This window comes from Triticum urartu, chromosome 7 (genome assembly GCF_003073215.2).
Source record: "Triticum urartu cultivar G1812 chromosome 7, Tu2.1, whole genome shotgun sequence".
NCBI lineage: Eukaryota > Viridiplantae > Streptophyta > Magnoliopsida > Poales > Poaceae > Triticum > Triticum urartu.
Window position 1 is genome coordinate 22,414,828 of NC_053028.1, and position 72,089 is coordinate 22,486,916.

At 45.1% G+C, this 72,089-nt stretch overlaps 2 protein-coding genes and 2 long non-coding RNA genes across 4 annotated transcripts; all 4 read right to left on the reverse strand.

Moving 5' to 3' along the window:
* Positions 1–35,299: 35,299 nt before the first annotated feature.
* LOC125518191 (probable protein phosphatase 2C 37) lies at positions 35,300–42,228 on the reverse strand. The gene is made up of 6 exons (XM_048683111.1): positions 42,130–42,228; positions 41,732–42,043; positions 41,564–41,630; positions 41,248–41,428; positions 40,846–40,964; positions 35,300–35,604 (listed from the first exon to the last, which is right to left on the reverse strand). Exons 1-6 carry the CDS (start codon positions 42,226–42,228, stop codon positions 35,300–35,302), a joined length of 1,083 nt encoding a protein of 360 aa, XP_048539068.1.
* Positions 42,229–45,068: 2,840 nt separating this feature from the next.
* On the reverse strand, positions 45,069–46,839 carry LOC125523429. Its single transcript, XR_007290226.1, has 3 exons — positions 46,633–46,839; positions 45,471–45,527; positions 45,069–45,362 (listed from the first exon to the last, which is right to left on the reverse strand). It is a non-coding gene; the product is annotated as an uncharacterized LOC125523429 (long non-coding RNA).
* A 7,986-nt stretch (positions 46,840–54,825) lies between these two features.
* On the reverse strand, positions 54,826–61,755 carry LOC125518192 (probable protein phosphatase 2C 37). Its single transcript, XM_048683112.1, has 6 exons — positions 61,657–61,755; positions 61,259–61,570; positions 61,091–61,157; positions 60,775–60,955; positions 60,373–60,491; positions 54,826–55,130 (listed from the first exon to the last, which is right to left on the reverse strand). Exons 1-6 carry the CDS (start codon positions 61,753–61,755, stop codon positions 54,826–54,828), a joined length of 1,083 nt encoding a protein of 360 aa, XP_048539069.1.
* Positions 61,756–64,595: 2,840 nt separating this feature from the next.
* On the reverse strand, positions 64,596–66,298 carry LOC125523665. Its single transcript, XR_007290338.1, has 3 exons — positions 66,160–66,298; positions 64,998–65,054; positions 64,596–64,889 (listed from the first exon to the last, which is right to left on the reverse strand). It is a non-coding gene; the product is annotated as an uncharacterized LOC125523665 (long non-coding RNA).
* Between the last annotated feature and the right edge of the window lie 5,791 nt (positions 66,299–72,089).

The following is a 72,089-nucleotide window of genomic DNA, read 5'->3' on the forward strand; positions in this document are numbered from 1 at the left end:
ACATAGAGCAACTGGAGTGTTGTGTGAATTTTTGTGATTTTTCAGGGTTCGTTTGGACATTTTTATGCATTAACTGAGTTTTCAATACATTTTATGTGCATAATTCAAATATGAACTACATGCACATGCTCGAGTGCATATAAATTGGTTGAAAAAAATCAAATATGTGTCCTTGGGTGCATGCTTAGGTCCCATGCAAGAAATGGGCATGAATTTCAAACACTGGGGCACCGTTGATTGCCGAAAAAACATTGAGATGCCTGGTTTTTAAATCCTAGTAAATTCAAAATTCTATTAACCATTCATGTGACGCCATGTGTTTTGGTTTTAATGGATGTAGGAGGTGCCGTGCGGACATCTACTTTACCTTGACTGAACGGGAGGCGTGCAAGCGTCGTCCGGTGCGCAGGCTGACCGAGAGGCGTGCAAGCTGTCCTCGAGTGCGCAGGCTCACCGGGAAGCGAGCCCTTTGATTTCCATGGCCGTCCACCTTGCTTGCGTCCTCTCCTTGAATGGCGCCCAAGCCGCAGTTTAATTCGCTTTTTAAATATAAAACACTGATCGCAAACATTTTAGTTTGAACACCCGTGTGCAAACCGACAGCTTCCCCAGGAAGCCAAGAGAAAATGTACCAAGCAGGATTTCTGTAGCTTTTGATCGCAAACGATTTAGATAGAACACCCGTATGCAAAGTGAGAGCACCACAGGATTTGTGCATCCCTTCAACGCAAACGGTTGTTCTGGATGACCCGTGTGCAACCACGTAGAAACAATTTGGTAAGATTTGCATCTGTCATATTGGGTATGTTGTCATTTGTCAAACTGGAAAGATTTACATTTGTTGATCTAGTAACGTTGCCATTTGTCAATCCTTGTAACACTGCGATTTGTCAAAATATGCAGCTAGAAATCATTAGCACGATGTAATTTTCGCAACTAAAATTCAGTAATTAAGCATAGTTTTCATTCATACATTAAGCAGTCATTCTTAATTTATACAAACAGTTCAACTCGACAGCTGAAATGACCAAACTTCTCCCCAATTGTTGCCAACCACGTACTGAAATAGCTAGTTCAACTATATATGCTAGCTAATTTTAAGTACGTTATACAGTTCAACCACACATCTATAGTCAGACGAACTGAACAAATAGCCCCTAAATACTACTACTACCACGGAGGGGCTTTCTGCTACTTCCGGCAGCCTCTCCTCTGCCGAGCGCGCTCAGTAAGAGGCAGAGGAGGAGGAGGAGCCTACCGACAAGCTGGACAAATGCAATACGGTGCCTGCCACTGTTGCACGTTCAGCGACGCTCGCCAGCTCGAATGCCCACTGCCACTCTAGACGATGCCTCTCAAAGCGGTCGGACTGCTCGTAGATCTCCTGATTCCTCGCCTCTGCGTCGACGTGTCCTGCGGCCACGGCTGCGGTAAGGCTCTTTGCGTGCTCGACGAGGCGCTCCTCCTCTTCCCGTAGGAACTTGATGTAGCGCGCAAGGTCGCTGACGCACGTGCGGGCGGCGGTGAAGGAGCGGGTGATGATCCCGGCGGTTGACGGTGGGGTGGCTGTCGATGATGGGGTGGCGGCCATGACCGCCACCTCCCGCCTTCGATCCGCGGTGGCGTAGCGGGTTATGGCCACGGTGGACGGCAGTGGGGTGGCGGCCATGACGGCCACCTCCCGCCTTTGAGCCGCGGCGGCGGAGCGGGAGATGGCCCTGGCTTTTGACAGTGGTGTGGTGGCAACGGCGGCCGGCCACAGCTGCCGACGGGCAGCGGCGGCGGAGCGTGTGGTGGGTGTTCCGCGCACACCCAAATGGTACGTCACGGGCACTACACTACGCCGGGGACTGCGCCGCCGTTGTGGTGTATCCTCCCAGCTGGAGCTGTCCTCTGATGATGGCGGAGTGGCTGAGCGACAGCGACGGACCGGTGCCATTGGCGATTGTGGTAGAAGCAGACGAGATAATCTATAGGGAGGGAGGGGAAAATGCAACGTAGGACTCGCCGGCCGTGAGGGTTTTTATAGCAGTTCGGTAAGCATTGACATTTTGGGGGATTTCATCGAGTCGGACAGGAAGCTTGCGCAGGAACCTTCGAGGTTGCGTGGGAACGGGCTCAACGATGATTCATTGGCACCGCCGTTTGGCCAAAAGAACTCCCCCGCACGCTACGCAAGCTTGTGCTATAAGCCGTCTGCGGCAGCGGGGTGACAGGACGTGCGAGAGGAGGACGAGAGGACATGTACACATACAGTTAATAAAAAAACATTTGCGATTTAGTTACCTACTATACCTCCGTCCTTGTTTATAAGTAGGATTTATTAACTTATAAAATACGAATGCATATCGCCATAGATTATGTTGTTGGAGTCATATTTGAACATAGTTTCCAGCTATACAATTTTTGTAACATGCATTAACACTTTTTTGGTTAAATTTAAGGTTATACACCAGGAAGCGTTTGCCCGCAACACACACGGCTTATTCCATCACAAACAGTTCTGATGGATCAACTGTCTGCCACGTATCGCACACGCAACTCTAATCTGATTCGTGCTTGATGTCTCCGACATCGCTCGCACAGTTCGTCTTATTTTCCATGTATCAATGTGTCGTCCTCTGCTTGCGTCCCTCGGCAAGCTCCGCTCATCGTTAGGCGCCGCGGCGCACTCGGTCGCGTCCGTTGGCGCGCTCTGCTCGCGTCCGTCGGCGCGCTCGGTTTGTGGACAACTTTTACTTGAGGCGACCGCGGAGCGCTCTGCTCGCGTCCCTCCACGCGCGCTCTGCCAGCGGTTGGACGTGCGCACGATCACGTCAGGGGCCCCATATGCATGCGGTTGCGCCACGCGCGTTGCCACGCGATGCAGTTACGTGCGGCACGATGGAGTTACACGCTACAAATTAGAACTGCCATCAGGGCCTGCCGATATTCCTGGCCGTCCGGCTTCCCCTTTAATTCCCGCGACCATTATAACCTTAGTCTCTTCAACCTTTCAGTCGTGCCACACAATACAACAAGCACACCCACGACGACACAGAGAGAGGGGATGTCCGACCTCCAATGGAGTTCGGCGAGCAAAGAGTGGAGACCAACTCGAGGGAGACGGATCTCTCGATGGTGTACACCATCGATCCGGCCGTGGTGGATGACTACTTCAACAGCATTGAGCAGTTTCTTGCTGGAGACAAGTACAAGGTGGTCGGCATCAACCTCCAGTACACCGTCGGTCGTCCCGGCATAGATCAGAAGGTTGCCATAGCCAGTTGTGCGTGCGCCATCATGTTCTCATCTACCACTACTACATGGCCACAGACCCTTGCGACCGTTTCAACAGGTTTGTCAATAGCATCGACTACAAGTTTGCCACCCTGGATACCAAAGATGATGTAAAAGCGCTCAGTGTTATGGGCTTGGCCTGCAAGAACCTTGTCAAAATCCGTGAGCACTACAGGGTCTGGGGCAGCACGAAGCAGGATGCCCAGAGAACAAGTCTGGTATCCTGGAACAAGGCCTGCATGCGGCAACTAGATGAACCTCACCTCAAGTTCGCGGCCAAGAGTGTGTACACATGCTACGAGATGCACAAGCGTATCGTTGACATGAGGAAGTGCCTCATTACCAAAATCGACGAGCCCGGATTGAGCCACAATCAGAACAAGCATCACAAGAAGTAGATGATGATCAGATGATCGTTTATGCTAGTTAATCATGCATGTAATATATAGTTTACCTTATTGTTGGTGTGTGGAAATGTCATGTGTGTAGTAGCCACCTATGTAATTATGCATGTAATAGTTTACTTTGGCGTGTGCAGATGACATGGTTGTAGTAGCCACCTATGTAAGTGGATGGTTAATTTGGTTATGCAAGCATGTCCTTATAAGTGTGTGGGTGTGTGTGTGTTGTTGTTGTCCTGTATGCAATCCCATCGGACACACCTTGATCTGGCTGATCGTTTCTTTTGTGTTGCCGAATCACAAACAGTTCATCCGAGTGAACTGTATGCTGTATATCGCACACAGCTTCATCTAGCTGCCCATTTCTTTTGTTTTTCCTAATCACAAATAGTTCATCCGAGTGAACCGTATGTTGTGTAACGCACACGCCTTCACCTGGCTTCCCATTTCTTTTGTTCCACCTCATCGCAAACAGTTCATTGAACTAAACCGTATGCCCTGCATCGCACACGCAACTAAAATCTGAACTGTGTTTGATGCATCCTCCATCGCAAACGTTTTTCACCTTTTTGATGGTTGTCATACACCACCGTTTGCGATTATTGCATCGCACACAGTTTCTCGAAGGGTCTCTGATCGTAGTGTGATGTTAGCAGCATCCCGCAGTACTGTATCATCATTTCACCCACATAGCATGTGCTAAAAAGTGGAGAGGGTTACGGCAAAAACTGGATGCACTTCATGTACAAAACGGACAATCTCTTTCGAAGTATCAGTGTTTGATACGGAAACTCATCTGTTACAAAAGGCATTTCATTTCTTCACATGTAACTGCAGTGATATTCTAGATCAAAGGCATCATCCTAATAGTTGTGGAGAGAAAGTCTTCACTTTTTCTTCGCTTGTGTCCTTTCCTTATTGCGCCATAACCATGGATATTCTTCTTCGTTTAACAGGGTGCTTGGGTCAGCCTTGACTTTGAGGGGAGGAATTTCATGAAACTTTTCATAATCTTCAGACATATCTGTCTTGCCCTCCAATCCCACGATGTCTATTTTTCCTGAAATAACTATGTGGCGTTTTGGCTCATTGTATGATGTATTCGCTTCCTTATCTTTTCTTTTTCTCGGTTTGGTAGACATTTTCTTCACATAGAAAACATGTGCCACGTCATTGGCTAGGACGAATGGTTTGTCTGTGTACCCACGATTGTTCGGATCCACTGTTGTCATTCTGTAATGTGGGTCTACCTGTACCCTGCCTCCTGACAGATTGACTCATTTCCACTAAAACAAAGGGACCTTAAAATCATCTCCGTAGTCAAGTTCCCATATGTCCACTATGTAACCATAATATGTGTCCTTCCCCTCTTGGTTGCTGCATCAAAGAGGACACCGTTGTCTTGGTTGGTCCTCTTTTGATCTTGGGCTATCATGTCAAATGTATTCCCATTTATCTCGTACCCTTTTAAGTCAATATAGTCGAAGATGGTCCCCTGGCCAACGAGTACAGCTCATCATAAACAGTGTTGTCACCCCTGAGAAGAGTTTGCAACCAACTGCCGAAATTCCTGATGTGTTCACATGTAATCCAATCGTCATACTGTTCCGGGTGTTTGGAGCGCAGAATGTTCTTGTGTTCATCGACACACGGGGTTGACAAGGTAGAGTTCTGTAGAACTATGTAGTGTGCTTGAGACCAAGAATGCTCGTCCCTACATATTATTGATTCCCCTCCTAGCGTGCCTTTTCCAGTCAGTCTCCCCTCATACCAATCTTCTTAAGGTCAGGAATGAAGTCAACACAAAACCCAATGACATCCTCTGTTTGATGGCCCATGGAGATGCTTCCATCTAGCCTAGCATGGTTATAGACATATTTCTTTAGGACTCCCATGAACCTCTAAAAGGGGGACATATTGTGTAGAAATACAGTACCCAGAATGACAATCTCGTCGACTAGATGAACTAGGACGTGAATCATGATATTGAAGAAGGATGGTCGGAACACCAGCTCGAAACTGACAAGACATTGCGCCGCATCACTGCTTAACCTTGGTAGGAGTTCTGGATCGATCACCTTCTGAGAGATTGCATTGAGGAATGCATATAGCTTCACAATGGCTAATCGAACGTTTTCCGTAGAAGCCCCCTCAATGCAACCGGAAAGAGTTGCATCATAATCACGTGGCAGTCATGAGACTTTAGGTTCTGGAACTTTTTCTCTACCATATTTATTATTCCCTTTTATTCAACGAGAAGCCAGACGGAACCTTCATACTGAGCAGGCATTCAAAGAAGATTTCCTTCTCTTATTTTGTAAGAGCGTAGCTACCAGGTCCTTCATACTACTTTGGAGGCATGCCGTCTTTTTCGTGCACACGTTGCTGGTCCTCCCGTGCCTCCGGTGTATCTTTTGTCTTCCCATACACGCCCAAGAAGCCTAGTAGGTTCACGCAAAGGTTCTTTGTCACGTGCATCAAGTCAATTGAAGAGCGGACCTCTAGGTCTTTCTAGTAGGTAGGTCCCAAAATATAGATTTCTTCTTCCACATGGGTGCGCGTCCCTCAGCATCAGTCGGAACAGATAGTCCGCCGGGACCCTTTCCAAAGATTTTATGTAAATCACCGGTATGGATGGCGGGCTTCTTCCGGTGATCTGCCTCCCCTTTGAAATGCTTGCCTTTCTTTCGACATTGATGGTTGGTCGGAAGAAATCGACGATGCCCTAGGTACACATTCTTCTTGCATTTGTCCAGGTATATACTTTCGATGTCATCTAAATAGTGTGTGCATGCGTGGTATCCCTTGTTTGTCTGTCCTGAAAGGTTACTGAGAGCAGGCCAATCTTTGATGGTTACAAAAGCAACGCATGCAGGTCAAATTCCTCCTGTTTGTGCTCATCCCACACACGTACACCGTTTCCATTCCATAGTTGTAAAAGTTCTCCAACTAATGGCCTTAGGTAGACATCAATGTCGTTGTCGTGTTGCTTAAGGCCTTCGATGAGAACTGACATCATAATGAACTTTCTGCTTTATGCGCAGCCAAGGAGGAAGGTTATGGATACATAGAGTCACGGGCCAGGTGCTGTGATTGCTGCTCCGCTCCCCAAAAGGATTAATGCCATCCACGCTTAAACCAAACCATACGTTCCTTGCGTCACCTGCAAACTCCTCTCAGTACTTTTTCTCAATTTTTCTCCACTACGACCCGTCAGCGGGTGCTCTCAACTTCTCGTATTTCTTACGGTGCTCTATGTGCCATCGCATCAACTTGGCATGCTCTTTGTTTCTGAACAGACGTTTCAACCATGGTATTATAGGAGCATACCACATCACCTTGGTAGGAACCCTCTTCCTGGGGCACTCGCCGTCAACATCTAGGGTCATCTTGTCTGATCTTATGCCGGAATGCACCGCATACCGGGCATGTGTTCAAATCCTCGTATGCACCGCGGTAGAGGATGCAGTCATTAGGGCATGCATGTATCTTCTGCACCTCCAATCCTGGAGGGCATACAACCTTCTTTGTTGCATACGTACTATCGGGCAATTCGTTATCCTATGGAAACTTCTTTTTCAATATTTTGAGTAGCTTCTCAAATCCTTTGTCAGGCACGCCATTCACCGCCTTCCACTGCAACAATTCCAGTACGGTACCGAGCTTTGTGTTCCCATCTTCGCAATTGGGGTACAACACTTTTTTGTAATCCTCTAACATGCGATCGAACTTCAGCTTCTCCTTTTCACTTTCGCACTGTCTCTTTGCATCAACAATGACCCGGCGGAGATCATCATCGAGCACATCGTCTGGTTCCTCTTGATCTTCAGCTTCCAACGTTGTAGCATCACCATATTCAGGGGGCACATTTTTGTCATCATCCTCTTCTTCTTCGCTGTCTTCCATCATAACCCCTCTTTCCCTGTGCTTTGTCCAAACATTATAGTGTCGCATGAAACCCTTATAAAACAGGTGGGTGTGAAGGGTTTTCGAGTCAGAGTAAGACCTCATATTCCCACAGCTAGGGCATGGACAACACATAAAACCATTCTTCTTGTTTGCCTGCCACTTCGAGAAAATTATGTAGGCCCTCAATGTACTCAGAGGTGCATCTGTTACCATACATCCATTGTTGGTTCATTTGTGTGCATTATATATAATTAAGTGTGTCAAAAACCATTACAGAACCTCATGAATAGATAAGCGACCAAATTAATAGAAGTTCATCATCACATTAAAACCAAAGTACATACATAGTTCTCATTGAACAACGTATAGTTCTCCAGAGCATCTGATTAAACCATACATTGAAACTATGTAAAACATTTCAATGCAACAACAAATGTGATCATAATCGCAACCAAGGTAAAAATTAATCCAATGGCATAATGATACCAATCCTCGGTATGAATGGCATATTTTCTAATCTTTCTAATCTTCAAGCGCATAGCATCCATCTTGATCTTGTGATCATCGACGACATCCACAACATGCAACTCCAATATCATCTTCTCCTCCTCATTTTTTTAATTTTTCCTTCAAGTAATTGTTTTCTTCTTCAACTAAATTTAACCTCTCGACAATAGGGTCGGTTGGAATTTCTGGTTCACATACCTCCTAGATAAAAAATCTATGTCATGTTCCTCGGCATAATTGTCATAAACAATAAATTAACCAAATAGTTATAAAAGATAATATCTACCACATCCGAATCATAGAGAGGACGAGGGCCAACGGAGGCAGATACCAAAACTATCGCACTATATAATAACAAACAATAATAAAAGTAAGCAAATTACACAAATATCTATCTAAATCATACACGTAAGAACTTTTTCTTTTAGAATGAAGATAAGATCAAGAGGCTAACCACGGTGGTGCCGACGACGAGATCGGCGCGGGCGATCGACGGCGGTGAGGATGGGGACATGACAGGAGGGACCGCTAAACCAAGACAAATCTCGAGGAAAATGGAGCTTGCACAAGGAGCTTCAAGTGGAGAAAGCTTAAGTGCGGATCGACATTTCATCGGATACCTCATGTGCATAGGAGGTGAGCTAGAGCACCACAAAGCTCTCCCCTCACCGGCCAGAAAAACAGAGAAGTGGAGTGCTCTGCTTGCTGGCGAGGGGGTATATATAGGCATCTCATTGGTCCCGGTTCGTGGCTGGAACCGGGACTAAAGCCCCCCCCCCCTTTGGTCCTGATTCCAGACACGACGGTTCGTGTCTGGAACTAGGACCAAAGGGGCTAGACGAACTGGGACCAATGCCCCACGAGGCCCGGCCGGCCCCCTGGCCTCACGAACCAGGACCTATGCCCCCATGGGTCTCGGTTCATGACTGAACCGGGACTAATGGGCTGGCCAGGCCTGGACCAAAGGCATGTTTTCTACTAGTGCCCCTTAGTTCTGATCATCACTGTCCATATCTTTGGCCTCCGTGTAGAACGTGTATCCGTTGATATCGTATGCCTGATAGGTGACGAAGTTGGGCGAGGGGCCATGTGCTAAGGTGTATATGAGCAATCCATCCTTAGAGCTGTCTTCCGAGGGATTAGCATTAATATGCTTTTTGAACCAATGTAGGAAAGTGGAGTTGTGCTCTCTAGTAACTTCGGCGTCCGTCCTACATACCCCCCCCCGGTCACGATACTTCTTTGTGATAATTTCTTTGTGCAGTTCCAAAAGGATCTACCTTGTCTAGGTCTTGTAGCACTACCAAGTTTGCTCTGTCAAAGTTGTTGCGTCGATCTGAGTATGCCATGTGCAGTTCCCAGCGACCATTGGAGTGACCTTCTCCTTCGAGCCTCACATCGTGCCTGTTAATGGGCACACCAACACCAACACCAGGCGGCTGGTCTGCGCATTATATAAAATTCTCGCGGAAAGAGATGCACTCTTGTGTTAGATAGCCCTAGACGATGCTTCGATCCGTACGGGACATGTTACAAAGGAATCCTTTGATGATCCCATTCATCCTCTCAAACGGCATCATGGTGTGCAGGAATGACGGCCCCAGGTCTATTATGTCGTCCACAATATGGACACACATATGCACCATTACATCAAAGAACGCAAGCGGGAAGTACATCTCAAGCTCATTCAATATCACAACGATCACTTCCTGTAGCCTTCGGAGCTGCTTCACACTGATTGGCTTTCGAGAGATGACGTCAAAAAAGTTGTAGAGACCAATAAGCTTGCCACAGACGTGCTTGTCAATTATCCCTCTAAGGGAAACAGGTAGTATCTGCATCATCATCACATGACAGTCATGGGACTTCACCCCGCTGAACCTTTTCTTGTTCATGTCTAGATATCTGCTTATCTTGCCACAGTAACCGGAACTAACTTTGACTCCAGTAAGGCACTTAAAGAATTGATCGATCTCGGCCGGGCTTAAAGTGAAGCAAGAAGGGGAGCAATAATCCTCTTCCTTTACTTTTTTGCCCTTCTTCTCCCGCGCCTCTGTCTCTTCTGACTTTTCACGGGGCGGCATGTGCAGATCTTCCCTGATTTTCAAATCTTGGAAGTCTTTTCTTGCCTTCGGCCCATCCTTAGTCTTATCCGGCACGTTCATCAGTGTCGCGAGCAAGCTCTCAAAGACATTCTTACAGATATGCATTTAATCAAGGGAATGAGATGTGTTGAGTTTGTGCCAGTACTCACTACTAGGGAAAAGCCTATGCACAGAATCTTACCAGCAGCACGCTTTAAAATAAGGCGCTGCTGCTACGTAGTTGTAGCGCGTGAAGGAAATATGCCCTAGAGGCAATAATAAAGTTGTTATTTATATTTCCTTATATCATGATAAATGTTTATTATTCATGCTAGAATTGTATTAACCGGAAACTTAGTACATGTGTGAATACATAGACAAACAGAGTGTCACTAGTTTGCCTCTACTTGACTAGCTCATTGAATCAATGACGGTTATGTTTCCTAACCATAGACATGAGTTGTCATTTGATTAACGGGATCACAACATTAGAGAATGATGTGATTGACGTGACCCATCCGTTAGCGTAGCACAATGATCGTTTAGTTTGTTGCTATTGCTTTCTCCATAGCTATACATGTTCCTATGGCTATGAGATCATGCAACTCCCGAATACCGGAAGAACACTTTGTGTGCTATCAAACGTCACGACGTAACTGGGTGATTGTAAAGGTGCTCTACACGTGTCTCCAATGGTGTCTGCTGAGTTGGCATGGATCAAGATTAGGATTTGTCATCCGATTGTCGGAGAGGTATCTCTGGGCCCTCTCGGTAATGTACATCACTATAAGCCTTGCAAGCAATGTAGCTAATGAGTTAGTTACAGGATGTAGCATTACGGAACGAGTAAAGAAACTTGCCGGTAATGAGATTGAACTAGGTATTGAGATACCAATGATCGAATCTCGGGCAAGTAACATACCAATGACAAAGGGAACAACGTATACCATTATGCGGTTTGACCGATAAAGATCTTCGTAGAATATGTAGGAGCCAATATGAGCATCCAGGTTCCGCTATTAGTTATTGATCGGAGACATGTCTCGATCAAATCTACATAGTTCTCGAACCCGTAGGGTCTGCACGCTTAACGTTCGGTGACGATTGGTATTTATGAGTTTATGTGATTTCATGTACTGAAGGTTGTTCGGAGTCGCGGATGAGATCATGGACATGACGAGGAGTCTCGAAATGATCAAGCCGTAAATACTGATATATTGAAAGGCTATATTCGGACATCGGAAAGGTTCCGAGTGATCCAGGTATTTTTCGAAGTACCGGGGGAGTTATGGGAATACAGGAGTACATATGGGCCTTAGTGGGCTTTAAGGGAAAAAGAGGAGAAGCCACGAGGGCTGGCCGCACGCCCCCCATGGGCCTAGTCCGAATTCGACTAGGGGAGGGGTTGCGCCCCCTCTTTCCTTCTCCTCCCTTTCTCCTTCCTTCCCCCTCCTAGTAGGACTAGGAAAGGAGGAATCCTACGCCTACTAGGAGGAGGATTCCTCCCCCTTTTGGCGTGCCTAGAGAGGTCGGCCGGCCTCCCCCTTGCTCCTTTATATACGGGGGCAGGGGGCACCCCAAGACACACAAGTTGATCAGTTGATCTTTGTAAGTGCATCTAGTGCCACCCCTAGTTGGTTTTGGAGTATTGACAACAAACCTAGTTGAGGGACTAATGTGTTTGTGAGAATTGCAGGAAAACACAGGTAGAAGTCCCTCATTGATTCGGTTTACTACCAGAGATGACCCCTAAAAATGAATGAAGACATTGAAGTCAAAGGTGGTATATGAAGATATTCACATTGAAGACTATGACAACAGAAGACACGTTATGAAGCCTATGGAACTCGAACACTTAGATCTTTCGTAGTTCTTTTTATTTTTGTTGAGTCATAGGAACCACCGTACTGTTAAGTGGGGTCCAGGAGAACAAGTCAGAATGACTTAAGTGATGCCTAAATCAAAAACCTATGTCTTCGAGTGAAGACAACGAGAGCAAATCTGTCCAGAGACGGACAAGTCAGCTTTGCTTGTAGCCCAAGTAAAGTTGCCATGAGAGTTCCGAAATCTGACCGGTTGAAGACACGTGTAAGTTCCTTAGTGACCCAGGGTCATTTCGGACAATCAGGTCGGGTTGCCAAGTGGCTATAAATAGCCCACCCCCACAACCATAAACAGTTGGCTGCTCAGATTTAGTGCCACGGCTTTTGGTCGTTTGAGAGCAACCACCTCGAAGCCTTTGAGAGAAAATTCCCTAGTGAGGAGAAAAGCCCTAACCACCCACAGCTAGAGTAAAATTGGGCAATCACTTAAGTCTTCTTGTCTGTGGTGATCTGAAAGACTATTACACTTGAGGACTGTGAGTCCTCCAGACGGTTAGGCGTCGCGTTCAGAGCATCCAAGAGACATTGTGGATTGGCCAGTGAACGAAGTCTGTGAAGGTTTTGGGAGTCTACCTTGAAACTTACCAAGAGTGATGGGCGAGGACTAAGTGACCTTAGCTCAAGGAGATTACGGTGAGGACTTGGTGTTCCTGAACTGTGTGTTTCAGGACTGGGTGTCCGGGACTGTGTGTCCTAAGGTTTAAATACCTAGTAGCCGCTCCAACCAGACGTATACAGTGCCACAGCAACTGAACCTGGTCCAACATATCATTGTCTTCAAACGAGTTCACTGGTTTTCATCTTCACTTCCTTCTCCTTGCTGTTACTCCATAGTGAAGTCCATTGCGTGCTTGCTTATAATTTGTCTTCAACAATGTGATGCATGATCTGGGTTTGGCTTCATAACTTCTTCCTACTTGATCCTTATTACACTGAAGCTGTTTGTCACTGTGCTTTCACTCTATTGAATACATGACCATGGCTGGCCTAGTGTAATCTAACTTCCGCTGCATAGTAATAGGCATAATCTTCACTGTTTGTCTTCATAACTCCCAAGTTTTGAAGACTTTCATAAAAATCGCCTATTCACCCCCCTCTAGTCGATATAACGCACTTTCAATTGGTATCAGAGCAAGGTGCTCCCTTGTTCTGTGTGATTCGGTTTAACCACCTGGAGTTTTAGCTATGTCGACTACAGGGATAATCAAAGTCTCCGCTGCGTGCCCCGTCTTCGATGGAACTGAATATCCCTACTGGAAGAATAAGATGCGCATGCATCTTGAAGCCATTGACGTCGACCTATGGTATGTCGTCGAGAACGGCGTTCCCAAGGCTGGAGAAGGTGTCACTGCTGCTGATGTCAAGAAATTCGTTCAACTGGACTCTACTGCCAAGAACATCATCTGTGGTCATCTGACCAAAGGACAGTATGGCCGTGTGAGTGCCTTGAAGACATCCAAACTGGTCTGGGACTGGCTCTCCAAGGTCAATGAAGGCATCTCAACCCAGAGAGATCAACGAATCAGTGTCCTTCGCAATCTCTTCAACCGCTTCAAGCGAAATGACAATGAGAATGTCTAGCACACATTTGATAGACTCACTGACATCACAAATGAGCTTCAAGCCCTCGGCGCCACTGAAATCACCAAACATGAAATCGTCAAAACGCTGCTGAGATCACTTGATAGTTCGTTTGACATCCTGGCCCTGATGATTCAAGAACGTCCTGATTTCAAGACACTCGATCCGTCTGACATACTTGAGAGGCTCAACACACACAAGTTTCAGCTTTCTGAGAAAAGAGATATCTACGGTCCAAACTATGGGCGAACTCGCGCCTTGAAGGCAAAAGTTGTCTCCTCATCTGAAGAAGAATCTGACTGCAGTTCTGATGATCCTGAAGACATTGGAAGAGAACTTGCAATGCTAGTGAAGAAGTTCCAAAAATTCACCAAGAAGAAAGGCTTCAGAAAATCTTCACGATCAAGCTCAAGGAATGATGAAGCTTCTGCTCATGACTACAAGAAGAAAACATGTCACAAGTGCAAGAAAACTGGACACTTCATCTCTGAGTGTCCACAGTGGGACAATGAGAACAGAAGGAAGAAGAAGAGCAAGGAATATGATTCTGACGACAAGAAGAAGAAGAAATACTCAAAGTCTTCTTCCAAGTCTTCATCAAAGTCTTCATCACACAAGAAGAGCTCATCTGGCAAGGCACGTGCGTTTGTTGGAAAGGAGATGGATTCAGAGGAGGAGTCCGCAACTGAGGAGGCAGAGGTGGAGTCTGAGGAGGAGTCTGATTCTGGCATTGCGAGTCTGGCTACAGCATACGTCGCCAAGTCCATCTTCAACACTGAAGACAATGACTGCATCACCGACACCAACGCAAATGACAAGAACGACTCCTCTCCTACCTACTGCCTCATGGAACGCGGTGCCAAGGTAAACACACGCACTACTCGCTATGAAACATCTAGTGACGATGACTCTGAATGTGATTCAAAACCTAGCTACAAAACACTTGCTAAAATTGCAACTGAACAACAGAAAGCTATGGAACATATTCAAAAACTGTTAGACAGAAGCGATGATCTGTTGGGTGCTGAAATGACTCGATCTGAATCCTTAATTGAAGACATAAAAAACCTTCACGTTAAGTATCAGGAACTTGAAGATCGTCATGATACTCTCTCAACAACTCATGAAAAGCTTTCCTATGATTATCTTCAAAGGAAGCAAGAACTTGAGAAATTGAGGGTGGCTCATGAAGATCTTCAAAAGGAAAACGAGTCACTTTGCTCCGAACAGATCAGTCCCGCTCAGGAAGGATTTGAACCACCATGTCTTAAATGCATTGAGCGTTATAATGCTAATTCTGTTGCTGAATGTTCCACTTCTACTGCTGTTGCAATATCTTCAACTGTTGACGTGGTAACTAACCCCTCTGCTGAGGATACCACTGCTATTACTGATGAGAATGCTATGTTGAAGACATTGCTTGAAACAGGGATGTACAAAAGTCTTAAAGGACATTAGACACTATGTGATGTCCTCAAGAAGCAGATCCTGAATCGAAACCCTAGGAAAGAGGGTGTTGGATTTGTGAGGAAAATCAATGCAGATGGCTCTTACTGGAAACCTGAGCAGTACCCCAAAACCACATGGGTTGCTGCAAAGGAACTCTCAGCAGATCCATCCAACTTATCTGGCTTCACTTGTGCTAACCCCATTATCATTGATGAATCCTTTGATGCAAACTATAAACTGTTTAAGAATCAGAATGGTGAAGTGTTTGCCAGGTACATTGGTACTAACTGCAGGAATGGACCGCCTATGAAGAAGATCTGGGTTTCCAAAAAGTGTCTGGAAAATCTTCCTGTGAATGTCTTCATGACACCTCACTTGAAGAAGACAAATCTCAGACCAAAGGCTTCATACGGTCCAATGGCTTCATACAAACAGAGGACTCACCTGAGTCACACTAACACAAATGTTTTGCAGGGAAACCATACTCAGGCACATGAGTATGAGAGCGGTTCATCGAACCGTGTTCATGTGACCAAAAATTATTCTGCTTATTCCTATGAGTATTATTGTCCACCTGCTAGACTGTTTGCTAAGGCTTCAAAGCCAAAATTCTCAGATGCTGCACTTAGACTTATTGCTTCTAAGCCACCCTTGAAGATGTGGGTGGTTAAGAAAGATTAACTCTCTTTTGCAGGGAAAGGTCTCCAGCAGAAAAACAAAATCTTCTGATGCTATTGCTGGGGACCTTAAAAATCTTGTAGGGCGCAAGATAAAATGCCCGAATGGGATCAATATGTACTTCGTTCCTGAATCGCATGCTACTCTCCCTATTAGTCCTAATCTGGATTTAAGTTTTCATAACCCACTGGTTCGTCAAATGTTTATGCTTCACAATTCTCTTCGTGAAGCCTATCCCCCTAACTGTACTGTAGGGTACGACACCAGCGACTTCAAAATTTTCAGAATGGATTATTGACAGTGGGTGTACAAATCACATGACTGGCAGAAGAAGCCTTCTTATGGACTCAACATTACGTCCATCCGACAAGAGCCACATCACATTTGCTGACACTGGTAAAAGTAAGGTATTGGGTCTAGGTAGAGTTGCAATCTCAAAGGATCAACACATGGATAAATTCATGCTTGTTGAATCCCTTGGCTTCAACTTAATGTCTGTCTCAATGCTTTGCGATCTGAATATGATTGTAATGTTTGGAACATATCGCTGCCTGGTGCTAATGGAATCTGACAAATCTCTAGTGTTTGAAGGGTATCGGAAAGGTGATTTGTACGTGGTAGATTTCTCAGCAGGACCACAACTTGCGGTATGCCTTCTTGCAAAAGCTTCAGAATGCTGGCTTTGGCATCGGAGGCTTGGGCATGCTGGCATGAGGAACCTCCACACCCTTGCGAAGAAGAAGCATGTCATAGGCATCGAGGGCGTCAAGTTCAAGAAAGATCATTTATGCGGTGCCTGTGAAGCAGGGAAGATGACAAGGGCAAAACATCCTTCGAAGACAATCATGCCTACTACACAACCCTTCGAACTGCTCCACATGGATCTTTTCGGTCCCACTCACTACTCAACTTTTACTACTACTGCTTGCCTCTATGGCTTCGTCATTGTTGATGATTACTCTAGATATACTTGGGTACACATAATCCTCTACAAGACTGAAGTGCAGGATGTCTTCAGACGCTTCGCCAATCGAGCTATGAACAATTTTGGCGCCAAGATAAAGCACATTAGAAGTGACAATGGCACTGAATTCAAGAACACTGGCCTTGATACATATCTTGATACCTTGGGCATCACACATGAATTCTCAGCTCCGTACACGCCACAGCAGAATGGCATCGTCGAACGCAAGAACAGAACACTCATTGAAATGGCCAGAACAATGCTAGATGAATACAAGACTCCAAGAAAATTCTGGACTGAAGCCATTGATACTGCATGCCATACAATCAATCGTGTTTATCTTCACAAGCTTCTGAACAAGACATCTTATGAACTCCTAACTGGCAAGAAGCCAAATGTCAGTTACTTCAGAGTATTTGGCGCAAAGTGCTGGATCAAGGACCCACATCACACCTCAAAGTTTGCACCAAAAGCACATGAGGGCTTTATGCTTGGATATGGAAAGGATTCACACTCCTACAGAGTCTTCAATCTCTTCCATTACAAAGTGGTCGAAACAGTGGATGTGCGGTTTGATGAAACAAATGGTTCACAAAGAGAGCAACTGCCAAATGTGCTAGATGAAGTCCCAGCTAGTGAATCAATCAAGCTTATGGGAACTGGAGAGATTATGCCTTCTGAAGCTCATCCTGAAGAAGAATTCATCATCTCAGCACCTGATCAACATGAAGACAATGCTCAGCATGAAGACATTCCTCCAAACAACAATGCAGATCAGCAAGAGCAAAGTCTTCGCCCTATACATCCTCGTGTTGCAAATGAAGTGCAGATTGACAGAATACTTGACAGCATCAATGCACCTGGTCCACTCACTCGTTCAAGGGCAACTCAGCTAGCAAACTTCTGTGGGCATTTCGCATTCGTCTCAATATCAGAACCCAAGAAAGTTGAAGAAGCCTTCATGGAACCTGAATGGATTCAAGCTATGCAAGAAGAGCTTCAACAGTTTGAGCTGAATAATGTATGGGAACTGGTTAAGCGTCCCGATCCACGGAAGCACAACATAATAGGCACCAAATGGATATACCGCAACAAGCAAGATGAGCATGGTCAAGTTGTCAGAAACAAAGCTTGTCTAGTTGCTCAAGGATATACTCAAGTAGAGGGCATTGACTTCGATGAAACTTTTGCTCCTGTGGCTAGGCTTGAAGCCATACGCATACTGCTGGCCTATGCAAATCATCATAACATACTTCTATATCAAATGGATGTGAAAAGTGCCTTTCTCAATGGCAAGATTGAAGAAGAACTGTATGTTGCACAACCACCTGGTTTTGAAAATCCAAAACATCCCGATATGGTATACAAGCTCAACAAGGCCCTGTATGGCCTCAAACAAGCCCCTAGGGCCTGGTATGATACACTCAAGTACTTTATGAAGAGCAAAGGCTTCATACCTGGTTCCCTGGATCCCACTCTTTTCACGAAGACATACGATGGTGAACTGTTTGTGTGCCAAATATATGTGGATGACATTATCTTCGGCTGCACCAATCGGAAGTACAGTGAAGAGTTTGGATATATGATGCAAGAGCAATATCAGATGTCCATGATGGGGGAGCTAAAGTTCTTTCTTGGTCTTCAAATCCGACAACAGCGCAATGGCATCTTCATATCTCAAGAGAAGTATCTCAAAGATTGCCTGAAGAAGTTCGGTATGCAAGACTGCAAAGGCTTCACAACACCAATGCTAGCCAAACATCATCTAGGTCCTGACGACAATGGTAAAGAGTTCGATCAAAAGGTATACCACTCCATGATTGGGTCTTTGCTTTATTTATGTGCATCTAGGCCAGATATCATGCTTAGTGTTTGCATGTGTGCTCGATTTCAAGCGGCACCAAAGGAGTCGCATCACTTAGCTGTGAAGTGAATTCTTCGATATTTGGCTCACATCCCAACTCTAGGATTATGGTATCCAAAGGGCTCAGAGTTTGATTTGGTTGGATTTTCGGATGCTGATTATGCTGGTGACAAAGTTGATCGCAAGTCTACATCAGGCACATGTCACTTTCTGGGACGATCACTTGTATGTTGGTCTTCAAAGAAGCAGAACTGTGTATCTCTCTCCACTGCTGAATCTGAATACATTGCTGCTGGATCTTGCTGCGCTCAGCTTCTGTGGATGAAGCAAACACTCAAGGATTATGGCATTCATCTGAAGCAAGTGCCACTTTACTGCGACAACGAAAGCGCCATCAAGATTTCCAACAACCCAGTTCAGCACTCGAAGACAAAGCACATTGAAATTCGCCATCACTTTCTCAGAGATCTTGTTGTGAAGGAAGACATTGATATCATACACGTCAACACTGAAGAGCAATTGGCAGATATCTTCACCAAGCCCTTGGATGAGAAGAGGTTTTGCAAGTTACGGTGTGAGCTAAATATCTTGGAATCCTCAAATGTCCTGTGATCAGGCACACATCCTAACACTTATGCATATTGATGACTTAGATGTGCAACGCACAAAGTAAAGTATATCTTCAATCAATGAAGACATACATTCTAAGTGTGAATACATTAATGTGGAATTTGACTTCGGAGCCCCACAATAATTGTGCGCCGTGTCTGGGTCTAATACTTCCTATACGGTGGGTAACGCCACCACCAAACGTTCCATTTTGAAGTGTTTAACTCATGGCGTTACCTTGCAATATCTTCACATTGGTTTGGCTTCGAACTTAACATGTCTTCATGATTCACTACGATGATTATATATATATATATGCTCTAAGTGTTCTGTCCTCTACAGCATTCACTTATAGCTATGTCTTCTTGGTTGAATCTTTTGAACTAAGTGAATGTGATCGGACCCTAACCTCTCTATGCTTTCTATCTCAAACTCTATCTCTCCAAGTCATATGCATTCTGTTGAAACTGTCGAATGTCTTCACTGTGTCCTTGTCAGCTGAAGACATAGAGACAACCATAAAAGTCCGTTTTTAATGCTCATTCCTCCACATAAGATCCGGAGAAGCAGGAACGACCGCCCGACAATTTAGGCGTGCGTGGGACGTGGAACAAACCCCAAACTTCCGCTAACTGGCCACGCGTGCCTCAAATGCGAACCGCCAGGGGCACCTGCGTAATAGCACAGTGCCGCCTCTGAGTCTATAAATTCACACTTACCGCAGTCATTATCTCCTTCTTCCATCCTCGCACGAACCCTAGCGCCACCGCTAGCACTCGACGACGCCGGAGACGAAGCGCTTCGCTGCCGCAACCTCTCCAACGCCGTCCTCACGCTGACCGCGGACATCGTCCACTCCTCCGTCGCCGTAGGTGTTTTCCGTCGCCAAGTTAGGGCACGGAGGACTGAACTGCTCGGCATCAACTTCCTTCCGTCTAGTAGTTCCAGTGTGGTAAACAAAACTTCTTTTTACAGCCTCTTTTGATCTCTTGGTTCTGTCACTTTCAACCATAAGAAGTTTCTCTTCACACCAGTTAGATCTCTCGCTGCATCTCATAACATGCCTAGTATATTCACTTGTGCTTCATAAAGTAGTTAGATTCCTCACTTGTACTGATCTATGGGTTCATACAAATCTGGAACCAACTTCTTATCTATAAGTGAATGTCTTCGCACAATGAGGTCAATGTCTTCAAAACTGATTAATCTACAAAACCTTCTGAGAATGCATATGACCTCTTCCCCTTCCCTCGCACCTTAATGCTGTCACAGGTACATGTCCGTGGGAGAATCCTTCGGTTCTCATAGTCTGCATTCATTTGCAGATTTCCTACAGCATCACATAAACTCTCCTGAAGCCAGTTCCTGTTTGTCCAGAAAAAGAAAGCCTTTGAAGCCTTTCAAGTTAAAGTTTATGGCTTCAGTTGCAGCAGCAAGAAAGGGGGGCAGACAGAGACGTGAGGGAACTTCCAAGGATCTGCCTGAAGACTTGGCAGAAATGTACAAAACAGATCCAGAAGAGAGCTATGGGCAGCGCAAAACCCGAATCCAATGGATTCGACGCTATTGGGCAGAACAGTGGTTCAAATACCGCTTCGTCACCCAGGAGTATGCTGAAAAGAATGCAATCAAGAGTCCATGGGGGGATATCTTATACAAGAACCTCGTACCCAGAACCAGAGATGAAGCCATTGCTCAAGGCTTCTACCCATGCATGGTCCGAGGACCACAGCCTGATGATGCGCATCCGTCGTCACTTCTCTGGTGTCATGACGACAATCTCTTCAAATGCAACTTTCAGTTTGCTCAACTGTCTGCGAAGCTAAACAAGAAGAAATTTGGGCTTGACTTCAATCCTGGTCCCTCCTCACCAAGGGCAGATGGCACACGCGACGCGGAACCCAATATCATCGGTCCGTTTGCCAATCTTGAGGGCCTGATCACCCACATCTTAGTCCAAGGGACTGCTGTGAATGACCCTCCAGCTGATTCTGAGTCTGATGAAGCTCCTGCTGTGCCGAAGCCAAAGCAGACAAAGAAACCAAAAGCTTCGAAGCCGGCCCCTGCCTCAAAAATCTCAAGGGCGAAGCCATTGAAAACTGCACCTCCTGAAGTCAGTGTGCAGTCTGAAGATGTATCCCGCATCTCCAAGACCCTGAAGGATAAGGAGCCCCAGCAACACACAGGCAAAGAGCTCACTGTTGCTGCCATTCTGCGCAGTGAAGCCATTGATCTATCAAGCGATGAAGATCTGGGCGATGACGCACTAGAACAGCTCATCAAAAGCAAGGAGGAAGCGGAAATCTTCAACAATCTGCCTCTCTTTGATGTCGCCATCATCCACAGCTTCATCGATGAATGGTTTGACACACCAGATATAAGCTTCAATGATCTGTAGCTGCCTGTTGGACTCAGCGTCGCCTTCCAAGGCGCAATTGCTTCAGAACTGGCCATTGCTCAGCGCATTGTTGAGCTGAAGCAGAAAATTGATCACGAAAAAGCTCAGTTCAAGAAGCACATGGCCAGTCTCAGCGTGCAGGAAGTGAGAAGCTTCAAAATCATGCTGCATGATCTCAAAGAAAACTTTCTGAAGAAGCGTGCTGAAGCTCAAGGCTCGCGTGAAAGGATGAAGTCATTGGCTGACAAATGTGTTCAAGCCTACAACGAGGCTGAAAAGCGCAAGGCACTTGGGCGTCCAGGCATCGACCCCAAGATGGCCGCAAAGAAGAAGAAGCAGCCTGCTGTGAGTGAACCAGAGGCATCAAGACAAGCAGCCACTTCCATTGTCTTCCCAACCGCCACGACTGGCTCGAAGCCAAAGAGCCGGTCAACAGCTTCAGAGCTAAAGAAGACAAGAGCTGCAGAAGCTAAAGCCAGAAAAAGGAAGAGCTCTGAAGCCTCTCCTTCTGCCCCCAGTAAAAAGAAGCGCAAGACTAAGAAATCTAGGGCTGCTCCCACAGAGCCCTTGATGGTTGAACCTATTTCTGTCATTCACCCCAATGCAGAAAGAAGACTAACAGTTCATGAGCCTGCTCCCACAGAGGCACCTGACGCTGAAGATATTCCAGCAGCCGACCCACTAGCTGCTGAAGACATTGGTCATCAGGACAATGTGCAAGGTGATGCAGCCCTTCCTCAGCTTGAAACAAGCGAACCCATTAGCATTGGTCATCCTCTGACGCCAATGGCACAAGATGAGTCATGGGCGGATCGTCCTCAGGAGGAAGAAGACATTCAGGCCCAGCCCACTCCGACACCACAAGCGTCGTCTGCGTTCCGTAGGCTTCGCAAAGGTCCACGGCCTCAAGTCCAGTCTGCAGAAATTCCGGCTGCATCAGCCGAAGAAAATGAAGAAGCACCTCCAGAACTCACTCCCTCGCTCCATCAAGATGCAGTTCCCCAAGAGAACGTGCCTGAAGATGTCCCTCAAACTACTAATACTGAAGCCAATGTGAAGCCCGCCCCACCAAATGCTTCAGCGGACAGTGAAGCCACTGAGCCAGACACTTCAGTTCCTGAGTCTGCTGCAGGTCCACAATTTGACTATCACATAGAGCACAGGCCTCATGTCCAGAAGCCAGTCCCAAGGCTTCCAAGGTTCCCAGGTCCTGCATCAGCACCTGGCTCCTTTGGTGTAAACAGCTTCAAGGTAGACAACACATTTTTCGATAGCTCCAAGAACCCCTATTCAAGGGAAAGGATTGTATCAGACAGGTTCTGGAGCTATTCACAGCGCAGCTATTATTCTTGCATCTTATACAACCAAGGTCGCATCTTCCCACACAAGCGCCTTGAGGTTGAAGCTATTGCTGCTCTGCCATGTCTTGAGGAAGCTTTGGACTGCTTCAGGCAAGTGGGTCTGCTGCCGTTCATGACTGATGAAGAGCACTGGAACGAAGAGCTTCTGCTTCAGTTTTATGCCACTCTCCACATCAAAGGCTACAACAGAGATCCTAAGACTTGGATCCTGGAGTGGATGACCGGAAATGTCCATCATGAAGCCAATGCACTCAATATCATTGAGCTCACTGGCCTGCTCACTCCAGGCGAATTCTTCGAGGAAGGGTGTCAACTTCATTCTGAAGCTATTGAGAGCATATTTCAGAGACCTGAACCCAATATGAGTCAGATGCTCTCAATGATGAAGCCATTGCCTCAAGATGCACCCTATCCAACTGAGTTCTTCATTGAAGACCTAGAGTACCTGCCCAGGACCATATATCATATTATCCGGTGGACTCTCTGGCCCATTAAGGGACACTCTCCACATGCCAAGATTGAGGGTGCAATGAAGACTCTCATATTCTATATCATGCGTGGCAAATGCTTCAATGCACAGGATCTTTTCATACGACAACTTGCTGCGTCAGGCTCGGACTTATTTGGTCTAAAAATCTATGCCCCTTGGGTGATGAGGCTGATCAAACTGCACTCTACAATTTCGTATCAGCCCTCAGTCCGAAACCATCGCATCTTCCTGCCAGATGTGGATATCTCTGCTGAAGCAATATACCCTGAGCCTGCCAAGCAACCAATAAGTCTTCAGAATGCCGAACACCAGAGCTTCACGCAGAATGTTGAAGGTGTTGAAGCCATGTCCAGGGTCTATCCTATGGCTGGCACTACACGTGCACCAGCATCAGCTGAAGCCACAGATAGCACAAACGCTCCAAGACCCAAGAAGCGTGCTCGTGTCCTCACTGACCGAGAGCTTCTCATGGCCCTTCACCAAAAGCAAGATAGGCATCACGACTGGCTGAAACGTCAGATGAAGAGCCTCTTGGTGGATGTCAATCGTCTTCGAAACCTGGCCACCAAGAATGCCTTCGTTACGCATGAGACTTGCCGTCGTACGTGGAAAGGGCTCTCAATGATCTGCACTGAAGCTGAACTTGAAGAGGATGGCTTCACAGAGCGCTTCAAATTTGACACCACACCTCCTAGGAGGGTTGTGATGCGCAACACACCGTCACTTGAAGACTCTGAGTATTCCTCATCTGCTGCCACCGTCACTGCGAGGATCATCGATGAAGATGATGATGCTACTTCACCACCACCCGCTTCAGCACCTCAAAGCTCAGCACCGCCAAACAACTCCACCACCCTGCTGCGCCTGGGAACGCGTAGAAAACTCTATGTCTTCAAACCTTTTTGGTCATTCCTGACAAAAGGGGGAGAAGCATATGATGTTTATAGTCTTCAAGCGGGTCAATATGGGCGGGTGCCTTGTTTTGTTATACTTGCTTCGTGTTTGCAACTCTTGTTTTGCTTCATTTGGTTCTTTTGAGTTGTAAACACTAAAACTCGATGGTCGTCTGCTACTTGTTTTACCACTCCTTTTGCGAAGATAAATTCCGCATGTGCGACGATAAATTCCGCACTCATCTCATTCTGCAGACGTCCATTTTCCATTATGCATGTTATTATCTTCATATACTTTCACATGCATAGTAGATTGTCATCATAAGCTGAAGCTGATCTCCACAAGTACAACCTGCCATGTGTATTTGCATTCCAAAAGCAAATTAACTTATATGCACATCTTCAGGTGGAGCACTTGCAACTTATGATGACAATTCCATTACAGACTTCACACTTTATATTCCCCGTTGAAAACTTCAACTAGTTTGTCATCAATCACCAAAAAGGGGGAGATTGTAAGTGCATCTAGTGCCACCCCTAGTTGGTTTTGGAGTATTGACAGACAAACCTAGTTGAGGGACTAATGTGTTTGTGAGAATTGCAGGAAAACATAGGTAGAAGTCCCTCATTGATTCGGTTTACTACCAGAGATGACCCCTAAAAAATGAATGAAGACATTGAAGTCAAAGGTGGTATATGAAGATATTCACATTGAAGACTATGACAACAGAAGACACGTTATGAAGCCTATGGAACTCGAAGACTTAGATCTTTCGTAGTTCTTTTTATTTTTTTTGAGTCATAGGAACCACCGTACTGTTAAGTGGGGTCCAGGAGAACAAGTCAGAATGACTTAAGTGATGCCTAAATCAAAAACCTATGTCTTCAAGTGAAGACAATGAGAGCAAATCTTGTCCAGAGACGGACAAGTCAGCTTTGCTTGTAGCCCAAGTAAAGTTGCCATGAGAGTTCGAAATCTGACCGTTGAGACACGTGTCAGTTCCTTAGTGACCCAGGGTCATTTCGGACAAATCAGGTCGGGTTGCCAAGTGGCTATAAATAGCCCACCCCCACAACCATAAACAGTTGGCTGCTCAGATTTTAGTGCACGGCTTTTGTCGTTTGAGAGCAACCCACCTCGAAGCCTTTGAGAGAAAATTCCTAGTGAGGAGAAAAGCCCTAACCACCCACAGCTAGAGTAAATTGGGCATCACTTAAGTCTTCTTGTCTGTGTGATCTGAAGACTTATTACACTTGAGGACTGTGAGTCCTCCAGACGGTTAGGCGTCGCGTTCAGAGCATCCAAGAGACATTGTGGATTGCCAGTGAACGAAGTCTGTGAAGGTTTGGGAGTCTACCTTGAAGACTTACCAGAGTGATTGGGCGAGGACTAAGTGACCTTAGCTCAAGGAGATTACGGTGAGGACTTGGTGTCCTGAACTGTGTGTTCAGGACTGGGTGTCCGGGACTGTGTGTCCTAAGGTTTAAATACCTAGCCGCTCCAACCAGACGTACAGTTGCCACAGCAACTGGAACTGGTCCAACATATCATTGTCTTCAACGAGTCACTGGTTTCATCTTCACTTCCTTCTCTTGCTGTTACTCATAGTGAAGTCATTGCGTGCTTGCTTTATCATTTGTCTTCACAATGTGAATGCATGATCTGTTTGGCTTCATAACTTCTTCCTACTTGATCCTTATTACACTGAAGCTGTTTGTCACTGTGCTTTCACTCTATTGAATACATGACCATGGCTGGCCTAGTGTAATCTAACTTCCGCTGCATAGTAATAGGCATAATCTTCACTGGTTGTCTTCATAACTCCCAAGTTTTGAAGACTTTCATAAAAATCGCCTATTCACCCCCCTCTAGTCGATATAACGCACTTTCAATCTTTTAGCCGTGTGCGGTGCCCCCCTCCACCATAATCCACCTCGGTCATAACGTAGCGGTGCTTAGGCGAAGCCCTGCGTCGGTAGCATCATCATCACCATCGTCACACCGTCGTGCTGACGGAACTCTCCCTCAAACCTCTGCTGGTTCGGAGTTCGTGGGACGTCATCGAGCTGAATGTGTGCTGAACTCGGAGGTGCCGTACGTTCGGTAGTTGGATCGGTCAGATCGTGAAGACGTACGACTACATCAATCGCGTTCTCATAACTCTTCCACTTACGGTCTACGAGGGTACGTAGACGACACTCTCCCCTCTCGTTGCTATGCATCACCATGAGCTTGCGTGTGCGTAGGATTTTTTTTTAAATTACTATGTTCCCCAAAAGCGCGCGCCCACAAAATTCGCTGCCAAAATAAATGTAGTAGTAGCGCGCCTACTGAAAGCCATGCTACTCCTATAATTTCCACGACCCCACCGCGAAGCTAGTTCTAGCAGCAACGCGTTAATACGAAGAGCGCTACTGCTACAGACCATAGCAGTAGCGCATTTCCGCAATACCCGCTACTGCTAAGTTTAGTACAAAAATTTAGTCCCACCTCGCTCCGCGAAGAGGGTTTCTACCACCCTAAATATGTTACTTCTCAAACTATCACAAGCACTTGGTCTTCATTGAACTCTATGTGTAGAATCTATGGCCGCAATATGAGTCTTCGCCTGTTCGTAAACCGGTGAGGACTCTTGTTCACAAATCAGATTGTACACAAATGATCATTGATGATCAATGTATTTTTGATGTTTATTTTTACATATTGACACATAGCAGTAGCGTGTTGTGACTGAAAGGCGCTACTGCTCGGTCGCTTAGTAGTAGCACCTTTCCCTATAGCGCGCTAATGCTAAGCCATTCTATCTTCCACCCCTCACTCTCTTCTCTCCGATCCACTCACACTCACACTCACACTCACTCGATCTTCCCCCTCAACTCCCCTGCGCCTGTCCTCCCCCGCCGGCCGCCCTCCCCTACCCCCCCCCCCCCTATGCCGCCGCCACCTCCTCCTCCTTGCTGGACTAAGTAATCCTTCGCCGGCTGCCCTCCCACTCCGTCCTCCCTCCACTCCTCCGTTTGCCGCCGGCGGGCCCCTCCTCGCTCCGCCTTACTCCTCTGTCCTACTCTCTCCTCCCTCCTCCAGTCGCCCCTCCTTCTCCCTCCTCACTCCACCATCCACAACCCCTCCTCCCTGCTACATTTTGATTTAGTAGGCTAGTTCATATGCGACATTTTAATTTAGTTGATATGATTTAGTTGATTTAGTAGGCTAGTTGATTTAGAACATTTTGATTTTGTAGGCTAGTTGATTTGGTAGGCTAGTTGATTTAGGTGATTTAGTAGGCTAGTTGATTTAGTTGATATCGAACATTTTGATTTAGTTGATTTAGTACGCTAGTTGATAGCTCTGAAGATTTGGCACGACCTAGCTAGATGCTTGGAAAGAAATGCACCCTTTTATTGTTATTTTTGATGTACATGGATAGCTAGATGCTTTTGTTTTTCTGTAATAAGTTATTTTTTGGCAAAATGTAGGTGCCAATTTTGTTGAAATGCTTTGGTAGGTGGTACCGTGATCTGGTAGATATTGGTTTTGATACAAGTATTTGGTTTGCAAGTGTTAAGTTAATCCCAATTAAATTTGCCACTTGTTTTTTTAATGAGTTATCTTAGGCAACAAGGGACAAATTAGATGAAATGTCTTGATAGGTGGTACCCTGATTTGGTAGATATTTGTGAAAAGTTTTTTCGGCAATTGGTGCCACTGAAATGCTTTGGTAGGTGGTACCTAGTCATCTTATATGTTACTAGATCTTAGGATTATAATTGTCCATCAAATTGCTTCTCGCGGAAGAATATCTTCATCTAGAGATATCGGTGATATATACACAAGATTTGGCATTTGCTTGCCAGCTGTTGGTTCTATTCTAGAAGGTTCTGGTAAGCTAATTGAGAACTTGTTGGATGTGAGTCTTGTTGGCTGATTTGGCATTTGCCTGCTAGCTGTTGGTTCTATTATAGGAGGTGTTAGTAAGTTAATTGAGAGCTTGTTGTTTACTTTTTGGGATCGGGTTCCACTATGAAAATATAACTGAAGAAGAACCAAAAAATTCACATGCTACTGTTTTTCTTTCCTGTGAAGTCGGTCGTTAATCCTTTGCTCATATTGCTTTAGGAAAATGGTGCCACCACCACCACCATGACGACTGTGCAAGTCAAGGTGCACCAACAGCCTTGCAACTGGCAAGTTGTTCGGCATCTACTTCTAGCCGAGTTTTCGTCATGCGGTGGTAAGCAATTATATGAAATGCAACAACTATTTTGTTTTTAGTGCTGGCATTCCTCCATTGTGTCATTTTTCTTTTTTCACACAGATTGTCCCATGCAATGTGAGGTTGAAATTCAACAAGCTGACAGGAGACACTATGATCTTTAAGGATCCTGGGGGCCCTACCCTATGGAAGTCGAGAAAGGATGCAATATGTCATAGATTGGAGGAGATGGATGGGCCCGTTTCCTCGCCCGCATGCGTCTCACTGGTGGTGAGTTGATCAGCTTCTTCTTCAGAGCAGAAAGACCCAAGCTGGTTGTCATTTATATAAACCTGGTGGAAGATGATGAAGATGATGAGGACTCACTCGATGAAGATGATGAGGACCCACTTCATGAAGCCATCGTAGTTCAAAGAATGAGGCTGGGCGAGGAGGAGGTGTGCAACGTATGGGACATAATTCCGCCATGTGATGACTTTGTCGGGGTGCCTTTTGTGACCTGCCTAACAAGTACCATGGTCGATCGGCATGATATGGCATGTTATATTAACTGTAGTAATTTGATGATATATACATGCTTTATTGTCATACTTGCAAATGCAAATTATCCGATGATATGCTTAGTGTAGAGTCCAATGATATGGTGTGTGGAATCTGGTCGATGATATGCTTTAGTGTAGAGTCCGATCACATGCTTATTAGTGTAGAATCCAAGGAACTATTAATAGTATAGATAATCCATATATACTTATTAGTAGAATTCATGCTTAGTACAAATTCGTAGTCCTATGTCTTATGATAGTGTAGAAATCTATACTTAATAGAAATATATTTGCAAGAGTATGTGCGAGGCTATTTATTAATTGATATTTTTTTCTTTTTCAGAAATTGCCAAAGAGCCTATCTGTGAGTTGTGGTATCGAGCCTGATGAAGAAGGCTTAGCTGTACTACGCCTTACCGCAAGGGGCTCCGTCATCACATGTACTTACTGCATGGACATGGACGGTCGCACACACTTAAACTCAATTGGGTGGAAGAGATTCCTCGTTGGCAAGAATCTTCGTGTTGGACAGGCCATCCTAAATACTATCAGGAACACCCACCGTCCAGGCTTGAGGATGATGATCGTCGTCGATATCATCTAGAACTACATATGTGTGTGTGGTTGTATGACTATATATACCTATTAGAACTGCTATATATGTGTGGTTGTAAGACTACCTAGTACTGCTTGAGGATGCATGTTGACTATATATGAAATTGTTATCTAGTACTACCTAGTACCTATAATGCTTTATGAAATTGATATCTAGTAGTACCTAGTATCTAGAAATTGCAGCTTATTGAAACTGAAACGGGGGGATGATGAAAGATACAACAGTAGCGCGGGGTTAGGAAAGCGCTACAGCTAATTAATAGTAGCGCGTTCCCGAAAAGAGCTTCTGATATAGTCAATTGAAGTAGCGTGGGTACAGACGGCACTACTACTAACAGTTAGTTGTAGCACCATAGTAGTAGCGCGGCTACCTGCGCTGCTGATAGCCTCAAAACCCGCGCTACTACTAGGGTTTTCCCTAGTAGTGACTCCAAGTCCCAGAAAACAGACCTCACCTTTCGTACCTTCAGCATCGGCTCCGGCGCCTTTTTCATCGTCTTTCCCGGCGCGGGGCACTGTTCCCAGTTTTTCAACAGCTCATCGATTTCGGCGCCGCTCCGCTTATGTTGGAGGTCCTCAATTCTCAGCCTCACCATTGAATAGATCTCCATGATTTCTCCACGGGTCGTCCTTCTCGAGCCATCTTCGATGCCCCCTGAACATGACTTTCCTAGACCCGCCATCTTTCCTTGACGTTAGCTGCTGAGACGTCGTATCATCCATGCACCGTGTGCATCCGCAATATCCATGGCACACCTAGCCTGTGACATATCCGTAACCGAGATAGTCGTGCATCATCGTGATCAACGCGGATCTCATATAGAAATACTCGCCTTTGCTAGCGTCCCATGTCTTGGCCGGTGTTTTCCATAACGTCTCTAACTCCTCTTGAAGTAGCCCCAGATAAAGATTAATATTCTATCCCGGTTGTTTCGACCCTTGAATCAGCATGCTCATGTGAATGTACTTCGACTTCATGCACAACCAGGGGGAGCTTGTACATCCATACAAACACAGGCCATGTGCTATGGTTTGTGTCCTGGTTGCCAAATGGATTCATGCCATCGGTACACGCGCCGAGCGCGATGTTCCTTGCATCACATTCGAAATACCGATAGAAGCCGTTCAAAGCTCTCCACTAGCTTCCATCCTTGACGTGTCTCAGCTTCGGATCATCTCCATCGTTGGGCTTCTTCCTCTCCGCGTTCCAACGCATGAGCTTTGCTTCCTTGGGATCTATGATATACCGCTGGAGATGGGGAGTGATCGGTAAGTACCATACAACTTTCTGGGGAGATTTCTTTCCGGCCTTCTTGTATCGAGAAGCATTGCACACCCGACAACTTGTTTTTTACGCCTGCTCCTTCCGATAAATTATGCAACCATTGATGCATGCATGGTGTCTAACGTGCGGTAGATCAAGAGGGCACACGATCTTCTTGGCCTCATCAACACTAGTAGGACATAGATTCCCCACGGGAAGAACATCCTTTGGGTACTTGACATACTCATCGAGGCTAGTGTCGGTCCATTTGTTTTTAGCCTTCGTCTTCAGGAGTTGGAGTATGAAACTCAAGCGGGTCACCTTAGGATTGCAACCATCATACAATGGAGTGTTCGAGTCTACCACCAGTTGCTGCAGCTTAGCCTCCTCCCTAGAAGCAGCTCTCTCAGTACTCGTCTCCTTGCGAAGCAGTGCTTGAACATGAGGGTCCCCCATGATTGAACTTAGTACTGACGAACTCTACGGCGTGGAGTCCACGTTCTATGCGCTGCCATGTCCGGCCCCTTCTCCGCCGCCATGTCCGGCCCCTTCTCCTCCGCCATGTCTGGACCCTTCTCAGCAGCCATGTCTGGCCTCTTCCCCGCCGCCATTATCGATCATCTCTTCGTCTTGCCCCGTGTCGTCATTGCATGCCCCGTCACCGTCCTCAACATCATATCATCCTCATCTTCAGTTATGAACCAAGTATAGCCATCCATGAAACCAGTCATGAGCAGGTGCGCTTTGACACGACCATCTTCATAGGGGTCGAGCCAAACTATTCCTTTGCATCTTCGACACGGACATAAAACCTCTGTTAGATTATTTTCTTTCATGTCCTGCATCACCGACCACAACTACATGTCCACCATTGTTCCAGTGACCATCATGAACGTCTGCATGGCAATAATAAACAAATTGATTATAAAAATGCGTGCATGCATCAAAGTCATATAAAAATTCGGCATGACCTTCCCTAAAAATAGGACATATAGATCTAGAGTTTGCCCGGAATTTGCCGAAACGGAAATAAATCGACATTTCGGCAAAACATAGGCAACTCACAAGCATAATTCGGCGTCAACTCATGACACACACACAATTTCCATCATATCGCCCGATTATGTCATATCGCACACACATACACATATTTCCATTCTTGCAAAAGAATAAATTTTTAATTACCTATCTCGAGATCGAGCACACACCATGTGGTGGAGATGATGATGTAGTAGGGAGATCAAAAGTGGACAAAGCTCTTCTTGAAAAGGCTGGATCTTGTTAGAGAGTACATAGGTCACTTCACTAAATGCTACATCTACCTAGCTAGCTAGTTTGGGGGAAGAAAACTTCAACTAGTGGAGGGGGAAGGAAAAATAGAAAGAAGATGCATTAATGGAGGTGGTGTAGTTAGCTAGGAGTAATAAAGAGAGAAACGGTAGGTAGAAGAAGGAGAGTAATGGGGGGGAAAGTTGTGAGGAAGAAGCAAAGTGGGGGAGAGAGGAGGTGGGAGGTAGGGGTCGCTCTCTTTACTTACTTTTCACTCCCTTCGTGCCATAATTGATGTCGTGTTTTTTTTCAAATAAACGTGAACAAAAACCACGACGTGAAGTATGGAACGGAGGCAGTACATGGCAGCTGTTGAATTCCGTTACATCACTGCAATCCAATCAGAACCACTATATCTCTTTTATATAAGTTCTCTCGACCAAGTATTTTTTTTCAAGTGTACTTAAATTGATAACTCAATTGCTAAGGTTACAAATATTATTTGGCTCCCTTGTGTGATATTTCCCTTGAAGACTGTTGTGATTCACTACACTCCTGGATTATCAGTTATTGTTCATGAAGGTGCTGTTGTATAAGACGTCAACTTAATCATATGTGTTGCATTTGTAACTTGTAAACGTTCTAACCCAGTTTTCCATGGCCTATGTGCCAATCTGTTCAGCGACCCAGAAGTGACAACAGAGCTCGACTCAGACCGACACCAACAGATCACAACGCAGCGGCTTGCACCATCGCGGACAAAGTAGGCCCCCTCTATTCATGAATATCGCAAAACGTCGTGCACCACCACAAAACTAATACTTGCCGCCCGCCGAAGCCAACTCAACGAGGCACTCCCGCACGCCAGCAACACAGGTCGCAATGTCGCCAAACCAGAACAATCGTGCCGCCCAATCACTGCCCAGAGCACCCCGAGAAGCTCCGCCGCGGCTGGTCGGTGATGGCCCCCTAGATCCGTACCGCTGCCACGTGCCAGCTACCCACCACACAACCACCGTCATGCTCGCGCTCACGCGCCCTCGGCAGGCCACACGAAGAAACCACGGTTCTGGACTCGCCAGATCACTGCCGCCTCTAGCACACCCATCAGTCACCACCAAGCCTCAGGGTGGACACGGTCCGGGCCGGTCCGGTCCCTGACCGAGCCGTCCTTTGGACCGGCCGTCGGCGGTCCGGACCAGACTGGACCGAGCAGGGACGAAGCCTGAGCCGGACCGAGTGGCTCGTTTGGACCGGCCGGAGTTCATCATAGAGCACGCGCCGGAGCATGGCGACGCGGGGAGGGCGCTGGAGGCAGCGGGGCTTGTCATGGAGATGTCCAGCGACTTCTGTGACTCACGGTGGACGGCACGGCGGCCAGGCAGAGCTCGGGCAGCAACAGCGACGACAAATCTGGCACGACGGCCGGTGCACGACGGCCGGTGTACAACGGCGGTGTAGGGCCTCCCGCTTCAAGTTCTACCTTCCAGATGATATATCCGAGCATGGCGCATCCACTAGACATGCTTTCCAGCGTCAGGGAGGCCGGTAGCCGCGCGGATGAACGACGGCGGCGCAGACCAGCGCACGGCCGACGCGCCCACCACGCGCCCGCCATGCAGCTCTGGCCACACGCTCGCCACGCGCCCGCCACGACCTTGACACGCCCCCGCCACGCCCCTGCAACGCCCTTGGCATGCCCCCGCCATGCCCCTGCCTCGTCCTGACATGCCCCCGCCATGCTCTTGCCATGCCACAGCTCGTGTTCGTCGGTCCGCTCGGTCGGCTCGGTTAAAACCCAGACCGGACCGAAGCTTTGTCGGGGTGGTTTGCTAAGCTCGGACCGGCCGATTTTTTCAGCGGGCCAGGACCGAGCCGGCCCGAGCCGAGCGGGCCACGAGCCGGACCGCCGGACCGGACCGTGTCGTCCACCCTGAACCAAGCCACACATCTGGACCTCTCCGATGGCGCCAACGCATGCCAGCAGCAGGCCAGGGGACGCCACAGCTCTGTCGCCTCCACTCCAACAGATCCATGCGAGTAACATTGCAGCCTGGGCAAGCGCTCACCTTGCCATGACAAGCAAAAAGCAAAGGGTTTGGTTCCTCGGACAGCTTTTTCGTGATTTGCTTGAGCGAGCCGATTTGGCTAGCCTCCGTTGGCAAGGCTAAGCCTTGCCCAGCGAGGTGAGCCGTCATGAGACCAAAACACGTACATGTTCACGAACCAGTTAGCCCCGGTTGTGTCACCATCGTGATTAGTAAAATGTACCCTTACATTTAAAAAAGTGGTTAGTCAAACCCTCCTTCTCCACTGCTCCATCCTCCCCTGCCATGGCTTCTCATCACTAGTGTTGATTCCTTCCAAATCCTAGTTTCGAATTCTTGCATCCATGTAAGTGATCATTAAAGACCTTAACCCCCTTCTTCCCACTCTTATCCACTGACGGTCCTCGCGCTGCCGTCTTGTTTATCTTTGCATCTGCACACCACCTACCCGAGTCTCCTCCAAACATATCAGTTGCTCTTGGAAAGCGTTGGTTTTTGGCTGCCCTTAATTGCAGCTTCGCAATTTCCTGCCTTGCATCCCTCAAGTTTCAACCAGAGGCAAACGCCAAATTTGCAAGAGCAATGGCACCCATCACGTGGCTTGCCCTAACAATAGTTCGCAGTGCAAATCACCAAGCCACCACAAGAAATTTAATGGGAACGGTAAGCAACAAACATAAATGTGAGCATCATATTTTGTACATTATCGATCATACATGCGTTCATCTATAAATCTCTTTTCGTTTCACACATTCTCACTTTTTTTGTATCCATGGCAATGTTTCATCCACCCATATTACTAGTTGTGCTGCAGACTTTTTTCACCGAACATAAAACCAACCAACTTTAGAAGAACTATCTAGGGAACTAAGAATCCAATGAACGAAGACAATATCTCCGAGCTTTTACTTTGCTAAGAATGAAGAGAGCTAACCTACCTATCAAGTCTAAGCTGCAAAGGAGATGATGACGATCTGATTTAACGTGATCAACCTAGCTAACACCTCACCTTCAGATCAAGCACGACCACACTGATGTCATCGAGGCTATGCTCGTTGATGGCAAGATTTGTTAGGCGGATAGCAGCACAGACACACCGAACCTCTTCCTCCTTTCCTACTGATGCATTCGCGCCCTTGCTCTTGTCTTCCAGGCACTTCTTAGTGACGTTGCATGCCTTCTGGTTTGAGATCACATCCCACAGCCCGTTGCTCGCGAGGATCAGGCAGTCATCGTCGTCCGACCTTGCAGTTATGGTAATATCAGGCTCACATGTCATTTGAGGATTGAGGAATGTGTGCCCTGCGAACATAGTTCGAATTCAAATGAGATTCAGTAACTGAAGAATCAGAACACCTATATACTAAGAAAATAAAACTTGTTATAGAAATGAACGAACTTTTCAAAAAAGATGAACTGGAATATATATATAAGCCAAATAACAATTTCCAAATGAACAGTCATTTGTGTTTTGTAGGGAGTATGAACTCTCAATATGACATGAATGATAGTGATACAGTACATAAGAACATCGTTCATAAAGGTAAGGTTATTAAAAAATACAAATTCACAGTTTACCAATGGAAACAATATTTTTATAAGTATTGTCGCAAAACACTCGGGCTTTATAAATAATATATTCACTAATTCTAATTAGTTTAATGACACACAAAAAGTAAAAAATGTATATTAAATATGCATCTATTCAAATAATAAGTGGTCAACATCAATCACTTTTCTAGGTTCATGCAAATAAACTATTGCTACAAGCTAGTTGTCTAAAAAAACATGCCAAAAATGGAGCTACAATGGTAGCTAACATACTGTTGAACAGTTACTATTTTTTTTAACATCCATCAAATTTGTTGATGTCTATTAGCTACTTACTGTAGAAAAGGAAGAATTAGTAACTATTAACTAACGAGGTGCAAAAGCACACTGAATTACATAACTAGATAGTAGGCTGCAAATACCAAAAATACAGCCATTCATCAAGTGATACAAACTGTGGTGAGTTGCCGCATCTGCAACTTCTACAGGGTGCTTCTAGTAAACAGCCATACAATAAAACCAATAACACACTCTACGAAGAAATGATGTGCGGATGGTAATGCTTCCAGAACAAGCAAGAAAGCTAAATAATGGGATTTCACCTGGTGGGAATAGAACCTAGATGTTGACCGTAACTTACGTCATCCACCTCATTACCGGCCTGCTCACACCGAACTAGCCGACTAAAAGAGCAATCACTGGAACAGACAAATGCCATCTCATCTATTCCACCACACATTCCGACAGCCGCAGCCATATTACCGTAGCCTACGGCCAAATCTACCCGGCTAGGACAGCGCATGCATGGTTGATCACATCAGATCCATGCACATAGTGCACCGACTAGGTGCAGGGGTGACACAGCCTGTCGCCATTGCGACATAGGAAACAATCTCCCTCCAAGCGCAACTCTACTATAGGTCCATCATGGAGAAAGCCCCACCACCCCCTCACGATCAACCAGACTAATTTGGTCTGCATGCAGCACCCTCAAAAGACGTGGATAGAGGGAGCAGGTGGCAGCTATCTAAGGTTTTGATAGCAGAGCCACCACTAGGAGGGTGACTCGTCATGGTAAGCAGGTCAACATGTGATAAGGTTCAACTATCAGTAAGAAACCTAAGGTCGAAGACAAATATATCAACCTTGTATGACAATGGAAATCAACAAAAATGAAGGAATAAACCAAATTCAGAAGGACAACCAAGCACAAAGTACGTCAATGATATGTGATAACCTTACTTTCTGTGATTTCCAAATTCAAAACATATAAATTTGCAACCATCAAAATCGACAATTATGTACTTATGAGCTTTCGAATAATGTGATAAAATAGAATGATAGGATAAGCAATCATAAAATCCATTTGGCAACTAGAAAAGCTAGTGCCTTTCCGTAGATTATTTAAAATAAAATTTCCATAATAGACTCACGAACGAATGCTTTTTTATACAAGATAAAAAATTGTCATGTAGTTTTGTCCTATGATAACCTTTTGAACTTGTAGGAACTATAACATGTATATTTTGTTAGTTACATATATGACACGAGGTGACCTTTCTTTCTACACCCATTTCACCATATGGACATTCCCAAGGGTCACGGCGTTCTTCGACAGTTTTCATCCCTCCCTCTAGTCCATGATCAAAACAAACTCTCATCATTTTTTTCTTTGCGGGAACTAGTAGCATTTCACCCTCATTTTAAATTTACCAAAATAATTAAAATATGAGATTACTACTCAATCATATGCTTCCTTTTAAATTTAATGCTAAGGTAAAGTTTATTGTTGACCCAATTCATTGTGTGCCTCTTAAAGATGCAAGTAAGAGGATGTTGAAATATAGTGGCAACCCTTCTTTGTAAGCTTAAGCTTTTCGGCAAAGTTATGAGGTGCATGCGGTTCAATGTCGTATCTATAAAAAAAATTGAATTCAACACCTAGACAACAGAGTGCTAATAAAAATAGTTGTGGCCTATGTCAATCCCCCATCGAGTATAGAAGAGCCTATATGCGGGTTGAGCGTTCGAAAATATGTTTCCACTCGTAGTTAGATTAAGGTTCTGGGTGAACTAGTTAGTAGCATGCATTAAATAGGTGTCATACTCATTGAATGGGAACCGTACATGTGTTGGTTAGGTCTCGACTTTCATTTGAAAGTAGATACACTTTCCACATAAACACAAAAAAAATCCCGCGAGCTTAAATATTAACCAGGCATAGTACAAAATACACCACCTATGACATAGGATAATGTGTAGCACAAATGTAACTTGGCCTCGGGTTTGATAAAGGTCGGTATGCTTCAATGTAAATTGCCACCTCACATGCATATAGGTTTATTAAGATATATGTAGAACTTCATTCCCTTCGATTCTCTTGATCAAACAAATGCACATGATGGTACAAATTTATAGAGGTAACAACTCGTGTAACCAGATAGAGTGGACATAAAGTGTGGAAAGGAGATTACATGGTAGCATAAAGAACTAAGCTCAACACAACATGATTGATAGAAGACCCATGTGGAGATGTAAAAAAATTCGCTCCTTGTCCTTTGCCTTCGTAACATAGTCTACTTAGGTGACCATGAAGTAGTAATCTTGACGATGACAGATGCCTTATAGGGTGTGGATTAGAATCACATGAAAGATAATTTGCACATGTTCACGAGAAGCTCGATCTCTTTTTGGTGTCCCTTCTTCACCGCCATAGGATACTTCCAAAATTGACATCTGTCCTTATCTCTTATGCATCTTGTAACCCTTTAATCATGCTACCTAGATATAACTATCTTTCAATCATAGAGAGGGCCATTATATCTCTAATGATATGTGTCTACTGATAGCAGCGTTAGTCGACCGGGGTCCTATGAGGTCAATGATGGAAACTGCAACGATAATATATGTTGGATATAGTATGTTATGTAGACTTGTACTCTGTTTACTTTTGCATATGACGCCCCTTCAATTTTTATCTTGTATTAGATACTAAACACACATGATGACTAACCTTTCACCAGTCTTTGGTCACTAATTGTGAGTAAGGAAAAAAACTATGTACAATACTTCCATGTTCGTCTATGAACCCCTCTGTTTTCATCTTGTCTAACTAGACATGTAGATAATTTTTTATGGGAAACTGTCCCCATATGTTTATCATTACCTTTCCACTACACCCCGAAAAAAAGTAATTGGTGTATTGCATTGGCTATTTGATGAGATGTTACTACATATTCATACTTCAAAATTTTGCGGCTTCCAACCTCTCACAAATAGTTGACCTCATTGTAGATTAATGCAGCTCTGCAGACGTCTCGTGTAGTTACATACACACAATTCATATCCAACCACTAAACTACCACCATATCTTTTATAGATTGATGCAGCTCGGCACACGTATCATTGCACCAGGGCGGCTGGGTGGCAGCGATCAGAGCAGATATGGGTTCTATGGCATGGCCCACCATGCCAGCCAATGGGGGTTCCTCGAGAGCCATATCCGTAGCAATCTGATCAGCTAGGGGATCCATGTGGGCAGGGGGAGGGCACACCACAAAAAGAGCAAGTGTTTCTTTGGGGTCCAAATTGGTGGCGCTGCACTGCAAAGTAGCGTTACCCAACTCCGTGGAAGGTAGGGTGGAATTTGTAGGGTTCGAATTCAGATCGACAACAACAGCCCATAGGAAATAGATGGACCAAGTGGAGTGGAACCTTCCTCCTAGAGACCCCGCGGCACCTTAGATTTGGAAACCATTGGTGTTAATGGATCTCAATTATTGTCTCCACCGCTTCCACCTGGGCCCTGGTGAACGGACAACTAGGTCCACCTTTCTCCCGTGCTCGCGGATGACGCCAAGGGGGTCCTCTCACCCATGTTGTTCGTAATTTTCATCGACACCCTCAATTCCCTATTATAGCATGAGATTAGCTCTGGCATGCTTAAGTGCCTCACAGCATGCCATGCAGCATCGAGTGTCTTGTTCTTCCCCGATGACGTTGTCATTTTCTGTCGTCCCTGCAGTTCTGTAGATGTTCGGAAAAGCTTCTACCTTGTGCACCAATTTCTCGAAATGCTCAGCAACGCCCATTTGCTGCTCCCAGCAGGCGTCTGATGAGATCGGTTCCTCCCTGTCCTGCTCGATGATGGCCTTCCCCAGTCAATTGTTTGGGCTTCCCTTGTCCATGCGAAAAGTTTCTTCTGCAACCCTTATGCCCTTGGTGGATAGACCCATCTGCGCGGCTAGAGGCAGACCCTCATCTGCCATGTCCTCACCGTGATGTCCACATACATCCTAATGGCGATGGCTATCTCCCCACCGATCCTCAAGAAGATCACTAGAGTGATTCGTGACTTCCTCTATCAATGTTTAAGAATGCAAGGTGGGTTGTTGCCTTGTCAGCCCGGCAAAGATCTACCGGCAGCTTGAGTTTGGTAGCCTCAGCGTCCGAGACTTGCAGCGCACGGGCATCTCCATGTGCATGCGCGCTGGTTGTGGCTTCAAGCAAAGGACACTTCCTGACCCTGGCACCATCTGCCTCTGCTGTGTGAGCTCGAGGTGCGAGACTTCTTATGCGCATAAACAATCTAGACCTTGGAAGATGTCCGCTCCTGCCACTTTTGGATTCCCGGAGATCGTGTCGTCAATTACAACTCTTGTTTCCCATAGGCGTCACCGCTCGCAGCTGGTTTGCGAAGCCCTTGATCAATTCACCTTGATTGGGTATATCCATGGCGTCCCCATCACCATGGATGGGTATGTCAACTTGTGGAGGCGCATCCAGCAGGTCACCCTCACTGTGGCACGAGACTCAATTTTCTGGTGCTTGTCCGAGAATGGGCAATACTTGGCAAAATCCTGCTACAAGGCGATTTTCCTTGGATCAACCTTAGCCCCCTTGTGGCGTTTGATCTGGCGCAACTGGGCACCTCTCAACGTTACATTCTTCGTCTGGTTTGCTTACCATAACAGATGCTAGACTATTGATCACCTTGCCTCCCGTCATTTGCAGCACGAGCCTCTCCATGTTCTATGCTCACAAGACAAGGAAACGTTGTAGCACCAGACTTATCACTGTCATCGTTGACGAAGCGCGTCGTTGGGCTGCCACTGGTGCCAAAGTGCGAGACAGGATATTGCATGTAACCTGCACTTTAGCAACACCTAGGTCTAAGCACACGCTCCTAATGCTCACTTTGCATCCTCAACCATGCCTTTGTGTGTACATGACCTAACGATTGCACTATCTAATTTTTTCCCCCATTCTATCAATGCAAAGATACACGCATAGAACGTATTCACGAAAAAAGAACTTAACAAATCCAGCACTAATAATGCATGGGAGCAAAACGACACATTTATATTTATTAAACTAAATTACTTGACAAATTACCACTTTATTTTATATATATAGTTGGCTTTTCTTTCTTTCTCATAAGAAGATAGTTGCAAAAAAATATTTTGTAAGAACGAATTAACGGCCAATGCCAACAGAGGCATTGAGCAGTAGGCAGTAGCTGACAAAGCCAGGAAGGAGCCTTGTTTGCTTGTGACATAACACGACGCATGTAGAGCTGGGAACACATTTTCCATACATGCATGAACGATAGTTGTTGTTATTTTTTACTCCAGTTTCTTGACATTAACTATTTTAACCTCGCAAAAAAAAGACCTTGACTATTTTAAAAGAAGGTTATCGCTATGCATACCTAAAGCTCGCGACCTGGTAAGGATCCCCTGCACGCCGGGCGCCGCCAGCTCGTCCGGCCGTGCCAGCTGCATCCGCACATCAAGCTAACATTAATCCCCAGCAAATATTGGACGAGGAAAGAAACACAATATATCAAGCTCATACATGACGCCAGCAGCGTGCTCACCTTGTGGTCATGGGAGAGCGGGACGGCGCGGCCAGCGCGGCAGAGCACGGCGCGGGAGTCGCCGCAGTTGGCCACGAGGATGCGGCCGCGGACCACGAGCGCCACCACCGCCGTGGACCCCATGATGCTGCCCGCCGGCACCCCCGACGCCGCCAGCTCGTCCGCCCGCGTGAAGCTCCTTCTCAGCGCGCCCTTCCACGCGCACAGCTCCGCCTCTTCGTCTTGCTGCTGCTTCTTCCGGTAGGCTGCGGCCGCGCGGCTCATCTCGTCCACCAGGATCGCGTGCATGTGGTCCCTCAGTACCACCGACACCTGCACCACCACGGAAATTAGTGTACAGACAAGTCGGTGTTGAGCTGGAGTGTGGCCACGTTCGTAGAGGGGTGCAGCTAGGTTACCACGGGGCCGCCGTGGCCGTCGAAGACGGCGAAGAAGTGCATGCGCGAGCCGTCGACCCAAGTGCAGAAGGACGGGCGCATCGACACGGTGTCCTGCATGGTCACCCCGTGCTCCCGCGGCTTCCCCGCCGCCCCGTACGCCCCGCGCCACGCCGGTCGCTCTGCCGTACCGGAGCCCTCCGCTTCCTAAGCGATGGGTGCGAGGCGAGGGCTCCCGCGCAGGCGGCACGCCGGCAGGTGGCATTCCTCGTAGCCCTTAGGTGGGTCGACTCCGCCCTCGCCGGCCGCGCGGACGTTGTTCACGCCGACGCTGGCCATCACGACGGATTGATCCTTCCAAGGAACAGGCTGAGCAGGTCCTGCGCGGATCCCGAAGCAGCAGAGCATCTTCATTTTGGCTAGGCTAGCAAGAGTGAGGGGTAGAGCTACACAGAAACGGACGATTGAAGGCGAGGAGCAGAAGAGTAGGAGGAGGAAGGGGGAATAGAGCGCAGAAACCTCTCGCTCAAACACGAAGGAGATTACTTGTACTCGTGTCGCTTTTGGATGCAAATTAGTGCTTGCTGCATTACTGCTTCCCCATTTTCACCTCTATTTGTTCATTGATGGAAAATGGCCATATCTTCTATTCCGAATTTATTATCCTTAATTAGTTTCTTGTTCATTATTGCATGTACTGTACTAGAAATATACGGAGGATTCCATACAAACATTCTTTTCGGGAATAAAAACACATTGGGTTTGATCGGCAGTGATTTGTCCTTCCTTTATCTCACTCGCTTTTATTTGCTACCATGTACTCCCTCCGTTCCTAAATATATGTCAATCTAGATATTTCAACAAATGACTACATACAAAACAAAATGAGTGAATCTACACTTTGAAATATGTATATATACATCCGTTCCTAAATATGTCTCTTAGAAATTTCAATAAGAACTACATACAAATGTATATAGACATATCTTAGGGTGAAGATTCACTTATTTTGGTCCGTATATAATTCATATTGAAATCTTTAAAAAGACTAATATTTAGGAACAGAGGAAGTATATAAAAGAAGTAATTAATGATATGAATAATATTCGTACAAATTAGGAAGGAAATGATTTGCAATCAGAGCATCATGATAAGTTACTAGTAAATCATAATTGCAATAAATGATACAAATTACTATAAGATATGTATTTCTATCTGATAGTGCAAATAAGGAATCAATTAATACATGATGATAAGTTAGTACCCTCTGTTACTAAATATAAGTCTTTCTAGAGATTTCAATAATAAGGAGTACATATGTATATAGCCATATTTTAGAGTGTAGATTCACTCATTTTGCTTCGTATGTACTTCGTCTTGGAATATCTAAAAAGACTTATATTCAGTAAAGGATGGAGTACTAACATAGGTAATTAATGGTTTCCTTAAAAACGACCTCAAGTACTGCATATCTTATTGATTTGGCAAATAAAATAATATTATCTTTGTTGAGGCAAGTGCTTACCAAATAAAACCTAATTTTCTATTTGTCGTACCACATCTCTACTCTTAATGTCTACTCCTAATGGAGCAGTTAGTAGCCTGGTACTCTGGTTTTATTTTCGTTCGGTTTTATTTCCTCCCACGTTCCACCACCCCCGTACCACTGGCTTTTATCTCTTTAAAAATCATTGCAAAAGGAGTAAAAAATCACGTACTTTTAGGATCGCACTTACCATATGTTGTTGCTTCCCTGCACTTGTACATCCCCCTTTGCCTAGAAAAAAAAATCACGCACCAAATCTACTATATGGTATGTCATGTGAGACACCTACCAAAACACATGTTTGTTCCATTACAAAAGATCACATACCAAAAACCTAGGAAACATGCATGGGCAGGTCAATCAACGCACGGGTGGGCCATCCAAATAAATCACCCCCGTATCCGTACGCATCTCTACTAACCAACACTGCATCTTTTGTTTCCGAATGTACTCTCTCTCTCTCTCTCTCTCTCTCTCCCTCTCTCTCTCTCTCTCGGCTGGCTAGGTTTTCTCACCCGATTTCCTCTCTTCGCCGCCGCTGACACTCCCTTCCCTCGCTCCTGAGATGCACCAATGTTTCCCTCCATGTCCACCCATAGATGACGTGGACGCTCTTCTTGGATTACACGGACTCGAGGAGGATCTGGTTGGAGGCGCCGCCGGTGAGGCACGACTCCTCAACCTACTCTGAGGGGTGAGGGCTCAACCTCCTCTGAGCATATAGTAGGCGAATATCCCTTCATCTTGCTTTTCGGCTTGGTTGCCGATCCAACTAAATCAGATAGCTTGATCCGCATCCCATCGATGATCTACTCACAACACGACAACATGTGCTATTACCTGAGAGGAAGAGACTACGAAGACGGTCAGGGACAACTCCTGTGGCATGGAAAAACCGGTAGGCAATATATTGTCACGTGAAAAAATCATGGACTATAGTGCTTGTTGATCTGATGTCATTTATATGACAGATCAAAGACAAGCTTATATTTTGTTTCCTTCTCCTACCTTTAACTAGACCATGATGGCGCGCGTTGCTGCGCCCGTCTATTTTGACTGTAGAATGGTAGGAACTTGTGTAAATATAAAGAGACAAAAGCAACATAGATGAAAATAATATATTAAAAGGATAAAATAGTCTGAAAAAGTTTTTTCACGTAATTTTTTTATTTTGTTTTGAAGCGTTGGTAGTCTGGTAAGTAGCAACTAACAACACACAGAGAAAAATACTAAGGTAGGGCATGTTATTTCCATTTCAGTTTGTAGCTTATGGCTACTTCCAAATGAAAAGGTCAAAAAATAACTTGACATAATAATAGAACACATCTAACAGTTAATAGCGGTAACCTGAATAAAAATATGTAGGCCACAAGAGTTATAAATTCATGAATTGGCGAAACATTGATATACAGATTAACCCTGCTAAAGGCACCGGATGAAATCTATGCTCTTCTTAAGTGGCGTAGTACACACTGCAAGACATGTCACATAATTGTTGAATCTAACTTCCAAAGCTGAAATTACATGCATGTATGCATCCCTAATCAATGATCATCGTACTAATTTCCAAACTAAAAGAAAAACATGGATGATTATTCTTATATTTCAGAAAGTCAAAGTTATATATGTAAATGCTTCATCTTTGGTTTCTGACGTCATCTTAGATTGACATTGACTTAAATTCTTTTCCTATGTCTTGCAACAGACCCTGCAAAGATGTGCACAACGTATCAGGTAAAGTCATTCCTTACACAAGCTAGGAGTGTCTAGTTATCTCAAGAAGAAAAGTGTCTATGGTTGGAAAACAAAAACTCACCCATGAAACTGTCATGCTTCTTCATTAAGCATGGCACATATCTTACCTATAATTGAACTGTAAGAAGTTAAAGAAATAAAGTACACTCTGTAACAAAATGTAAGACGTTTTTATGCCCTATGCAAAACAAAAAAAAAGTCTTGCATTTTGGTACAGAGGATGTAGCTTTCATGTGCAAAAATCCATGCAATGTTTCGGAGGTAAATCTGAACTTAAATGGGATTATAGGGAAGCATTGCATGACCTCTCAGCAGATCAAAACCTATATATCTTCCTTACAACTCTGCTTGCATTAGCGTTTAGTTGATGAGTTCAACGCCTACATGTCTACAGGCTACAGTACTTCCGCAAATGATTCTGAAGCATTTGAAAAATAGAGGAAGAAAAACATGCACATGACGTGAGCATATACATGCAATAGATTCAGAAGGGCCTTCATTTTTAGTAAGAAGCTTCTGAAGAGCCTAATGTTTTGTAAATGTCTAGTAAGAGGCGGGCATTAATTTACTTAAAAAATTAATTAATAGACAATAGTACTACCCAGTAATAAATTTGTGGTTCAGTATAACCTTAACAATTGATCTATTATGGATTCTGGATTAAGCATTGCCTAAAAAACTCAAGAAAGAATCATATTTAGTTTATCCTTGCTGAAGATAGTTGGAAAAAAGTAGTTAGTGAATCAACAGTTTAGTTTATAGTTAACATATTTACTCCAGTGCCCATGCATCATCTACGGCAGCTGAAGGTTTGTGAATAGGCAAATTTTAACTATGCATGGTGAAGCAAAATCTGCAGGAACTCCCGGTGAGTAACATTACTCAAGGAATTGTTCTAAATAACCTTATCATACAGATATCGATGAATTCTTAATCCCAAGATTCATATATATTTGCTTCTGTTAGCACACTGAATGATGTGCAGTAGCGCAACAAAAGCAACATAGGGAACCTACAGGTATTATAATCTCACTCAAAATGTTGGCAAGGATGCATCCTGGTGCCCTTTTATGATGCATAGTTATCAATTAAGCGAACAATCATAGTTTCACCATCCCTAACCTTTAATATCATGTAACAACTAACAAGTTATGCACAATTCTAGCAGACATACAATTTACAAATGCAAATATTCAATAATTGCTACAGCAAACGGAACATACCTGTCTCAGGTATCTTTATTTTTATGGTCATCACAACAAATCATACATTATTATATTTCCTCATCACTTCACCACGCCTTGCAAAAATAACCAGAGTTGTTCCATCAGTAAAAGGCAACGTCGTGGGGCCATGGTCGAGAAGATAACTTATTCGGCTCTTAAAAAAAGCTTGCTTGTGTCTCTCCTTGCTCAATAAGTCCCTTATAACAATACATTTTTTCAGTGTCTCAATCTTTGTATCAGTATCACCCTATGATGTAAGTACTTATAAGATCAAGAGATGTAGTTAATAAAGAAAATCCAAAAAACTGAGGATGATGAACAAGACAAATTTAATGCAGGACCACCCTTACTTTTGGCAACGAATAATTATTTTCTTGAATTATTATATCCAACAATACATTCAGCAGAAATTGGGCAAGTTGTTACAAGTGTTAATAAAAGCCTGACTAAAAGATATAAACTTAGTAACCATTTTGCCAGTTACAGTTTGAGTAATAAAGTTAATACCAAAATCAGCGACCTGTGTTTCCTAGATGATAGAAGGACTAATATTTCCTTTAAGTATGTTTCGAGAAGTGCCTTGATCGACTCTGGAACATCAGCAACGAATTTCAGCAAGTACAGGGAGGAGCAATAGGGGTGGTGACACTTGAGCCTCCTTGAAGCGGGTGAGGATTCAGGGCACTCCAGGGAAGATAGGGGCACCTGGTTGTGGGGTGGAGGCTACCAATTGTTCGCTGCCTGGCCTCCGTGGTGCTGACCGTCGACCCGGGGGGTGTGAGGAGAGAAGGCGAGGAGGCGAGCCAGATGGATCGATAGACAGGGAGCAGGAAGGTATTTCCCAAACCTGGGAGCGGAGGGTTTCGTGCCATCGTCGGAAGTTCCCACTCACTTTCTTGTAAACGCAGGCTTCTCCATAATATGAGAAATGCTACAGAGCTCCCACTCACTTTCTTGTAAACGCAGGCTTCTCCATAAGTCTGCATAAACCCAAACGCTTTGATCATCTCATCAAAGCGAATGTTCCAACTCCGAGATGCTTGCACCAGCCCATCTTCATCTAGAGATATCGGTGATATATAGACAAGATTTGGCATTTGCTTGCTAGCTGTTGGTTCTATTCTAGAAGGTTTTGGTAAGCTAATTGAGAACTTGTTGGATGTGAGTCTTGTTGGCTGATTTGGCATTTGCCTGCTAGCTGTTGGTTCTATTATAGGAGGTGTTAGTAAGTTAATTGAGAGCTTGTTGTTTACTTTTTGGGATCGGGTTCCACTATGAAAATATAACTGAAGAAGAACCAAAAAATTCACATGCTACTGTTTTTCTTTCCTGTAAAGTCGGTCGTTAATCCTTTGCTCATATTGCTTTAGGAAAATGGTGCCACCACCACCACCATGACGACTGTGCAAGTCAAGGTGCACCAACAGCCTTGCAACTGGCAAGTTGTTCGGCATCTACTTCTAGCCGAGTTTTCGTCATGCGGTGGTAAGCAATTATATGAAATGCAACAACTATTTTGTTTTTAGTGCTGGCATTCCTCCATTGTGTCATTTTTCTTTTTTCACACAGATTGTCCCATGCAATGTGAGGTTGAAATTCAACAAGCTGACAGGAGACACTATGATCTTTAAGCATCCTGGGGGGCCCTACCCTATGGAAGTCGAGAAAGGATGCAATATGTCATAGATTGGAGGAGATGGATGGGCCCGTTTCCTCGCGCGCATGCGTCTCAGTGGTGGTGAGTTGATCAGCTTCTTCTTCAGAGCAGAAAGACCCAAGCTGGTTGTCATTTATATAAACCTGGTGGAAGATGATGAAGATGATGAGGACTCACTCGATGAAGATGATGAGGACCCACTTCATGAAGCCATCGTAGTTCAAAGAATGAGGCTGGGCGAGGAGGAGGTGTGCAACGTATGGGACATAATTCCGCCATGTGATGACTTTGTCGGGGTGCCTTTTGTGACCCGCCTAACAAGTACCATGGTCGATCGGCATGATATGGCATGTTATATTAACTGTAGTAATTTGATGATATATACATGCTTTATTGTCATACTTGCAAATGCAAATTATCCGATGATATGCTTAGTGTAGAGTCCAATGATATGGTGTGTGGAATCTGGTCGATGATATGCTTTAGTGTAGAGTCCGATCACATGCTTATTAGTGTAGAATCCAAGGAACTATTAATAGTATAGATAATCCATATATACTTATTAGTAGAATTCATGCTTAGTACAAATTCGTAGTCCTATGTCTTATGATAGTGTAGAAATCTATACTTAATAGAAATATATTTGCAAGAGTATGTGCGAGGCTATTTATTAATTGATATTTTTTTCTTTTTCAGAAATTGCCAAAGAGCCTATCTGTGAGTTGTGGTATCGAGCCTGATGAAGAAGGCTTAGCTGTACTACGCCTTACCGCAAGGGGCTCCGTCATCACATGTACTTACTGCATGGACATGGACGGTCGCACACACTTAAACTCAATTGGGTGGAAGAGATTCCTCGTTGGCAAGAATCTTCGTGTTGGACAGGCCATCCTAAATACTATCAGGAACACCCACCGTCCAGGCTTGAGGATGATGATCGTCGTCGATATCATCTAGAACTACATATGTGTGTGTGGTTGTATGACTATATATACCTATTAGAACTGCTATATATGTGTGGTTGTAAGACTACCTAGTACTGCTTGAGGATGCATGTTGACTATATATGAAATTGTTATCTAGTACTACCTAGTACCTATAATGCTTTATGAAATTGATATCTAGTAGTACCTAGTATCTAGAAATTGCAGCTTATTGAAACTGAAACGGGGGGATGATGAAAGATACAACAGTAGCGCGGGGTTAGGAAAGCGCTACAGCTAATTAATAGTAGCGCGTTCCCGAAAAGAGCTTCTGATATAGTCAATTGAAGTAGCGTGGGTACAGACGGCACTACTACTAACAGTTAGTTGTAGCACCATAGTAGTAGCGCGGCTACCTGCGCTGCTGATAGCCTCAAAACCCGCACTACTACTAGGGTTTTCCCTAGTAGTGACTCCAAGTCCCAGAAAACAGACCTCACCTTTCGTACCTTCAGCATCGGCTCCGGCGCCTTTTTCATCGTCTTTCCCGGCGCGGGGCACTGTTCCCAGTTTTTCAACAGCTCATCGATTTCGGCGCCGCTCCGCTTATGTTGGAGGTCCTCAATTCTCAGCCTCACCATTGAATAGATCTCCATGATTTCTCCACGGGTCGTCCTTCTCGAGCCATCTTCGATGCCCCCTGAACATGACTTTCCTAGACCCGCCATCTTTCCTTGACGTTAGCTGCTGAGACGTCGTATCATCCATGCACCGTGTGCATCCGCAATATCCATGGCACACCTAGCCTGTGACATATCCGTAACCGAGATAGTCGTGCATCATCGTGATCAACGCGGATCTCATATAGAAATACTCGCCTTTGCTAGCGTCCCATGTCTTGGCCGGTGTTTTCCATAACGTCTCTAACTCCTCTTGAAGTAGCCCCAGATAAAGATTAATATTCTATCCCGGTTGTTTCGACCCTTGAATCAGCATGCTCATGTGAATGTACTTCGACTTCATGCACAACCAGGGGGAGCTTGTACATCCATACAAACACAGGCCATGTGCTATGGTTTGTGTCCTGGTTGCCAAATGGATTCATGCCATCGGTACACGCGCCGAGCGCGATGTTCCTTGCATCACATTCGAAATACCGATAGAAGCCGTTCAAAGCTCTCCACTAGCTTCCATCCTTGACGTGTCTCAGCTTCGGATCATCTCCATCGTTGGGCTTCTTCCTCTCCGCGTTCCAACGCATGAGCTTTGCTTCCTTGGGATCTATGATATACCGCTGGAGATGGGGAGTGATCGGTAAGTACCATACAACTTTCTGGGGAGATTTCTTTCCGGCCTTCTTGTATCGAGAAGCATTGCACACCCGACAACTTGTTTTTTACGCCTGCTCCTTCCGATAAATTATGCAACCATTGATGCATGCATGGTGTCTAACGTGCGGTAGATCAAGAGGGCACACGATCTTCTTGGCCTCATCAACACTAGTAGGACATAGATTCCCCACGGGAAGAACATCCTTTGGGTACTTGACATACTCATCGAGGCTAGTGTCGGTCCATTTGTTTTTAGCCTTCGTCTTCAGGAGTTGGAGTATGAAACTCAAGCGGGTCACCTTAGGATTGCAACCATCATACAATGGAGTGTTCGAGTCTACCACCAGTTGCTGCAGCTTAGCCTCCTCCCTAGAAGCAGCTCTCTCAGTACTCGTCTCCTTGCGAAGCAGTGCTTGAACATGAGGGTCCCCCATGATTGAACTTAGTACTGACGAACTCTACGGCGTGGAGTCCACGTTCTATGCGCTGCCATGTCCGGCCCCTTCTCCGCCGCCATGTCCGGCCCCTTCTCCTCCGCCATGTCTGGACCCTTCTCAGCAGCCATGTCTGGCCTCTTCCCCGCCGCCATTATCGATCATCTCTTCGTCTTGCCCCGTGTCGTCATTGCATGCCCCGTCACCGTCCTCTCAACATCATAATTCATCCAGTTATGAACCAAGTAGCCATCCATGACAGTCATGAGCAGGTGCGCTTTGACACCGACATCTCAATAGGGGTCGAGCAAACTATTCCTTGCATCTTCGACACGGACATAAACCTCTGTTAGATTATTTTCTTTCATGTCCTGCATCACACCCGACCAACTACATGTCCACCATTGTTCCAGTGAACCATCATGAACGTCTGCAATGGCAATAATAAACAATTGATTATAAAAATGCGTGCATGCATCAAAGTCATATAAAAATTCGGCATGACCTTCCCTAAAAATAGGACAATATAGATCTAGAGTTTGCCCGGAATTTGCCGAAACGGAAATAAATCGACATTTCGGCAAACATAGGCAACTCACAGCATAATTCGGCCGTCAACTCATGACACACCACACAATTTCCATCTAATCGCCGATTATGTCATATCGCACACATCACATATTTCCATTCTTGCAAAAGATAAATTTTTAATACCTATCTCGAGATCGAGCACACACCATGTTGGTGAGATGATGATGTAGTAAGGGAGATCAAAAGTGGACAAAGCTCTTCTTGAAAAGGCCTGGATCTTGTTAGAGAGTACATAGGTCACTTCACTAAATGCTACATCTACCTAGCTAGCTAGTTTGGGGGAAGAAAACTTCAACTAGTGGAGGGGGAAGGAAAAATAGAAAGAAGATGCATTAATGGAGGTGGTGTAGTTAGCTAGGAGTAATAAAGAGAGAAACGGTAGGTAGAAGAAGGAGAGTAATGGGGGGGAAAGTTGTGAGGAAGAAGCAAAGTGGGGGAGAGAGGAGGTGGGAGGTAGGGGTCGCTCTCTTTACTTACTTTTCACTCCCTTCGTGCCATAATTGATGTCGTGTTTTTTTTCAAATAAACGTGAACAAAAACCACGACGTGAAGTATGGAACGGAGGCAGTACATGGCAGCTGTTGAATTCCGTTACATCACTGCAATCCAATCAGAACCACTATATCTCTTTTATATAAGTTCTCTCGACCAAGTATTTTTTTTCAAGTGTACTTAAATTGATAACTCAATTGCTAAGGTTACAAATATTATTTGGCTCCCTTGTGTGATATTTCCCTTGAAGACTGTTGTGATTCACTACACTTCTGGATTATCAGTTATTGTTCATGAAGGTGCTGTTGTATAAGACGTCAACTTAATCATATGTGTTGCATTTGTAACTTGTAAACGTTCTAACCCAGTTTTCCATGGCCTATGTGCCAATCTGTTCAGCGACCCAGAAGTGACAACAGAGCTCGACTCAGACCGACACCAACAGATCACAACGCAGCGGCTTGCACCATCGCGGACAAAGTAGGCCCCCTCTATTCATGAATATCGCAAAACGTCGTGCACCACCACAAAACTAATACTTGCCGCCCGCCGAAGCCAACTCAACGAGGCACTCCCGCACGCCAGCAACACAGGTCGCAATGTCGCCAAACCAGAACAATCGTGCCGCCCAATCACTGCCCAGAGCACCCCGAGAAGCTCCGCCGCGGCTGGTCGGTGATGGCCCCCTAGATCCGTACCGCTGCCACGTGCCAGCTACCCACCACACAACCACCGTCATGCTCGCGCTCACGCGCCCTCGGCAGGCCACACAAAGAAACCACGGTTCTGGACTCGCCAGATCACTGCCGCCTCTAGCACACCCATCAGTCACCACCAAGCCTCAGGGTGGACACGGTCCGGGCCGGTCCGGTCCCTGACCGAGCCGCCTTTGGACCGGCCGTCGGCGGTCCGGACCAGACTGGACCGAGGCAGGGACGAAGCCTGAGCCGGACCGAGTGGCTCGTTTGGACCGGCCGGAGTTCATCATAGAGCACGCGCCGGAGCATGGCGACGCGGGGAGGGCGCTGGAGGCAGCGGGGCTTGTCATGGAGATGTCCAGCGACTTCTGTGACTCACGGTGGACGGCACGGCGGCCAGGCAGAGCTCGGGCAGCAACAGCGACGACAAATCTGGCACGACGGCCGGTGCACGACGGCCGGTGTACAACGGCGGTGTAGGGCCTCCCGCTTCAAGTTCTACCTTCCAGATGATATATCCGAGCATGGCGCATCCACTAGACATGCTTTCCAGCGTCAGGGAGGCCGGTAGCCGCGCGGATGAACGACGGCGGCGCAGACCAGCGCACGGCCGACGCGCCCACCACGCGCCCGCCATGCAGCTCTGGCCACACGCTCGCCACGCGCCCGCCACGACCTCGACACGCCCCCGCCATGCCCCTGCAACGCCCTTGGCATGCCCCCGCCATGCCCCTGCCTCTTCCTGACATGCCCCCGCCATGCTCTTGCCATGCCACAGCTCGTGTTCGTCGGTCCGCTCGGTCGGCTCGGTTAAAACCCAGACCGGACCGAAGCTTTGTCGGGGTGGTTTGCTAAGCTCGGACCGGCCGATTTTTTCAGCGGGCCAGGACCGAGCCGGCCCGAGCCGAGCGGGCCACGAGCCGGACCGCCGGACCGGACCGTGTCGTCCACCCTGAACCAAGCCACACATCTGGACCTCTCCGATGGCGCCAACGCATGCCAGCAGCAGGCCAGGGGACGCCACAGCTCTGTCGCCTCCACTCCAACAGATCCATGCGAGTAACATTGCAGCCTGGGCAAGCGCTCACCTTGCCATGACAAGCAAAAAGCAAAGGGTTTGGTTCCTCGGACAGCTTTTTCGTGATTTGCTTGAGCGAGCCGATTTGGCTAGCCTCCGTTGGCAAGGCTAAGCCTTGCCCAGCGAGGTGAGCCGTCATGAGACCAAAACACGTACATGTTCACGAACCAGTTAGCCCCGGTTGTGTCACCATCGTGATTAGTAAAATGTACCCTTACATTTAAAAAAGTGGTTAGTCAAACCCTCCTTCTCCACTGCTCCATCCTCCCCTGCCATGGCTTCTCATCACTAGTGTTGATTCCTTCCAAATCCTAGTTTCGAATTCTTGCATCCATGTAAGTGATCATTAAAGACCTTAACCCCCTTCTTCCCACTCTTATCCACTGACGGTCCTCGCGCTGCCGTCTTGTTTATCTTTGCATCTGCACACCACCTACCCGAGTCTCCTCCAAACATATCAGTTGCTCTTGGAAAGCGTTGGTTTTTGGCTGCCCTTAATTGCAGCTTCGCAATTTCCTGCCTTGCATCCCTCAAGTTTCAACCAGAGGCAAACGCCAAATTTGCAAGAGCAATGGCACCCATCACGTGGCTTGCCCTAACAATAGTTCGCAGTGCAAATCACCAAGCCACCACAAGAAATTTAATGGGAACGGTAAGCAACAAACATAAATGTGAGCATCATATTTTGTACATTATCGATCATACATGCGTTCATCTATAAATCTCTTTTCGTTTCACACATTCTCACTTTTTTTGTATCCATGGCAATGTTTCATCCACCCATATTACTAGTTGTGCTGCAGACTTTTTTCACCGAACATAAAACCAACCAACTTTAGAAGAACTATCTAGGGAACTAAGAATCCAATGAACGAAGACAATATCTCCGAGCTTTTACTTTGCTAAGAATGAAGAGAGCTAACCTACCTATCAAGTCTAAGCTGCAAAGGAGATGATGACGATCTGATTTAACGTGATCAACCTAGCTAACACCTCACCTTCAGATCAAGCACGACCACACTGATGTCATCGAGGCTATGCTCGTTGATGGCAAGATTTGTTAGGCGGATAGCAGCACAGACACACCGAACCTCTTCCTCCTTTCCTACTGATGCATTCGCGCCCTTGCTCTTGTCTTCCAGGCACTTCTTAGTGACGTTGCATGCCTTCTGGTTTGAGATCACATCCCACAGCCCGTTGCTCGCGAGGATCAGGCAGTCATCGTCGTCCGACCTTGCAGTTATGGTAATATCAGGCTCACATGTCATTTGAGGATTGAGGAATGTGTGCCCTGCGAACATAGTTCGAATTCAAATTAGATTCAGTAACTGAAGAATCAGAACACCTATATACTAAGAAAATAAAACTTGTTATAGAAATGAACGAACTTTTCAAAAAAGATGAACTGGAATATATATATAAGCCAAATAACAATTTCCAAATGAACAGTCATTTGTGTTTTGTAGGGAGTATGAACTCTCAATATGACATGAATGATAGTGATACAGTACATAAGAACATCGTTCATAAAGGTAAGGTTATTAAAAAATACAAATTCACAGTTTACCAATGGAAACAATATTTTCATAAGTATTGTCGCAAAACACTCGGGCTTTATAAATAATATATTCACTAATTCTAATTAGTTTAATGACACACAAAAAGTAAAAAATGTATATTAAATATGCATCTATTCAAATAATAAGTGGTCAACATCAATCACTTTTCTAGGTTCATGCAAATAAACTATTGCTACAAGCTAGTTGTCTAAAAAAAACATGCCAAAAATGGAGCTACAATGGTAGCTAACATACTGTTGAACAGTTACTATTTTTTTTAACATCCATCAAATTTGTTGATGTCTATTAGCTACTTACTGTAGAAAAGGAAGAATTAGTAACTATTAACTAACGAGGTGCAAAAGCACACTGAATTACATAACTAGATAGTAGGCTGCAAATACCAAAAATACAGCCATTCATCAAGTGATACAAACTGTGGTGAGTTGCCGCATCTGCAACTTCTACAGGGTGCTTCTAGTAAACAGCCATACAATAAAACCAATAACACACTCTACGAAGAAATGATGTGCGGATGGTAATGCTTCCAGAACAAGCAAGAAAGCTAAATAATGGGATTTCACCTGGTGGGAATAGAACCTAGATGTTGACCGTAACTTACGTCATCCACCTCATTACCGGCCTGCTCACACCGAACTAGCCGACTAAAAGAGCAATCACTGGAACAGACAAATGCCATCTCATCTATTCCACCACACATTCCGACAGCCGCAGCCATATTACCGTAGCCTACGGCCAAATCTACCCGGCTAGGACAGCGCATGCATGGTTGATCACATCAGATCCATGCACATAGTGCACCGACTAGGTGCAGGGGTGACACAGCCTGTCGCCATTGCGACATAGGAAACAATCTCCCTCCAAGCGCAACTCTACTATAGGTCCATCATGGAGAAAGCCCCACGACCCCCTCACGATCAACCAGACTAATTTGGTCTGCATGCAGCACCCTCAAAAGACGTGGATAGAGGGAGCAGGTGGCAGCTATCTAAGGTTTTGATAGCAGAGCCACCACTAGGAGGGTGACTCGTCATGGTAAGCAGGTCAACATGTGATAAGGTTCAACTATCAGTAAGAAACCTAAGGTCGAAGACAAATATATCAACCTTGTATGACAATGGAAATCAACAAAAATGAAGGAATAAACCAAATTCAGAAGGACAACCAAGCACAAAGTACGTCAATGATATGTGATAACCTTACTTTCTGTGATTTCCAAATTCAAAACATATAAATTTGCAACCATCAAAATCGACAATTATGTACTTATGAGCTTTCGAATAATGTGATAAAATAGAATGATAGGATAAGCAATCATAAAATCCATTTGGCAACTAGAAAAGCTAGTGCCTTTCCGTAGATTATTTAAAATAAAATTTCCATAATAGACTCACGAACGAATGCTTTTTTATACAAGATAAAAAATTGTCATGTAGTTTTGTCCTATGATAACCTTTTGAACTTGTAGGAACTATAACATGTATATTTTGTTAGTTACATATATGACACGAGGTGACCTTTCTTTCTACACCCATTTCACCATATGGACATTCCCAAGGGTCACGGCGTTCTTCGACAGTTTTCATCCCTCCCTCTAGTCCATGATCAAAACAAACTCTCATCATTTTTTTCTTTGCGGGAACTAGTAGCATTTCACCCTCATTTTAAATTTACCAAAATAATTAAAATATGAGATTACTACTCAATCATATGCTTCCTTTTAAATTTAATGCTAAGGTAAAGTTTATTGTTGACCCAATTCATTGTGTGCCTCTTAAAGATGCAAGTAAGAGGATGTTGAAATATAGTGGCAACCCTTCTTTGTAAGCTTAAGCTTTTCGGCAAAGTTATGAGGTGCATGCGGTTCAATGTCGTATCTATAAAAAAAATTGAATTCAACACCTAGACAACAGAGTGCTAATAAAAATAGTTGTGGCCTATGTCAATCCCCCATCGAGTATAGAAGAGCCTATATGCGGGTTGAGCGTTCGAAAATATGTTTCCACTCGTAGTTAGATTAAGGTTCTGGGTGAACTAGTTAGTAGCATGCATTAAATAGGTGTCATACTCATTGAATGGGAACCGTACATGTGTTGGTTAGGTCTCGACTTTCATTTGAAAGTAGATACACTTTCCACATAAACACAAAAAAAATCCCGCGAGCTTAAATATTAACCAGGCATAGTACAAAATACACCACCTATGACATAGGATAATGTGTAGCACAAATGTAACTTGGCCTCGGGTTTGATAAAGGTCGGTATGCTTCAATGTAAATTGCCACCTCACATGCATATAGGTTTATTAAGATATATGTAGAACTTCATTCCCTTCGATTCTCTTGATCAAACAAATGCACATGATGGTACAAATTTATAGAGGTAACAACTCGTGTAACCAGATAGAGTGGACATAAAGTGTGGAAAGGAGATTACATGGTAGCATAAAGAACTAAGCTCAACACAACATGATTGATAGAAGACCCATGTGGAGATGTAAAAAAATTCGCTCCTTGTCCTTTGCCTTCGTAACATAGTCTACTTAGGTGACCATGAAGTAGTAATCTTGACGATGACAGATGCCTTATAGGGTGTGGATTAGAATCACATGAAAGATAATTTGCACATGTTCACGAGAAGCTCGATCTCTTTTTGGTGTCCCTTCTTCACCGCCATAGGATACTTCCAAAATTGACATCTGTCCTTATCTCTTATGCATCTTGTAACCCTTTAATCATGCTACCTAGATATAACTATCTTTCAATCATAGAGAGGGCCATTATATCTCTAATGATATGTGTCTACTGATAGCAGCGTTAGTCGACCGGGGTCCTATGAGGTCAATGATGGAAACTGCAACGATAATATATGTTGGATATAGTATGTTATGTAGACTTGTACTCTGTTTACTTTTGCATATGACGCCCCTTCAATTTTTATCTTGTATTAGATACTAAACACACATGATGACTAACCTTTCACCAGTCTTTGGTCACTAATTGTGAGTAAGGAAAAAAACTATGTACAATACTTCCATGTTCGTCTATGAACCCCTCTGTTTTCATCTTGTCTAACTAGACATGTAGATAATTTTTTATGGGAAACTGTCCCCATATGTTTATCATTACCTTTCCACTACACCCCGAAAAAAAGTAATTGGTGTATTGCATTGGCTATTTGATGAGATGTTACTACATATTCATACTTCAAAATTTTGCGGCTTCCAACCTCTCACAAATAGTTGACCTCATTGTAGATTAATGCAGCTCTGCAGACGTCTCGTGTAGTTACATACACACAATTCATATCCAACCACTAAACTACCACCATATCTTTTATAGATTGATGCAGCTCGGCACACGTATCATTGCACCAGGGCGGCTGGGTGGCAGCGATCAGAGCAGATATGGGTTCTATGGCATGGCCCACCATGCCAGCCAATGGGGGTTCCTCGAGAGCCATATCCGTAGCAATCTGATCAGCTAGGGGATCCATGTGGGCAGGGGGAGGGCACACCACAAAAAGAGCAAGTGTTTCTTTGGGGTCCAAATTGGTGGCGCTGCACTGCAAAGTAGCGTTACCCAACTCCGTGGAAGGTAGGGTGGAATTTGTAGGGTTCGAATTCAGATCGACAACAACAGCCCATAGGAAATAGATGGACCAAGTGGAGTGGAACCTTCCTCCTAGAGACCCCGCGGCACCTTAGATTTGGAAACCATTGGTGTTAATGGATCTCAATTATTGTCTCCACCGCTTCCACCTGGGCCCTGGTGAACGGACAACTAGGTCCACCTTTCTCCCGTGCTCGCGGATGACGCCAAGGGGGTCCTCTCACCCATGTTGTTCGTAATTTTCATCGACACCCTCAATTCCCTATTATAGCATGAGATTAGCTCTGGCATGCTTAAGTGCCTCACAGCATGCCATGCAGCATCGAGTGTCTTGTTCTTCCCCGATGACGTTGTCATTTTCTGTCGTCCCTGCAGTTCTGTAGATGTTCGGAAAAGCTTCTACCTTGTGCACCAATTTCTCGAAATGCTCAGCAACGCCCATTTGCTGCTCCCAGCAGGCGTCTGATGAGATCGGTTCCTCCCTGTCCTGCTCGATGATGGCCTTCCCCAGTCAATTGTTTGGGCTTCCCTTGTCCATGCGAAAAGTTTCTTCTGCAACCCTTATGCCCTTGGTGGATAGACCCATCTGCGCGGCTAGAGGCAGACCCTCATCTGCCATGTCCTCACCGTGATGTCCACATACATCCTAATGGCGATGGCTATCTCCCCACCGATCCTCAAGAAGATCACTAGAGTGATTCGTGACTTCCTCTATCAATGTTTAAGAATGCAAGGTGGGTTGTTGCCTTGTCAGCCCGGCAAAGATCTACCGGCAGCTTGAGTTTGGTAGCCTCAGCGTCCGAGACTTGCAGCGCACGGGCATCTCCATGTGCATGCGCGCTGGTTGTGGCTTCAAGCAAAGGACACTTCCTGACCCTGGCACCATCTGCCTCTGCTGTGTGAGCTCGAGGTGCGAGACTTCTTATGCGCATAAACAATCTAGACCTTGGAAGATGTCCGCTCCTGCCACTTTTGGATTCCCGGAGATCGTGTCGTCAATTACAACTCTTGTTTCCCATAGGCGTCACCGCTCGCAGCTGGTTTGCGAAGCCCTTGATCAATTCACCTTGATTGGGTATATCCATGGCGTCCCCATCACCATGGATGGGTATGTCAACTTGTGGAGGCGCATCCAGCAGGTCACCCTCACTGTGGCACGAGACTCAATTTTCTGGTGCTTGTCCGAGAATGGGCAATACTTGGCAAAATCCTGCTACAAGGCGATTTTCCTTGGATCAACCTTAGCCCCCTTGTGGCGTTTGATCTGGCGCAACTGGGCACCTCTCAACGTTACATTCTTCGTCTGGTTTGCTTACCATAACAGATGCTAGACTATTGATCACCTTGCCTCCCGTCATTTGCAGCACGAGCCTCTCCATGTTCTATGCTCACAAGACAAGGAAACGTTGTAGCACCAGACTTATCACTGTCATCGTTGACGAAGCGCGTCGTTGGGCTGCCACTGGTGCCAAAGTGCGAGACAGGATATTGCATGTAACCTGCACTTTAGCAACACCTAGGTCTAAGCACACGCTCCTAATGCTCACTTTGCATCCTCAACCATGCCTTTGTGTGTACATGACCTAACGATTGCACTATCTAATTTTTTCCCCCATTCTATCAATGCAAAGATACACGCATAGAACGTATTCACGAAAAAAGAACTTAACAAATCCAGCACTAATAATGCATGGGAGCAAAACGACACATTTATATTTATTAAACTAAATTACTTGACAAATTACCACTTTATTTTATATATATAGTTGGCTTTTCTTTCTTTCTCATAAGAAGATAGTTGCAAAAAAATATTTTGTAAGAACGAATTAACGGCCAATGCCAACAGAGGCATTGAGCAGTAGGCAGTAGCTGACAAAGCCAGGAAGGAGCCTTGTTTGCTTGTGACATAACACGACGCATGTAGAGCTGGGAACACATTTTCCATACATGCATGAACGATAGTTGTTGTTATTTTTTACTCCAGTTTCTTGACATTAACTATTTTAACCTCGCAAAAAAAAGACCTTGACTATTTTAAAAGAAGGTTATCGCTATGCATACCTAAAGCTCGCGACCTGGTAAGGATCCCCTGCACGCCGGGCGCCGCCAGCTCGTCCGGCCGTGCCAGCTGCATCCGCACATCAAGCTAACATTAATCCCCAGCAAATATTGGACGAGGAAAGAAACACAATATATCAAGCTCATACATGACGCCAGCAGCGTGCTCACCTTGTGGTCATGGGAGAGCGGGACGGCGCGGCCAGCGCGGCAGAGCACGGCGCGGGAGTCGCCGCAGTTGGCCACGAGGATGCGGCCGCGGACCACGAGCGCCACCACCGCCGTGGACCCCATGATGCTGCCCGCCGGCACCCCCGACGCCGCCAGCTCGTCCGCCCGCGTGAAGCTCCTTCTCAGCGCGCCCTTCCACGCGCACAGCTCCGCCTCTTCGTCTTGCTGCTGCTTCTTCCGGTAGGCTGCGGCCGCGCGGCTCATCTCGTCCACCAGGATCGCGTGCATGTGGTCCCTCAGTACCACCGACACCTGCACCACCACGGAAATTAGTGTACAGACAAGTCGGTGTTGAGCTGGAGTGTGGCCACGTTCGTAGAGGGGTGCAGCTAGGTTACCACGGGGCCGCCGTGGCCGTCGAAGACGGCGAAGAAGTGCATGCGCGAGCCGTCGACCCAAGTGCAGAAGGACGGGCGCATCGACACGGTGTCCTGCATGGTCACCCCGTGCTCCCGCGGCTTCCCCGCCGCCCCGTACGCCCCGCGCCACGCCGGTCGCTCTGCCGTACCGGAGCCCTCCGCTTCCTTAGCGATGGGTGCGAGGCGAGGGCTCCCGCGCAGGCGGCACGCCGGCAGGTGGCATTCCTCGTAGCCCTTAGGTGGGTCGACTCCGCCCTCGCCGGCCGCGCGGACGTTGTTCACGCCGACGCTGGCCATCACGACGGATTGATCCTTCCAAGGAACAGGCTGAGCAGGTCCTGCGCGGATCCCGAAGCAGCAGAGCATCTTCATTTTGGCTAGGCTAGCAAGAGTGAGGGGTAGAGCTACACAGAAACGGACGATTGAAGGCGAGGAGCAGAAGAGTAGGAGGAGGAAGGGGGAATAGAGCGCAGAAACCTCTCGCTCAAACACGAAGGAGATTACTTGTACTCGTGTCGCTTTTGGATGCAAATTAGTGCTTGCTGCATTACTGCTTCCCCATTTTCACCTCTATTTGTTCATTGATGGAAAATGGCCATATCTTCTATTCCGAATTTATTATCCTTAATTAGTTTCTTGTTCATTATTGCATGTACTGTACTAGAAATATACGGAGGATTCCATACAAACATTCTTTTCGGGAATAAAAACACATTGGGTTTGATCGGCAGTGATTTGTCCTTCCTTTATCTCACTCGCTTTTATTTGCTACCATGTACTCCCTCCGTTCCTAAATATATGTCAATCTAGATATTTCAACAAATGACTACATACAAAACAAAATGAGTGAATCTACACTTTGAAATATGTCTATATACATCCGTTCCTAAATATGTCTCTTAGAAATTTCAATAAGAACTACATACAAATGTATATAGACATATCTTAGGGTGAAGATTCACTTATTTTGGTCCGTATATAATTCATATTGAAATCTTTAAAAAGACTAATATTTAGGAACAGAGGAAGTATATAAAAGAAGTAATTAATGATATGAATAATATTCGTACAAATTAGGAAGGAAATGATTTGCAATCAGAGCATCATGATAAGTTACTAGTAAATCATAATTGCAATAAATGATACAAATTACTATAAGATATGTATTTCTATCTGATAGTGCAAATAAGGAATCAATTAATACATGATGATAAGTTAGTACCCTCTGTTACTAAATATAAGTCTTTCTAGAGATTTCAATAATAAGGAGTACATATGTATATAGCCATATTTTAGAGTGTAGATTCACTCATTTTGCTTCGTATGTACTTCGTCTTGGAATATCTAAAAAGACTTATATTCAGTAAAGGATGGAGTACTAACATAGGTAATTAATGGTTTCCTTAAAAACGACCTCAAGTACTGCATATCTTATTGATTTGGCAAATAAAATAATATTATCTTTGTTGAGGCAAGTGCTTACCAAATAAAACCTAATTTTCTATTTGTCGTACCACATCTCTACTCTTAATGTCTACTCCTAATGGAGCAGTTAGTAGCCTGGTACTCTGGTTTTATTTTCGTTCGGTTTTATTTCCTCCCACGTTCCACCACCCCCGTACCACTGGCTTTTATCTCTTTAAAAATCATTGCAAAAGGAGTAAAAAATCACGTACTTTTAGGATCGCACTTACCATATGTTGTTGCTTCCCTGCACTTGTACATCCCCCTTTGCCTAGAAAAAAAAATCACGCACCAAATCTACTATATGGTATGTCATGTGAGACACCTACCAAAACACATGTTTGTTCCATTACAAAAGATCACATACCAAAAACCTAGGAAACATGCATGGGCAGGTCAATCAACGCACGGGTGGGCCATCCAAATAAATCACCCCCGTATCCGTACGCATCTCTACTAACCAACACTGCATCTTTTGTTTCCGAATGTACTCTCTCTCTCTCTCTCTCTCTCTCTCCCTCTCTCTCTCTCTCTCGGCTGGCTAGGTTTTCTCACCCGATTTCCTCTCTTCGCCGCCGCTGACACTCCCTTCCCTCGCTCCTGAGATGCACCAATGTTTCCCTCCATGTCCACCCATAGATGACGTGGACGCTCTTCTTGGATTACACGGACTCGAGGAGGATCTGGTTGGAGGCGCCGCCGGTGAGGCACGACTCCTCAACCTACTCTGAGGGGTGAGGGCTCAACCTCCTCTGAGCATATAGTAGGCGAATATCCCTTCATCTTGCTTTTCGGCTTGGTTGCCGATCCAACTAAATCAGATAGCTTGATCCGCATCCCATCGATGATCTACTCACAACACGACAACATGTGCTATTACCTGAGAGGAAGAGACTACGAAGACGGTCAGGGACAACTCCTGTGGCATGGAAAAACCGGTAGGCAATATATTGTCACGTGAAAAAATCATGGACTATAGTGCTTGTTGATCTGATGTCATTTATATGACAGATCAAAGACAAGCTTATATTTTGTTTCCTTCTCCTACCTTTAACTAGACCATGATGGCGCGCGTTGCTGCGCCCGTCTATTTTGACTGTAGAATGGTAGGAACTTGTGTAAATATAAAGAGACAAAAGCAACATAGATGAAAATAATATATTAAAAGGATAAAATAGTCTGAAAAAGTTTTTTCACGTAATTTTTTTATTTTGTTTTGAAGCGTTGGTAGTCTGGTAAGTAGCAACTAACAACACACAGAGAAAAATACTAAGGTAGGGCATGTTATTTCCATTTCAGTTTGTAGCTTATGGCTACTTCCAAATGAAAAGGTCAAAAAATAACTTGACATAATAATAGAACACATCTAACAGTTAATAGCGGTAACCTGAATAAAAATATGTAGGCCACAAGAGTTATAAATTCATGAATTGGCGAAACATTGATATACAGATTAACCCTGCTAAAGGCACCGGATGAAATCTATGCTCTTCTTAAGTGGCGTAGTACACACTGCAAGACATGTCACATAATTGTTGAATCTAACTTCCAAAGCTGAAATTACATGCATGTATGCATCCCTAATCAATGATCATCGTACTAATTTCCAAACTAAAAGAAAAACATGGATGATTATTCTTATATTTCAGAAAGTCAAAGTTATATATGTAAATGCTTCATCTTTGGTTTCTGACGTCATCTTAGATTGACATTGACTTAAATTCTTTTCCTATGTCTTGCAACAGACCCTGCAAAGATGTGCACAACGTATCAGGTAAAGTCATTCCTTACACAAGCTAGGAGTGTCTAGTTATCTCAAGAAGAAAAGTGTCTATGGTTGGAAAACAAAAACTCACCCATGAAACTGTCATGCTTCTTCATTAAGCATGGCACATATCTTACCTATAATTGAACTGTAAAAAGTTAAAGAAATAAAGTACACTCTGTAACAAAATGTAAGACGTTTTTATGCCCTATGCAAAACAAAAAAAAAGTCTTGCATTTTGGTACAGAGGATGTAGCTTTCATGTGCAAATATCCATGCAATGTTTCGGAGGTAAATCTGAACTTAAATGGGATTATAGGGAAGCATTGCATGACCTCTCAGCAGATCAAAACCTATATATCTTCCTTACAACTCTGCTTGCATTAGCGTTTAGTTGATGAGTTCAACGCCTACATGTCTACAGGCTACAGTACTTCCGCAAATGATTCTGAAGCATTTGAAAAATAGAGGAAGAAAAACATGCACATGACGTGAGCATATACATGCAATAGATTCAGAAGGGCCTTCATTTTTAGTAAGAAGCTTCTGAAGAGCCTAATGTTTTGTAAATGTCTAGTAAGAGGCGGGCATTAATTTACTTAAAAAATTAATTAATAGACAATAGTACTACCCAGTAATAAATTTGTGGTTCAGTATAACCTTAACAATTGATCTATTATGGATTCTGGATTAAGCATTGCCTAAAAAACTCAAGAAAGAATCATATTTAGTTTATCCTTGCTGAAGATAGTTGGAAAAAAGTAGTTAGTGAATCAACAGTTTAGTTTATAGTTAACATATTTACTCCAGTGCCCATGCATCATCTACGGCAGCTGAAGGTTTGTGAATAGGCAAATTTTAACTATGCATGGTGAAGCAAAATCTGCAGGAACTCCCGGTGAGTAACATTACTCAAGGAATTGTTCTAAATAACCTTATCATACAGATATCGATGAATTCTTAATCCCAAGATTCATATATATTTGCTTCTGTTAGCACACTGAATGATGTGCAGTAGCGCAACAAAAGCAACATAGGGAACCTACAGGTATTATAATCTCACTCAAAATGTTGGCAAGGATGCATCCTGGTGCCCTTTTATGATGCATAGTTATCAATTAAGCGAACAATCATAGTTTCACCATCCCTAACCTTTAATATCATGTAACAACTAACAAGTTATGCACAATTCTAGCAGACATACAATTTACAAATGCAAATATTCAATAATTGCTACAGCAAACGGAACATACCTGTCTCAGGTATCTTTATTTTTATGGTCATCACAACAAATCATACATTATTATATTTCCTCATCACTTCACCACGCCTTGCAAAAATAACCAGAGTTGTTCCATCAGTAAAAGGCAACGTCGTGGGGCCATGGTCGAGAAGATAACTTATACGGCTCTTAAAAAAAGCTTGCTTGTGTCTCTCCTTGCTCAATAAGTCCCTTATAACAATACATTTTTTCAGTGTCTCAATCTTTGTATCAGTATCACCCTATGATGTAAGTACTTATAAGATCAAGAGATGTAGTTAATAAAGAAAATCCAAAAAACTGAGGATGATGAACAAGACAAATTTAATGCAGGACCACCCTTACTTTTGGCAACGAATAATTATTTTCTTGAATTATTATATCCAACAATACATTCAGCAGAAATTGGGCAAGTTGTTACAAGTGTTAATAAAAGCCTGACTAAAAGATATAAACTTAGTAACCATTTTGCCAGTTACAGTTTGAGTAATAAAGTTAATACCAAAATCAGCGACCTGTGTTTCCTAGATGATAGAAGGACTAATATTTCCTTTAAGTATGTTTCGAGAAGTGCCTTGATCGACTCTGGAACATCAGCAACGAATTTCAGCAAGTACAGGGAGGAGCAATAGGGGTGGTGACACTTGAGCCTCCTTGAAGCGGGTGAGGATTCAGGGCACTCCAGGGAAGATAGGGGCACCTGGTTGTGGGGTGGAGGCTACCAATTGTTCGCTGCCTGGCCTCCGTGGTGCTGACCGTCGACCCGGGGGGTGTGAGGAGAGAAGGCGAGGAGGCGAGCCAGATGGATCGATAGACAGGGAGCAGGAAGGTATTTCCCAAACCTGGGAGCGGAGGGTTTCGTGCCATCGTCGGAAGTTCCCACTCACTTTCTTGTAAACGCAGGCTTCTCCATAATATGAGAAATGCTACAGAGCTCCCACTCACTTTCTTGTAAACGCAGGCTTCTCCATAAGTCTGCATAAACCCAAACGCTTTGATCATCTCATCAAAGCGAATGTTCCAACTCCGAGATGCTTGCACCAGCCCATTAAATCGAGCGTTGGAGCTTGCACACTTTGTCAGCATTCTTAGGATCGACAAAACCTTCCGGCTGCATCATATACAATTCTTCCTTAAGGAAACCATTAAGGAATGCCGTTTTGACGTCCATTTGCCATATTCTCATAATCATAGAATGCGGCAATTGCTAACATGATTCGGACGGACTTCAGCTTCGCTACCGGTGAGAAAGTCTCATCGTAGTCAACCCCTTGAACTTGTCGATAACCCTTAGCGACAAGCCGAGCTTTATAGATGGTCACATTACCATCCGCGTCTGTCTTCTTCTTAAAGATCCATTTATTTTCTATGGCTCGCCGAACGGGCAAGTCAGTCAAAGTCCATACTTCGTTTTCATACATGGATCCTATCTCGGATTTCATGGCTTCCAGCCATTTGTCGGAATCCGGGCCCGCCATCGCTTCTTCATAGTTCGAAGGTTCACCGTTGTCTAACAACATGATTTCCAAGACAGGGTTGCCGTACCACTCTGGTGCGGAACGTGTCCTTGTGGACCTACGAAGTTCAGTAGCAAGCTTGATCTGAAGTTTCATTGATCATCATCATTAACTTCCTCTCTAGTCGGTGCAGGCACCTCAGGAACATTTTCTCTGAGTTGCGCCATTTCCGGTTCAAGAGGTAATACTTCATCAAGTTCTACTTTCCTCCCACTTACTTCTTTCGAGAGAAACTCTTTCTCTAGAAAGGATCCCATTCTTGGCAACAAAGATCTTGCCTTCGGATCTGATGGTAGAAGGTATACCCAATAGTTTCTTTAGGGTATCCTATGAAGACGCATTTTTCCGACTTGGGTTCGAGCTTTTCAGGTTGAAGTTTCTTGACATAAGCATCGCATCCCCAAACTTTTAGAAACGACAGCTTAGGTTTCTTCCCAAACCATAATTCATCGGTGTCGTCTCAACGGATTTCGACGGAGCCCTATTTAAAGTGAATGCGGCAGTCTCTAAAGCATAGCCCCAAAATGATAGCGGTAAATCGGTAAGAGACATCATAGATCGCACCATATCTAATAGAGTGCGATTACGACGTTCGGACACACCATTACAGCTGAGGTGTTCCAGGCGGCGTTTGTGAAACTATTCCACATTTTCTTAAGTGTGTGCCAAATTCGTGACTCAAGTATTCTCCTCCACGATCTGATCGCAAGAACTTGATTTTCCTGTCACGTTGATTCTCAACCTCACTCTGAAATTCCTTGAACTTTTCAAAGGTCTCAGACTTGTGTTTCATTAAGTAGACATACCCATATCTACTCAAGTCATCAGTGAGGGTGAGAACATAACGATAGCCACCGCGAGCCTCAACACTCATTGGACCGCACACATCAGTATGTATGATTTCCAATAAGTTGGTTGCTCGCTCCATTGTTCCTGAGAACGGAGTCTTGGTCATTTTACCCATGAGGCATGGTTCGCACGTGTCAAATGATTCATAATCAAGAGACTCTAAAAGTCCATCTGCATGGAGCTTCTTCATGCGTTTGACACCTATGTGACCAAGGCGGCAGTGCCACAAGTATGTGGGACTATCATTATCAACCTTACATCTTTTGGTACTCACACTATGAATATGTGTAGCATTACGCTCGAGATTCATTAAGAATAAACCATTCACCATCGGAGCATGACCATAAAACATATCTCTCATATAAATAGAACAACCATTATTCTCGGATTTAAATGAGTAGCCATCTCGTATTAAACGAGATCCTGATACAATGTTCATGCTCAAACTTGGCACTAAATAACAATTATTGAGGTTCAAAACTAATCCCGTAGGTAAATGTAGAGGTAGCGTGCCGACGGCGATCACATCGACCTTGGAACCATTCCCGAACGCGCATCGTCACCTCGTCCTTCGCCAGTCTCCGCTTATTCCAGCTCCTGCTTTGAGTTACAAATGTGAGCAACCGCACCGGTATCAAATACCCAGGAGCTACTACGAGTACTGGTAAGGTACACATCAATTACATGTATATCACATATACCTTTTGTTTTGCCGGCCTTCTTGTCCGCTAAGTATTTGGGGCAGTTCCGCTTCCAGTGACCACTTCCTTGCAATAAAAGCACTCAGTCTCGGGCTTGGGTCCATTCTTTGGCTTCTTCCCGGCAGCTTGCTTACCGGGCGCGGCAACTCCCTTGCCGTCCTTCTTGAAGTTCTTTTTACCCTTGCCCTTCTTGAACTTAGTGGTTTTATTCACCATCAACCACTTGATGTTCCTTTTTGACTTCTACCTCTGCTGATTTCAGCATTGCAATACTTCAGGAATGGTCTTTTCCATCCCCTGCATATTGAAGTTCATCACAAAGCTCTTGTAGCTCGGTGGAAGCGACTGAAGGATTCTGTCAATGACCGCGTCATCCGGGAGATTAACTCCCAGCTGAGTCAAGCGGTTATGTAACCCAGACATGTGAGTATGTGCTCACTGACAGAACTGTTTTCCTCCATCTTACAGCTGAAGAACTTGTCGGAGACTTCATATCTCTCGACCCGGGCATGAGCTTGAAAAACCATTTTCAGCTCTTCGAACATCTCATATGCTCCGTGTCTCTCAAAACGCTTTTGGAGCCCCGGCTCTAAGCTGTAAAGCATGCCGCACTGAACGAGGGAGTAATCATCGGTACGTGTCTGCCAAGCGTTCATAACGTCTTGTTCTGCAGGGAGAGCAGGTGCTTCACCTAGCGGTGCTTGTAGGACATAATCTTTCTTGGCAGCTATGAGGATGAATCCTCGGTTTACGGACCTCGTCCGCATAATTGCTACTATCAACTTTCAACTAAATTTTCTCTAGGAACATATCTAAACAGTAGAACTGAAGCGCGAGCTACGACATAATTTGCGAAGTCCTTTTGACTATGTTCAGGATAATTAAGTTCATCTTATGAACTCCCACTCAGATAGACATCCCTCTAGTCATCTAAGTGATTACATGATCCGAGTCAACTAGGCCGTGTCCGATCATCACGTGAGACGGACTAGTCATCATCGGTGAACATCTTCATGTTGATCGTATCCACCATACGACTCATGCTCGACCTTTCGGTCTTCTGTGTTCCGAGGCCATGTCTGTACATGCTAGGCTCGTCAAGTTAACCTAAGTGTTTGCATGTGTAAATCTGTCTTACACCCGTTGTATGTGAACGTCTGAATAAAACACCCGATCATCACGTGGTGTTTTGAAACAGCGAACTGTCGCAACGGTGCACAGTTAGGGGGAAAACTTTCTTGAAATTTTAATGAGGGATCATCTTATTTACTACCGTCGTTCTAAGAAAATAAGATGTATAAACATGATAAACATCACATGCAATCAAATAGTGACATGATATGGCCAATATCATATTGCTCCTTTTGATATCCATCTTCGGGGCTCCATGATCATCATCGTCACCGGCATGACACCATGATCTCCATCATCATGATCTCCATCATCGTGTCTTCATGAAGTTGTCACGTCATCTATTACTTCTACTACTACAGCTAACGGTTAGCAATAAAGTAAAGTAATTACATGACGTTTATGTTGACACGCAGGTCATGAATAAATTGAGACAACTCCTATGGCTCCTGCCGGTTGTCATACTCATTGACATGCAAGTCGTGATTCCTATTACAAGAACATGATCAATCTCATACATCACATATATCATTCATCACATCCTTTGGCCATATCACATCACATAGCATACCCTGCAAAAACAAGTTAGACGTCCTCTAATTGTTGTTTGCATGTTTTACGTGGCTGCTATGGGTTTCTAGCAAGAACGTTTCTTACCTACGCAAAACCACAACGTGATATGCCAATTTCTATTTACCCTTCATAAGGACCCTTTTCATCGAATCCGATCCGACTAAAGTAGGAGAGACAGACACCCGCTAGCCACCTTATGCAACTAGTGCATGTCAGTCGGTGGAACCTGTCTCACGTAAGAGTACGTGTAAGGTCGGTCCGGGCCGCTTCATCCCACGATGCCACCGAATCAATATAAGACTAGTAACGGCAAGCATATTGAACAAAATCAACGCCCACAACTACTTTGTGTTCTACTCGTGCATAGAAACTACGCAATAGACCTAGCTCATGATGCCACTGTAGGGGAACGTAGCATAAATTCAAAATTTTCCTACGTGTCGCCAAGATCTATCTATGGAGTCATCTAGCAACGAGGGAGGAGTGGATCTACATACCCTTGTAGATCGCGCGCGGAAGCATTCAAGAGAACGGGGTTGATGGAGTCGTACTCGTCGGGATTCAAATCACCGATGATCCTAGCGCCGAACGGATGGCACCTCCGCGTTCAACACACGTACGGAATGGAGACGTCTCCCAAGCCTTGATCCAGCAAGGAGGAGGGAGAGGTTGATGGAGATCCAGCAGCACGACGGCATGGTGGAAGTAGCGGGATTCCAACAGGGCTTCGCTAAGCGCTGCGGGAGGGAGAGGGAGGCGCCAGGCCTTGGATTGGTTTGCTCCTCCTTTTTCCCCACTATATATAGGGCCAAGGGAGAGGGGGAGGCGCAGCCCTTGCCCCTTCCTCCAAGGAAGGGTGCGGCCAAGGGTGGGGAGGAGTCCATCCTCCCCAAGGCACCTCGGAGGTGCCTTCCCCTTTTAGGACTCTCCCCTTTTCCCATCTCTTGGCGCATGGGCCTCTTGGGGCTGGTGCCCTTGGCCCATATAGGCCAAGGCACACCCCCTACAGCCCATGTGGCCCCCGGGGAAGGTGGCCCCACCCGGTGGACCCCCGGGACCCTTTCGGTGGTCCCGGTACAATACCGATGACCCCGAAACTTGTCCCGATGGCCGAAATAACACTTCCTATATATAATTCTTTACCTCCGGAC

Bases quoted from the DNA above. Each gene is read 5' to 3' on its own strand.
- LOC125518192 (XM_048683112.1), bottom strand. From the start codon at position 61,755: ATGCAGGACACCGTGTCGATGCGCCCGTCCTTCTGCACTTGGGTCGAC. The intron at 61,571-61,656 runs GTAACCTAGCTG...GTGGTGGTGCAG, and splicing joins ACGGCCACGGCGGCCCCGTG to GTGTCGGTGGTACTGAGGGA. The intron at 61,158-61,258 runs GTGAGCACGCTG...GTGCGGATGCAG, and splicing joins CGCTCTCCCATGACCACAAG to CTGGCACGGCCGGACGAGCT.
- LOC125518191 (XM_048683111.1), bottom strand. From the start codon at position 42,228: ATGCAGGACACCGTGTCGATGCGCCCGTCCTTCTGCACTTGGGTCGAC. The intron at 41,631-41,731 runs GTGAGCACGCTG...GTGCGGATGCAG, and splicing joins CGCTCTCCCATGACCACAAG to CTGGCACGGCCGGACGAGCT. The intron at 41,429-41,563 runs GTATGCATAGCG...ATGTGTTCCCAG, and splicing joins TACCAGGTCGCGAGCTTTAG to CTCTACATGCGTCGTGTTAT.